The sequence below is a fragment of the Drosophila rhopaloa genome, unplaced genomic scaffold (genome assembly GCF_018152115.1).
Source record: "Drosophila rhopaloa isolate 14029-0021.01 unplaced genomic scaffold, ASM1815211v1 contig_36, whole genome shotgun sequence".
Taxonomy (NCBI): Eukaryota; Metazoa; Arthropoda; class Insecta; order Diptera; family Drosophilidae; genus Drosophila; species Drosophila rhopaloa.
The window spans coordinates 1,329,227-1,401,315 of record NW_025335130.1 but is presented as its reverse complement, the minus strand read 5'-3'; the positions used below and the strand labels follow the sequence as shown (position 1 = coordinate 1,401,315).

The 72,089-nt window shown below is 38.5% G+C and overlaps 1 protein-coding gene across 2 annotated transcripts; it reads left to right on the top strand.

Moving 5' to 3' along the window:
• Positions 1-24,028: 24,028 nt before the first annotated feature.
• Positions 24,029-53,370, top strand: LOC108037157 (protein real-time). 2 transcript variants are annotated; one of them, XM_017113667.2, is made up of 6 exons: positions 24,030-24,319; positions 34,664-35,596; positions 35,661-35,919; positions 35,977-36,095; positions 36,672-36,984; positions 51,643-53,370. In XM_017113667.2, the coding sequence occupies exons 1-6, from the start codon at positions 24,257-24,259 to the stop codon at positions 51,921-51,923; spliced, it is 1,968 nt and encodes a 655-aa protein (XP_016969156.1). In that variant the 5' UTR covers positions 24,030-24,256; the 3' UTR covers positions 51,924-53,370. The 2 variants fall into 2 exon arrangements, with proteins under 2 accessions (XP_016969158.1, XP_016969156.1); XM_017113669.2 differs by lacking the exon at positions 36,672-36,984 and having other exon boundaries at positions 24,029-24,319; positions 51,643-51,871.
• The last annotated feature ends 18,719 nt before the right edge of the window (positions 53,371-72,089 follow it).

Genomic DNA, 72,089 nt, shown 5'->3' with positions numbered 1-72,089 from the left:
GCGACCCATCGGGGAATGTGGATCTGATCAAGAGCGGAGTAATTTTCCAGGAAGTCAACCCATCTTTGGCAAAAATCTCGAGGGAGGGCCTCGTCCCATCCTAGATTTTGGAGCCAAATGTCCTGCATGAACATCTTTGCCCGGACTATGAAGGGGGCGAGCCAACCCGCTGGATCAAATAGTTTGGCGATTTGGGATAGGACTTGACGCTTGGTGAATGTTGAAGACAAGGTCAATTCGGGCGGAATGAAGAAAAACTCGTCAGACGTCGCCTTCCACCGCACTCCGAGAGTTTTAGCCGTGCTCTCTGCGTCGATTTCAAGGAAGTCCGCGCGAAGGAGATGGTCACTCTGGATGTTGGCCAAAATCGCCTTGCTATTGGATGTCCATTTTCTAAGGGGGAATCCTGCTGAATCCAGGGCTTCCTGGAGCTCGCGGATAGCCGCTTGCGCTTCGGTTTTGGAGTCTGCCCCCGCGAGTACGTCGTCGACGTACATGAACTGTCGGATAATCCGACTCGCCTGCGGATACCTCGACTCTTCGTCGTCGGCGAGCTGTTGCAGGACACGGATCGCTAGGAACGGGGCACAATTGACCCCGAAGGTGACTGTTTTCAACTCGTAGTCGCGGATTTCCCCATCGGAATTGCGGAATAGAATACGCTGCAAAGGAGTATGCTGGGGGTCTACCCAAATTTGCCGATACATCTTCTTGATGTCGGCGTTGAAAACGAACCTAAAGTATCGCCACTTCAGGATTTGAATCGTGAGGTCGGATTGTAAGACCGGGCCCGCGTAAAGTATGTCATTCAGACTGGTCCCGTTTGCCGAAGGGCTAGAGGCGTTGAAAACCACCCGCACTTTAGTGGTTGTGCTCTCGGGCTTAAGAACGGCGTGATGTGGAAGGTAGTACGTGGCGGAACTGCTCGTCAAAGGGACCTCGGCCATGTGACCTAAGTCGAGGTATTCTTGGATTACAGAGTCATACCGGGCCTTCAGGGGAGGATCTCTTTTTAGGCGCTGCTCGTTACGGAGAAATTGAGCCAGAGCAAAGGATCGTGAAGATGCGAGCTCGGAACCATTATGCTCAGGATCGCGCAAGGGGAGCATCACAACGTATTTGCCACGATTGTCCCTTCTTGTAGTCTGGACAAAATTGTGTTCGCAGACGGAATCAGACTCGGGGACTATCTGTGTGGGCACTTCCTCCACCTCCTAGAATTTGGTAAGGAGATGATCCAACGAGTCGTCGAGTCCGCAGGTAACTCGAGTGGAGAAGGCGGACAAATTGCGGGGGGCCGCTGGAGATATGGGGCCTGTCAACACCCATCCAAAAATGGTTTCCTGGCCGAGAAGTGAACCGCAAATGTTAGCCCTGGCGTTGCCGAGGAGGATGGACGGAAGAATATCGGCTCCTATCAAGACATCGATTTGGGAGCTCTCGAAGAACTTGGGATCTGCAAGGGGGATGTCAGGAATTCCCTTAAGAAGGTCTCGAGGGATTGGATACGAAGGCAGATTCCCGGCCAGCTGCGGAAGAACGTAAGCTGAAGTTTCTAAATGCAGCCCGGGTCTGGAAGGCGATCGAATAGAAAAATGACAGAGTTTCGTTGACTGAGCGGCAACGGTTTGATTAAGACCAGAGACTTGGGCCTGGATAGTCTTGAATGGAAGTTTGACGAGGTTGAAAAGTCTCTCCGTAATAAAGGTTGCCTCGGAACCAGAGTCGATTAGGGCACGCGCCTGGAAATTGCATCCTAAATGGCAAATGTTAATGAGGGCTGTGCCCAGTAAGACGGCTCTTGAGCCGGAAGCGAAGCACACTTGTACATCAGAATGATCCTCTGTGGGGCTCGTGCCTCTTGTAGTAGGCGCGGGTCGAGACCTGGATGGCGCAGACGGACTTGGAGCGGCCGCGAATGGATTTCCGCTGTGGCACGTGAAGCAGCTATGGGCGCTAGTGCAATCCCGTTGCAAGTGCCCTCGTGCAAAACAGTTCAGGCAAAGCTGCTTTTTCTTAATGTAGTCGGAGCGACCATTTACATCCATCTCAAGGAAGCGCGGACATAAGCGAACAGGATGATTCTCTCTGGAGCAGAGATCGCACCCTCTTGGGGCTGGAGTCACTCTGGCCTCGTAGGAATTAAGCCTACGCGCAGGGGCGCTCGCAGGTGTCGACCTTGGCGGAACCTGACCCGAACTGCTAGGCCTGATGTCATCGATAGCCTCCAGAGTGCGATGACGCTCTGTCAAGAACGAGTCTAACTCATTCCATGTTGGAATCTCAGCCTTGTTGTGAATGGATTGCTCCCACATCGAAAGCGTGATTTTGGGAAGCTTTAAAGAAACCATGTAAACCAGGAGACAATCCCAAGTCTCGACTTGAATAGAGGACATCTCTAAGGCTGTCAGGCAACTTTGGATTGTCCCTTGCAGCTCCTTCAGAGCGGCTCCGGACTCTTGGGGTACTGCCTGAATGTTGAAGAGGATTTTTAGCTGGCTATTGACTAATAACAGCCAATTTTCGAAGCGGTCGGTGAGGCTTCGCCACGAGGAGATAAACTCTTCGTTGGTCAGCGGGGCTTTGGAAACAATGGCGTGCGCATCGCCACTTGTTTTGGACAATAGGTGGCACAACTTCTCTACCGGTGTAGGACGCGAGTTGTGGATGTATATCGCGGTAAAAAGATCTCTGAAGGTGGGCCAACGCAGGTGATCACCGGCGAAAACTTTGGTGTCGACTGGTGGCAAACGACAGCCCGTAGGCGGGGGTGTTGGAACACTTACAAAAGCCTGAGTGGGCTGGGAGGCGGCCTTGTCTATTATGTCCTGAAGCAGGACCAAACATCTCGAATATACGGAGTAGCAGTAACTGTACTTGGATTCGAGCACTGTCGAGGTGGCCGTACTGTCGGTGGATGCGGAAAGAAGATCGGAGCAACTTTCATAGCTCTTCTCCACCTTTTCCCACAGGGCCCGGATTTGGTCCCGATGGACTTGGCACATGCCAGGGGAAAGTCGTTCTGGTTTAGCGGCGCTCGGAGTATGAATATCCGGTTGAAATTGGCTAACCCGGTCTGTTGTGGCAATAAACTTTTTGAGGGCGATGTCTATCGCAGTTTGAGCCATCTTGGACACCGACCGAGAAAGCCTTGACGGGGGACCGGAGATAGTCTCGACGGACTCGTCGCTTTTTGCCCTTGGAATGGCAATGGCCGCCTTTGGTGTTAATTGAGACGGCTGCGGGGACGCGGATTGGGAACTGTCCAAACGGATAGATGGGATCGACTTCGGTTTCTTGTCGTCTCCCGTGGGCATTCCTGGACTCGAACTTTGCGGATCAGCTCTTGTCGACTGACCTGAGCAAGGGGCGTCTCGTTCAGAACGTGAGGATATTCACCGTTAAGCTCTCGGCGCGATCTGAGTCGCCAGCGAGTTGGTCGTCGCTGCCAATGAACGCACGCAAAAGAAAAGAAAGAACGGTCACACTGTTAATTTGTGCGGAGTAGAAAGCACAGTGCCATAAACAACGAGAAGAATCGGAAGAAAATATTTGGAAATCGATGAAACTGTATTGATTGTTTATATATTTGTATATCTTGTTACTCCCTTTGTTGACTTCTGTTTTTTTTGTTTATTTCAATTTTTTCCTTAGTTAGTGTTGCCAAATAATTTTATTGTATTAAGGTTTTTATTTATTTTTTTTTTTTTTGGGCTTGGAAAATATCTCTGATTGCAAAAAAAAATCCGGAAAACCGCAATAAAAATAAATTAATTAATACATTAAATAAATTAATTACTTTTCTTTTGGAAATAATTAAATAATATTTATAATTAAATAGTAATTATAATTATGAATTAATAATTTGTATAATTAAATAATAATTATAATTATAAATACTTATTTTTTTCTCGGAGCCGGAATGGTGAAATTAAAAAACCTTGGCTTTGGTTCGGGAGAAGCGTTCACTGGGTTATGCCGGTCGGCAGCGCAGTGCATGCGTGAGGGCGCGGTAGAGAGAGAAAAAAAAAAACAGCAACAATAACAACACGGCCGCTGCGGTGGTTAATGCGGCAATTTGGAGAAAAAACAATCACGGTCGCACCCGTGTGGATTTGAATTTATTTTATTTTATGTTCCTGAATGTGGAGGCAGAAAATATATTTATGTAGATATGGGCATGCATGCGTTTATGGATATGTGTATGTTCCTGTATGTGGAGGCAGAAAATAATTCTATGTAGATATGGGCATGCATGCGTTTTTGTGTAAGTGTGTATCGGTACAGTAAAGCGTCGAAGAGTGGACTGTATTTGAAATGACGGAACAGATGAAAAGAATCAGCAACAATAATAACACAGCCGTTGGGGCGGTTAATTGCGGCAATTTGGAGAAAAAACAATCACGGTCGCACCCGTGTGGATTTGAATTTATTTTATTTTATGTTCCTGTATGTGGAGGCAGAAAATATATTTATGTAGATATGGGCATGCATGCGTTTATGGATATGTGTATGTTCCTGTATGTGGAGGCAGAAAATAGTTCTATGTAGATACCCTGCAGTTCCGAAATTCAGCAGCGGACTGCGACGCCGGCAGAGCCAAAGGCAAAGTCGGCAGAGCCGGGTGCGACGCAGGCAGAGCCGAAACTCTCAGTCCCCGATCGTAGGCAACCCAGAAAAATTTCCATCTCCCTCTCTTACTACGTCTCTCTCCCCATAAAATGAGCTGAGAGGTGGAGGACAATGTATTAAAATCAGATCGACCTTTATACACCCTTGAAAATAAATTAGCATAATTTTTGTATTGTAGTCGTTGATTCTTATTAATTATATTATTTTATGGAAATACTTTTTAAAAATAAAATTATTATGATAGTTTTGAAAGGTATGGATTCCTTTTTTAAGTAAATTTAAGTTATGTGATTATTTTGCATAGTCGGACATGCTTTTATATACCCTGCATTGACGCGAAGCGAAACATGTAAAGACAAATTAGGCAAAGGAAAGAACAATAGGATTAACAGCGCCCTTGTTTTCAACTGAAGTTGTTTTCGTGGTTTTTACGTGCACTAGCATTTGAGAGAACGGAGAGAACAGATCGAAGCTGAGATTATTTGTGAAATTTTATAACTAAATTTATTAGAAATTTAGGTAAGTGTTATTTTATTAATTATTTATATATACCTACATATACTGTTAAAATATTTATTCATTATTTAAAGCGAAGCTTACAATAAAACTGTTGGGCCAGCATAAACTAAGCTGGACTTGGCCGGCGGCAAAACAAGAAACGCAGTAAGTTTTTATATATTTTATAATAATTTTTCTATTTTAGATATTCTTGGTCAGGAAGAGCCAGTACATAAAGCACGAAGTCAAAAAAAGAGCACCGAAACCGAAACATCCTCAACACCTCCGAGACAACTGAAAACGTACATACATATGTATATTGAATTAAGTTAAATTAATTAGTTATATGTAATGAAATAAATGAAATAATAATGGAATAATGTAATGAAATAAAAAGAAATTTATATGAAAACTTACTGAATGAATTTTACTGATGAAAAAAAAGCGATGAAAAAGCGATGAAAATGCGATGAAAAAGCGATGAAAATGATATAAAAAAGCGATGAATTACTGATTAAAGAGTGATGAATTACTGATGAAAATGTGATGAATTCATCACTCTTTAATCAGTAATTCATCACTCGTTAATCACTATTCCATCGCATTTTAATCACTCGTTCATTGCATGTTCATCACTAAACGCTGTTCAAAGAGTGATGAATTACTGATTAAAGAGTGATGAAAAACTGAAAAAGGAGTGATGAATTACTGATTAAAGAGTGATGAATTTTTCACTGATTAACTCCTAGGACATGCCAATGTTAAATTCATCACTAATTTGTATGAAGTTTCATCGCCGATTAATCAGCAGTGATGAATTTTTGGTGATGAAAAAGCGATTAAAAGATGATGAACGGTACCGCAGGGTATGGGCAGGCATGCGTTTATGTGTAAGTGTATATCGGTACAGTAGAGCGTCGAAGAGTGGACTGTATTTGAAGTGGCGGAACAGATAAAATTATGTGGAGAGAAAAAAAAACACAAGGCAAAAAAATATCTCGACAACGGCGGATTGTACGGCGAACAGGGAAACTCCCGAAATTACTTCACACCGAGTGACTGATATTAGTTATGCCTTTTTATTTTCCACCACACAATTTCACTTTTTGTCGTATTTTTTTGGAGGCATAATTGCACTGCACTATGTACACAAGTTGTCACGCGCGTGTATGTGTATGTCTGGATGCACATATGTATACCTTGACCGTTGGCAAGTTGATGTACAACGGGGAACGAAAGGAAAACGGCAAGGAGTATGGCGACGCACACAAAGCGGAGACGGATAGAAAATTTTTTGGCATTGAAGGAATGTTAAATTTCTCGACTGCCGTTGTGTCGGGAAAACTCGGACGTGGAGTTACACGAAAAAAAAATCTTACTGCAGTGTGAACGAAATTTAATGTTCGAACCACTGCTAAAGACCGGCAGCGAGAGGGAGTCGGAAAATGCTCGTACTTATCTTTTTTGCGGAAGAAATCACAGGAGCTGCTGGTCGAATGGCAGACGGATATCCTTATCCGGTTCGAATGGACCAAAATGTTTGTAGGGGGCGATCCTTCCACAAAAAACACTTGAGGCACAGCAAAGATTCCCACGGCGCAAACGTAATGGAAGACGAGAAAAAATGACGAAGTCGGGGGCGTCGTGGTATATATTCAATGTATTTCGTTCAGCTGCATACAAGAGACTAATTAAAACTTAAAACTAAAACCGCGCTCCCGCCCGCTTTACTCCGTTCAAGCGAGAGCGGGAGATCGGCAGCGGCCGTCCGAGGAGTTCGGATGCGAAACCCGAAGTTCGCACTCTGGAGCGCGGACGTTGCGAGAGGCGAGTGAGGGAGCGCAAGAGGGGCGAGAGCGAAAGCTCGGAGAGCTCAGTGTCCAGCGCCAATGCAGTGGGCCACTGACCTAAACACTGGTGAAGACTTAAATAAAAATTCCACTTGTCTCGAGAATACCGATCTAGTAGTTGAAAGTGGTGATAATATACTATAAAATAAAAATCAACAAGTCAGACGCAATGAGAGGATTAAAGATAAACCAAAATTATTATATAGATTTTTAGAAAAATGTCTTATGAATACAAAATTGTTTTTAAGTAATATTCCCAATATATATATGAGGAAATTAAATTTCGCGATGACAGAACCTTGTGGGAGGAAGCCATTCAAGATGAACTAAATTCTCATTTTGTAAATATTGTAATACATGGTGCTTAGTGCAAAGGCCTATGGATAAAAACATAGTAGATTGCAAGTGGGTTTTTAGTTTAAAGCAAGACTAAAATGGCAATTTACTAAAATATAAGGCAAGACTGGTAGCAAGGGGCTTCTCCCAAGAATATATAATGGATTATGATGAGACCTTTGCACCAGTTGCACGAATTTCTAGTTTCAGATTTCTTTTAGCATTTTCGAATACCGTACCTATAGGTACAGTAGGCACCGTTCCTGGTTCTCAGCCTAGTGAGGTTCAGAATGCTGCTGGGGGGCGTAAGAAACTTTCAGTTGTTCCACAAAGGAAGCAATTATTTGTTTCTGGATTCACCCCAGATACAACATCTGAGAATGTTTTGGAATTTATACGTGAAAAATTCCCATCCGAGGATATTGCAGTTGAACAATTTCGATTTTCATACGCTCGTAGGATATTGTCTTTTAAAATATTTGCTCCGCCTGATGTGTTTAATGTGTTAGTTTCTGAAAACTATTGGCTTAATGATGATTTAGTAATTAAAGAATTTGTTCACAATAAACCGAGAACAAATAACAGGTTCCACTGTTCCCAAAAACAAAAAAGTTTATTTTTGGCGTATCAATATGTTAGGGGACTAAATATGAAGCTATTTATGCTGACTCTTCTGAATTCACTGAAGATATTTTGGCTTTTACGGAAACTTGGCTAAATCCAGAGATATCTGACTCTGAAGTTCTGTCAAATAACTATAAGTTATCGATCGCCTCTCATATAGGGGTGTGCTGATTGTCGTTACCTCTAGCCTAACATCTGAAAGAATCCTCACTCATATCCAAAACGAAATTGAATTTGTAAGTGTGAAAGTTTCCTTGCAATCTTGATCTATTTTTGTTTCATGTTCTTATATTCCACCTGGCTCGGATCTTGTAATTTATGAGCACCACCTCTCTGCAAAAAAATCAGTTCTATTCCTTCTTGCTAACAGAGACCTTTTGATTGTCTTGGGTGACTTTAATCTACCTGATATTTCTTGGTCTCCTCCTACTGACTCACTTGTTGCTATACCTTTATCCGCCCATGAATTTGTGGATGGCCTTTTAGAATTATTGTTACAGCAAGTAAGCTTTATACAAAATTCCTTAAATAGACAATTAGATCTTGTGTTTGTTTCAGACCCGTCTGAGGTCACGGTATGTAGAATTGATGCTCTTGTTGGACGTGAAGACCAATTTCATCCAACAATGGAATTGACAATTTGCCTCCCCTGCTCTGATACCCTCTCTCCTTTAGTGTCGCCAACTAAAATGAGATGTTTTCGTAAATGTGACTATAATAAACTTAACGATATGATTTCTCATTATAATTGGACAGATTTGTACAATTGTACAGACATTGAATGTGCCACTGACCTGTTCTATATAGCGTTAAATACTTTTTTAAAGAATGCGTTCCTGATAGGTTTCCTTCAAACCTAAACCGGCCTCCTTGGCTTAAGAATGCGCTTCAAAGACTTAAAAACCTTAAGTCAAACTCTTATAAAAAGTATAAAAAATCAATGTTCTCAACAGTAATTGCTATTCTATGTATCTAAATCGTTGTAAATTTGAATTTTCAAATGATCCGAAACAGTTTTACAACTTTGTAAATGCCAAGCGTAAGTCATCGGCATTGCCTTCATCGGTACGTCTAAACTCAACGGAGGCATCGACTGATTCTGAAATTGCTGATTTATTTGCTGAGTTTTTCCAAACAACTTATAGTTCGACAGCTTGGTCAAATTCTAACTGCCCTAATCCCTTAAATAGGGCAAATTGTATTTTTACCCCTTTAATTACTGAAAATTCTCTCTTAATAGATTTAGCAACAACAACGCCGACTTATTCTCCCGGTCCAGATGGACTTCCTGAATGTGTGCTCAATTTTTGTGCGTCAACCATTTGTAAACCGATTCTTAAACTTTTTAATTTGTCTATTTCATCATTAGTTTTTCCTACTATCTGGAAGGAGGGTATTATAATTTTGGTCAAAAGTGTGCAACGCAGAGAAGGAGACATCTCCGACCCTATAAAGTATATATATTCTTAATCAGGATCACCTCCTGAGTTGATATAAGCATGTCCCTCTGTCCGTCTGTCTGTCCGTCTGTCTGTCCGTCTGTCTGTTTCTACGCTGATTCTGCAGTTTTGGCTAACATTGTTGCCGATGGCACAGTGTGTACTCTGTAGGTATGCACACTACATCTCCCCCCTTAAAAAAAATAACGTAATATATGAAGTTATTTTATTATAATGGTAGCAGGGTGCCCGCAGCTTCGCTTGCGATGTCTTATGCTTGCATTATTTCTGTCTCAGGAAGCTCCTAAATATTAAGACAATATTTTTTAAATAGTGCAATGTTTAAATCGAATAATAAGATTAAAAACTACAAAAATGTTTGCAATTATGCAATTATGCTAATTGGTATATCACAACAGTAAATAATTAAAAAATAACCAAATATTCATTTAAATGTATATCATTTATGACTTTACTAATTAAGAATAGTAAAAAACGAAACTAACTGGCATAAAGCCTAGTATCCAGATCGACGAAAACTGTACGCCAGTCATGAGAGAGAGCGAGAGGCAAACAGCTGGCGTTCACTTTTCGTCGGGCCTTTTTTTCACGTCGGTCTCCTGATCGGCGAAAAAAATACCAGAAAATTCCATAGCGTTGCCAGTCTGCGGAAACGTGAACCCTAGCGAAAAGATTAAAAAATTTAATCTTTTGGCGTGCGCTTCTCACTGAACATTATAAGAAATGGAGGGAAAAACTCAAAAAACTCACAAAAGTCGATTGCAGGTGTTTACATGTGAGGACAAAATAACATTAATACTATCTGGGGTGCCTCTTGTCAGAGCAAAATGTTTTTTAGGTCCAGAATGTACGAAAAAAACACAATAAAAGTGCAGCTATGAACTTTAAATTAGCAAATAATAATCAGTAAATTAAAAAAAACAACTGTTAAAATTAAATTGTATTGTTTTTTAATTTCTTTGTACAGCGGCAGACTTGTCTTGCCATGGTATTTGATAATATCTTCTAAAGGCTCTTTCCCGCAAATACGATATTTGAATTTTAACTGCTTGTCAACAAACCCAGCTGATTGACAGTACGACCGTAGCACGCTTAAATCTGATAAACTCTCAAACTTTTGGTCACACTGGAAAGATTAAAGTTTTTACGCTAGCGTAATCGTTTGTCGATCTGGATAATTTTTAAATAGTGCAATGTTTAAATCGAATAATAAGATTAAAAACTACAAAAATGTTTGCAATTATGCAATTATGCTAATTGGTATATCACAACAGCACATAATTAAAAAATAACCAAATATTCATTTAAATGTATATCATTTATGACTTTACTAATTAAGAATAGTAAAAAACGAAACTAACTGGCATAAAGCCTAGTATCCAGATCGACGAAAACTGTACGCCAGTCATGAGAGAGAGCGAGAGGCAAACAGCTGGCGTTCACTTTTCGTCGGGCCTTTTTTTCACGTCGGTCTCCTGATCGCGAAAAAAATACCAGAAAATTCCATAGCGTTGCCAGTCTGCGGAAACGTGAACCCTAGCGAAAAGATTAAAAATTTAATCTTTTGGCGTGCGCTTCTCACTGAACATTATAAGAAATGGAGGGAAAAACTCAAAAACTCACAAAAGTCGATTGCAGGTGTTTACATGTGAGGACAAAATAACATTAATACTATCTGGGGTGCCTCTTGTCAGAGCAAAATGTTTTTTAGGTCCAGAATGTACGAAAAAAACACAATAAAAGTGCAGCTATGAACTTTAAATTAGCAAATAATAATCAGTAAATTAAAAAAAACAACTGTTAAAATTAAATTGTATTGTTTTTTAATTTCTTTGTACAGCGGCAGACTTGTCTTGCCATGGTATTTGATAATATCTTCTAAAGGCTCTTTCCCGCAAATACGATATTTGAATTTTAACTGCTTGTCAACAAACCCAGCTGATTGACAGTACGACCGTAGCACGCTTAAATCTGATAAACTCTCAAACTTTTGGTCACACTGGAAAGATTAAAGTTTTTACGCTAGCGTAATCGTTTGTCGATCTGGATACTAGGCTTAAGGAAAAACTTAACCGAAGGAATTTTTGATACTCAGTTTAGAAGTGCCATTTTTCTACGTTTGAAGAGATTTTTGGCTAAAGCCTAGTATCCAGATCGACAAACGATTACACTAGCGTAAAAACTTTAATCTTTCCAGTGTGACCAAAAGTTTGAGAGTTCATCAAATTTAATCGTGCTATGGTCGTACTGTCAATCAGCTGGGTTTGTTGACAAGCAGTTAAAATTCAAATATCGTATTTGCGGGAAAGAGCCTTTAAAAGATATTATCAAATACCTTGGCAAGACAAGTCTGCCGCTGTACAAAGAAATTAAAAAACAATACAATTTAAATTTAACAGTTGTTTTTTTTTAATTTACTGATAATTATTTGCTAATTTAAAGTTCACAGCTGCACTTTTATTGTGTTTTTTCGTACATTCTGGACTTAAAAAACATTTTGCTCTGACAAGAGGCACCCCAGATAGTATTAATGTTATTTTGTCCTCACATATAAACACCTGCAATCGACTTTTGTGAGTTTTTTGAGTTTTTCACTCCATTTCTTATAATGTTCAGTGAGAAGCGCACGCCAAAAGATTAAATTTTTTAATCTTTTCGCTAGGGTTCACCCAAAGTTTATTTCCGCAGAATGGCAACACTATGGAATTTTCTGGTATTTTTTTCGTCGATCAGGAGACCGAAGTGAAAAAAAGGCCCGACGAAAAGTGAACGCCAGCTGTTTGCCTATCGCTCTCTCTCATGACTGGCGTACAGTTTTCGTCGATCTGGATACTAGGCTTAAATTGTAATATAATGTCTTAAACTATTTTTTGGCGAAAACACGGATTCGATTGGTTAAACGGTTTAGCGTCCAGAATTTTTAAAAAGAAAATTGACCTTTTTTCCAATTGGAAGCGATTGGGGCCCTTGGAGAGCCCCAATAAATCTTAGCAAATCAGTTTAAAGTTATTAGAATGAAATAAAAATGCATATTAATATTGTTAACCAGTGGATTTGGCTGTGCGTTAATTACTAGTTTTCTTAGTGATAGATTTATATATATAATATATATTTTTGTTTCTTTTTTTTGTTTTTTTTTTTTATTTAGTGGCTGATCAGGCCATACGAGATAACAACGTATTTATACATGAAAAATTTTAAGCCTATCCTTATAAACAACTTGTTTTTTTATTTTTATCGCTCATTACTACTATGTTTTCATTTTCTTTTATTTCTACCACTTTGTAAGGGCCATAATATTTGTTATCTAATTTATGACCAGTTTCATTTCTCAATAAAACCCTATCTCTAACTTAAAATCAATAGTGTATTTGTCGTAATTAGATTTTTCTTTTTGCTTATTTTTATCTAGCATAATTCTTGCACTTTTGTAAGCATTTTCTAGTCTAAATTTTGCTTATTTAGTATAATCATCTATGTTATATAAAGGGTCTAATCTATCTGTTGAATTAAAAGATGTACTTAAAGCCTAGTATCCAGATCGACAAACGATTACGCTAGCGTAAAATCTTTAATCTTTCCAGTGTGACCAAAGTTTCGAGAGTTCATCAGATTTAAGCGTGCTACGGTCGTACTGTCAATCAGCTGGGTTTGTTGACAAGCAGTTACAATTCAAATATTCTATTTGCGGGAAAGAGCCTTTAAAAGATATTATCAAATACCTTGGCAAGACAAGTCTGTCAGTGTACAAAGAAATTAAAAAACAATACAATTTAAATTTAACAGTTGTTTTTTTTAATTTACTGATAATTATTTGCTAATTTAAAGTTCACAGCTGCACTTTTATTGTGTTTTTTCGTACATTCTGGACCTAAAAAACATTTTGCTCTGACAAGAGGCACCCCAGATAGTATTAATGTTATTTTGTCCTCACATGTAAACACCTGCAATCGACTTTTGTGAGTTTTTTGAGTTTTTCCCTCCATTTCTTACGATACGATATTTGAATTTTAACTGCTTGTCAACAAACCCAGCTGATTGACAGTACGACCGTAGCACGCTTAAATCTGATAAACTCTCAAACTTTTGGTCACACTGGAAAGATTAAAGTTTTTACGCTAGCGTAATCGTTTGTCGATCTGGATACTAGGCTTTACATACATCTTCAATAATTGAATTTTTATATTCAGTTCCCATGTCCAGAATAAACGTCTTCATTGGACCGTACTTTAGAATACAATTTTCAAAAATAGCTTTAGCGACTGATTTTGCGCTTTTGTTTGGTATTGGTATGGCAATTAAATATTTGGTTAAGTCGCATATCAAAGTTACTGCGTATCAACAATTACTCTGTCAAATGCCATAGTTGGAGTCTCTGTTAAAGTTAATGGAGTTTTTGTATGTTTGGTTATTTTGGATTTCTGGCATTTTAGACATGTCTTTACGTAGTTCGTTATGTCCCTAGACATGTTTTTCCAATAGAAATGTCGTCTTATTTTAGACAAGGTTTTGGCTATTCCCTTATGGCCGCCTTGTAGTGGATCGTCATGGTTTTCAGACAGTATAGCTTCTTTTTTTTTCTTATCTTTTATTATAGTCACTGATTTGAATAGCGCTACTCTTAATTTTTAAAATATTTTATCGCCCATTTTTTAAACGAATCAACTGAAATATTTTCAAAGATTTCTTCACACAGTGCCATTTTAAGTTGGATGATCTTGTATATACCGGCTTCTTTTTCAAGCCTTTGGAAAAATTAATTTTAATCAAATGTACCATTGGTATATAGATCGCTAACATTTATTCTTGCAATAACTTTTTTACCATGCTTAAAATAGCATTTGAAATTGGTTAAATGCAAGGTCACTACTTTCTTTACTTCCTCGTTGTTAAGGACGTCCTATATTTTGGGCATAGAAGCTTTTTCAACACATTGCCATGGCAGCTGTGCTCCCTGCGCAGGGCTTATTCTGTCTGTACTGATTTCTTGTAGTGTCTTGTAAAATTTGCTTTTTATGTTTTTTAGTTCTTTGATGGTTATTCTAGATAACGCATCAGCAACGTAATTGTCCTTTCCCTTAAGATACTCAACTGTAAATTCGTATTCTTCCAAATCTAGTCTTATCCTTTTTAATCTACCAGAGTAGATTACTGTTCCTTAATTTACCTACACTTGTAAATCGTAGAACAATGCTTGGCACTATTTTTGTGCAAAATCATATAAGAGGTGATATTGATTCTGAAGAACTTGTAAGCCACCTACCTTTGAATGTTCCTTTTAGACTAAATTATTATCCTCTAAATTTGCCACGATGTACATCAAATTTTTGTCTGCACGAGCCCTTTCGCGTTCTATGTAATAATTATAAAAACCTTTATCATTTAATTTGCATTTCAACTTCTATCCCGGTATTAAAAACTAATATTTTTACTCATTTGCTTTACTCTTAGTTGTGCCTTTTATTTTCATTTGAGTCTTGTCTTTTTTTTGTCTTATGTATTTTCCTCGCGAACTCGCATTTTATGCCCAAATTGAAAATAGGGGCCCGCGCGTAACAAGCACGTGCTTGGTGTCGTTGGGCCACTTGTTTGAACTGCTCGAAGTGCATCAACGTCCATCATATAAAAGGTTTAAACCAGTACGATGGAAATAAAGTATGTAAACTAAAAAAAAAATAAGCTATTAATGGCCTTAAGCAAGCTGCAAGATGCTTGTTTGAGGTTTTCGAAAGTTCACTTAAAAATTTTGGATTTCAGAATCTAGAAGTGGACCGATGTATATATATTTTAAATAATGAAGATATAGGTTAAAATATATACATATATACTATTATATGTTGACGATGTGGTAATTGCCACCAGTAATTCCGAAAGTATTTCTAAATTTAAAACGTTTAATACGTTTCAAATGACTGAATATAATATGGAAGATTGTAATCCACTTAGTACCCCTCCCAAGCAAACTAAATTATGAGGACTTGCAAGCTAAAGAATCATGTGAAGCACCATGTAGGAATTTGATTGGCTGTTTAATGTACATAATGTTGTGTACACGTTATAAGCCGGTATACTAATAATAATAACAAATGGCAATGTCTTAAACGAGTTTTAAGATACCCAAAAGGAACTGTTGACTCGAAGTAATCATTCAAAAGGAATCTTAAAGTGGATAATATTCTTATAGGGTATGTCGATTCTGAAGGCTGGGAATGAGACTGATAGGAGAAGTACTACGGATATATATTTAAAATGTTTGAAAATTGTTAAATTTCCTGGAGTACTATGAAACAAAAATCAGTTGCTCCTTCATCTACCGAAACAAAATGTATGGTCTTATTTGAAGGTGTTAGAGAAGCATCATGACTAAAGTCATTAATAAATTAAATTAAATTGAAATGAAATCGTGTAGATATTTTTCTTTAATGCCAATATTTTCATTAGATTCTGAATCTTCTTCTGCAAAGCCTATTTCTGGTCTGTTGATTCCAGTTCTTGACTTGGAGTTATAGTACTACGGATATATATTTAAAATGTTTGGAAATTGTTAAATTTCCTGGAGTACTATGAAACAAAAATCAGTTGCTCCTTCATCTACCGAAACAAAATGTATGGTCTTATTTGAAGGTGTTAGAGAAGCATCATGACTAAAGTCATTAATAAATTAAATTAAATTGAAATGAAATCGTGTAGATATTTTTCTTTAATGCCAATATTTTTATTAGATTCTGAATCTTCTTCTGCAAAGCCTATTTCTGGTCTGTTGATTCCAGTTCTTGACTTGGAGTTATAGTAATTATTTACTTTATTATTTACTATATCCAATTACAAATCGGCCATAGAAACGATGGCAAAATGCAGAGCTAATCGATATAACTTTATTGTTTTTAGTAATATAAGCATAGAAATTGAAATGTAGTCGTTTTGTAATAACTGCAAATTTTGTAATTTGTCAAAGTTGCTTCATTTCTTGTTTTATCTATAACTTTGATTTTTGCCAAGTAGTGATGTTAGGGTGTTGCTTCTCGAGACTTAATTTGAAATGATCAAGCTAGGCTTGTAACTTTTGGACACCACACAGGAGGAGGTTTGTTCTTCTCTTGTATTTTTAATTGACACCTCAGCGTCCACCCTTCACTCAAACTTTACTCACTTAGACTTTTGTTTGGTGCTCTCCAAATTTTTTCCAAATATTTTAAATTTTAAAAAAGAAGAATAATAATTTGTCTACATGGGTGATTTATCGTTTCGTGGTTTCATTCAGAATGTATTACAAACTGAGTGGCTCGCGGCTGTACAGTGGCCAAAGACCATGTACATAAGAATGTCTATGCTCAGATATAAAGCTGGTAAAAGCGTGAGCGTAACTAAAGTTGTATGTGCATGCATTGCGAGTGTGTGCTGTCAGGCCATGTGAATATGCTGACACTTGCAGTTCACATATGTTGGGCTATAGGCATTTTCGGATGATCGAATTCCTTTGAACGCTTAAGTTTAATGGCCGGGACCTTATGTTTACGTAAGTGCACTTTAACACTATGGAGGCCTTGATACAGTGGGTACTTACTACTACAGTGGCGGACTAAAGTCTACATACGATCCCTTTTTTGGAGTTTAGCCAGTTCTATAGCGTTTCCAGTAAAAGTAATGATGCAGTCCGGTTTTAAATTTAATTATAAGACAAAATCCAAAATATCGTCTTTATTCAATAATAGCTTTCAAAGTTATTAACCAAAAACTGAAAAAAGGCACTGACAAAAGTCTACATACGTTTCGTTAGACAGCCGTTTCTGGTATTCCTTTTAGCTTACAACTAACGGTAAAGTACCGTTCTTTTCTGAATTATGCTTTACGCGGTATTTGGCTTCGCTTTATTTGTATTTTATTATTTGGAACACGTTACAATCGCGAAAATGTCTCCTCGAAAGGAAATTCCTGTTCCTGTTCGGAAATTGGTGATAAAACACAGAAAAGAAGAAAAATCATTTGGCGAAATTGCTAAATTGTTAAATTTAAGCAAAGCGACGGTTCAAATAATTTATAAAAACTTCGAAAAATCGAGCACATTCGAGAGTAAGCCGCGCAGTGGCCGTCCAAAAAAGCTTTCTCGAAGGGACATCTCCTTCATCCGCAGTGAAGTTGGCCAAAACCCTAGGATACATGCAACAAGTTTGGTCCAGAAACTAGCTGACAGATCCAAAATTGATGTGAACCCACGCACAATAACAAGGGCTCTAAACAAAGAAGGATTCCGCAGCAGGACTCCTCGCAAGAAACCTCTCATAAGTGAGAAAAATCGTGCCCTTCGTTTGGAGTTCGCAAAAGAGCACCTTAACAAGGATTATGAGTTCTGGAAAAAGGTTTTGTTTACTGATGAGTCCAAATAGAACATCTTTGGATATGATGGCAGGGCCAAGGTTTGGAGGAAACCCAACACTGGAATGGATCCCAAGCACCTCATTCCAACAGTAAAGCATGGCGGTGGGAGTGTCATGGTTTGGGGAGCAGTTGCAGCGTCGGGAGTGTTCATCGAGGGTAATATGGATCGTTTCCAATATAAGACCATATTGGAAAACAATTTGAAGTCATCGGTGGACAAACTATGCCTTGGCCCAAGCTGGATCTTCCAACAGGACAATGATCCTAAGCATACAGCGAAGATAGTGAAGGATTGGCTGCTGTATTATGCCCCCCGGCAATTACATTCACCACCACAAAGTCCGGACTTGAATATAATAGAGCACGTTTGGGAAATTTCGGAACGAAAAATTCGAAAACACCCTATAAGTAGCGCTCCTATGCTGCGAGAAAAACTTCAAGAGGAGTGTCAAAAAATAACAGGAGCAGAGATGGAAAATTTAGCTTTTTGTATATATGCATACCAAATTACAATTTACGTCGTTTACGTTTTCAGTATTTGAAAAACATTTAGTTACTGTTGTGAGACGTCGATAAACGTCGTTTTGAAATTTGAAGCCCAGGCTCAAAAACGGTGATGTGCACCTCCGACGTGCAATTGCACAAGGATTTGGACTAGTAGCCGGAAAAACTGAGAGAAACAGAGCGGGAGGTTTGCCAGGGAATATAGCTGCGCAAAAGCTCCTGGTCACAGATTTAGCAGTCACCAATATTGACATTCTAGCGGCAAAGCAAAAATTTTCATCACAGGGGTTAAATCGTGCAAAAGCGCGTAATGTAATATACTTGTATATTTATTTCTTGACATTTGAGCTCTTTTTTTTGTATTGATTGGTAGCTTTAGTAGAGGTAGGATTCCTGGGAAAAAAAATGATAAATGATGATCCATTTGATTATTCATGAAGTCAGGAATTATTAACTAATCAGATCCAGTCTCTTATTCTTATTTGCTATATTTATTTATTATTTACTTTCCCTGAGTTATTGATTATCCGATTAATTTGTCCTTCCGTTATTTTTCTGATTCAATTATTACTATTTCCGGAATTTAATTATTGTTGGGGATATGTCCACGGGAAAAGATTTGAAAAATCTGCACGACCACCAGTTGGGTCTTCTTGGCGGTGACGAAGATGTAGTATGGGCAACTGATAGAGAGGGTGCGCCTAGCTTGCCTTAGCAGTCAGTGACTGGGGGTTTGCCCAGAACTCCGGATGGTAGGCAATCAGCTACTTATCTGATGGCCACTATGCACAGGAATCTGGGGTTGGTCAAGCGTTGCTGGACGAGAGCCGGTTTCCTTGGAAAGTAGAAGTAGATCAAAGACGTCGTCAGATCCACTGGCAGCAGAGTTTTTTAGACACGAGCAGCGATTGTATGAGAGCACGGAAGCTTGTGACTGGAACCATAATGTCTGGGTGAAACGATGGAACGTGCTGTTCGACGGCGACGACGAATGCAACTCCGAGGTGAACTTTCTGTTTCATCAGGAGTTCGTGGAGCGCCATGGCAGCAAATCCATGGTTCTCGAGGTGAACTAGATTCGCGTACGGGTTCCGTTTAGAACCTGATGCTGCAACTGCGGGGCCAAGGTTTCGGCATTGCGTTGAAAGGCGGATGTTTTGCTATCGATGCCGTCGACTCGATAACGTGTCTCCCAAGTGTCCCGAGTGCGCGGAAAACGGCAGACTGCGTGATCCGAAAGCGAGAGGTATGCCCCCAAAAATGAATCCCGCAAAGTAGAAAAGCGTCTATAGAGGGATAAAACTATTTAATTCTTACCTGTGAAAGAAAGTATGCTACGTTACTACGTTTCAGGATCTTTGCAGATCATAAGCTAAGCGGCATGCGAATGGTTTCCAGGAGAGTCTAGAAGGCAAGGGACCGCTACGGGATCAGGAGATCCAGACAACGTCAGGTTGACGCTTGGAGTTTCCTGTAAGGTATGAAGGGAGAAGTAAACCAACCTTGTTCTATCTTTGCCATTACAAGCAGTGTACTTCGGAGTAAATTTCTGGCGAGCGTTTGTTCTAGTTTCAGCGGTCCTAGAGGAGCCAATAACGAGGAACGTGATTAAAGCAGAAGAAGTCAACGTGAGGCAGATGAAGCACTACGCGGACCAGGAAAACGAAAACGAGGTACATGTGAATTCTGGACCCTTTCTGCGGAAGATAAGGAGTAGTTAGATCAGATTGAGGATGAGTTTTTACCTTTAAGCGTGATGGCCCTGGATCCAACAGCCTAGAAAAACACGTCATCGAGCTGAAAGAAGGGGCTCGAGTCTTATAAGATCATCCGTATCCCATGTCGCCGGCCAAACAGAAAGTAGTCAAAGATGAAATCGACAAGATGCTGGAGCTGGAAGTCATTAAGGGGAGCACGAGTCCATGGAGCAGTGGTATCAGAACCTGGAAAAGACTGATTTATTCTGGATGCATGAAAACTGAATGCGTTGACAGTAAAAGTTGCCTTCCCTCTGGCCAGTATCGACGAAATCCTCTCCAGAATAGATCAAACGTATTAAATATTAACTGTCGATCTCAAGTTCACGTTCACGCAGGACGAATTGGAGGACAAGAGGAAGGAATACCCAGTGTTCCCTATTCCAGGCAGACCGTTGAACCATTTTAGAATGATGCTATTCGGGATATGAAACGCAGTGCAACGCTTGCTTGGCTTACGGATCGAGTGATCCCAGCAGAGTTGAGATCCAACGTGTTTGAAGACTTGGATGACTTTCTGATCCCTGCTCTAGGCTTCCATACGCACCTGCGATATTTGCTTCGAGTAGCCCAAAGTTTGAAAGCGGCCGTATTGACGATCGGATTAAAGAAGTGGACGCTGTTTTAACTCTCTGTCTTACTTGGGTTTTATAATCGGAGGTTGTCTTCTCCGTATGGATGAGGCGCGAGTAAGGGCGTATTGAAGAATTCCATCTCCGAAATCCATTAAATGATTACGAGCCTTCCTCGGCACAGCTGAGTATCGACGGCTCGTGAAAAGATTTCTTCTAAGACCCCGAGCCAAACAGACTGACCTAAAGTTGCCCTTGACGACCGCGCCGGTCCTCGTGTTTACGGATTTCAAAAATACTTCTTCACCCTATGCTACACATGCTACTTTGATGAATCGTCACCAGGTCAACTACTCAGTCAAGGTCATGGAGAGCTTGGCGGCGATAACACGAGTTACGAACTTCTGATCTAAGTTTTGATATTGATTTTCAAAGCAAGCAATTGTTGATGTGCCTTAGCCATATTTTGCCCGCCATTCTGAATTTTGCTTAAAACAACTGTGCTAGTGGTTTTAGAATTATAATATTGCCGTCCGCTAGGCCAAACTTGTCCTAATTACTCGATTATTTAACAAAATTTCAGTAAGCTCGTCCGAAACTCAAAATAGCTCTTCTTACCTATGCTTAAATAATTTCCTATGCTAATACTATATAATATACACAGTGGCGAGCAAAAAATAGTACATGTTTGCATAATTCACATTTCGGAGTGAATGATGAAGAAAACAGATAAAATGTTTATTCTTTTTATTCAATATATAATTTACTATACATTAACAAGAAAAGATCAACGAAGAGGTGCACAAAGAAGAACAAAAAACTTGAAATAAAAAACTCGTACTCATTTATGCATCTTTGACATATTTACTCATATTTTCCTCTAAGATCTATATGATATAGATATCCGATTTTAATTTAATTAAAAACGTAGTTACATAGTATTTAAATATTAAATATTTTTTCCGACTGTTCCTATGGGAGCAATATGATATATATGATATATGATATATATATAGCAATAGAAAGACAACTTTTGGGAAAGTTTCAAACAGATATGTAGCTTTAAAACTGAGGGACTAGTTTGCGTATAAACTTTTGACTGAAACTAAATAAGGGTATACAAATTGAGTTTTGTCTATAAGTTAGCTTGACTCTAATGTATGTATAAATAATCATCCTGTTCAATCATAGAAGTTCTTTTGACACACAATTAGTTTCTCAGTCCAGAAATGATTTCTGGACGAAAATCGTCTTCTCGAACAAATACGCGCACATACACACTTCCTTATTCGTGCAATTCTATTTTTAGATTTTTACGCTCTCAACTTTGTGCGAGCGGAGAGAGCGGAATTTTCGTCGCCACCAAAAAACGAGCTGCATATTGCAAAACCAATGTATGGGCGTTACGCATCTTAGTGATTATATTGGTCTTTGCCCAAACCATAACGTGTCCGCCGTCATGCTTAACGGTGGGTTTTAGATGTTTGTCCTGCAGCTCTGTATTGGCTTTACGCTATACATTTAGACCCAAAAATATTACGTAATTTTCGCTGATGAGTCAAAATTTAATATATTTGGTCCGAGGACGTTCTTAGCTATGGCGTAAAGCCAATACAGAGCTGCAGGACAAACATCTAAAACCCACCGTTAAGCATGACGGCGGACACGTTATGGTTTGGGCCTGTAAGTCCGCAGCTGGAGTCGGAAACCTAAAATTTATTGAAAGCATAATGAATAAAAATGTTTATCTTAATATCCTTAAGGATAATTTACTTTAAAGTGCTGAGAAATTGGGAATAAAACAGGGTTTTCGGTTCTACCAAGACAATGACCCAAAGCATAAGTAGGGTATTATTCAATATTGGCTGGGATATAATTGTCCCAATATAATGAAATCTCCAGCTCAGTCACCCGATTTTAATGTTATTGAGAATTTGTGAGCTTTGCGGGACTCAAAAATTCGGGAGCGCAATATTTCCAATAAAAATGACTTGAAAACGGCTTTGCTCGAAGAATGGGCTAAAATCACCCCAGGAACCTCAACAAAATTGGTCGAATCTATTTCCAATCGACTGAAGTCGGTTGTGGACCAAAAGGGAGGACATACCAAATACTAAAAGTTAAAAAAATATTTTTATGCAATTTTTTATAATTAATTTGATGAACTGGGTCAAATAAGCTGTGACATTGAAAAAGGCAGTATTTGTAGTTTTTATTGTTTAATTAAGAAGTTCCTTGCTAGAATAAATAAATGAAAACATATTTTTGAAGTTAAAACAACAGTTAACCTTTCTGCGTTTTATTTTTATGCGTATCTCTTATGGTTCAGGAGTTATACCTGTTTAATGTTGAAAATTAGGTGTGGGTCAAATAAGCTGTGAGCCACTGTATGTAGGTGCCTCCCTCTCAGGCATTTATTGACATTGAATAATTTCAATTTCTATTCTACTACATAAAAACTTAATTAATAGTCACTCATTACAGATCCTTAAACCAAAGTTGGCGGTCGTGTCTACGTTTACGGGGTCAAGCTGAATTTTCGCTGCTTGGGTACATCTACAGAAAATAAACGCGAAAGTAAAGCAACATGTTAATGGTGCGTTTCCGTTAGTTTAAGCAATTGGGGGTATCCACTGTAAGGCCGGGTTCACACTGCGCATGGGATATGGGTAAAGGTGGAGTTAAATTATGGAAGCGGGTTCTTCCATGACCCCGGTTTGCCTAGAGCTACAGAAAACTTTAAATTTAACATCTTACAAAAATATTTTGGTTCGACTCCAATATATCGATAATTTTCCATCCCACAATCGGCTGCAAAAGCAACAATTTTTACTGTTTTGGTTCAATAATGACCAAATTTATTAATTTGCTTTCATTGGCCAAAAGCTTTATTACCGAAACTAAGTTTATTTTTTTTTCGCATACATAATTATAATGCAATACTTTTTTTCGTTTTATCAACTTTTTAAATTGTATCTTATACTTTTGTTTTCTTTAAAATTATTTAAGAAATTCTCTCGTTATTTTCAAAGAAACGAAGCTAGGTTTGTTTGAAAAGAATAAACAATTGAGATTGAACATGCAAATTCTAATGATGCTTATGTAGCGCAAGTATGTTTTTAAAAATGGTTTACGCCCACTTCTTCGGGCAGAAAATTTAAAACTCTTTTTTAAGGACATACATACATATGTCGAACTAGTTGCCAAAAATAAATAACTAAGTACCCATTTCTATTAACGGCCCAATTCCAACTGTTCGACTTTCACTGTCTGTTCCTTCCCTGAACGCTAACACAGAATTTTTGTTGATGCGTTTTTTGCGGCTGCCATGTCTGAATAGGTTATTAAATGATTTTGTGTAAACGGCATCGCATAGTTAAGGAACCAGTTTTTATAATCGGTAAGATAAAAAGACGGTCACACAAGGGGCGTTTGTTACTCTTAAACAGATACCAGATACATTTTAAGTGAATAACACTGCTGCGAACTGTCTCTAACAAATTCAATCTAAATCGATATTTTGTTCTTAAAATTTGCGGGTCTCCGACCCGGATCGTACTCCAAAATAACAATAGTGAAAATTGATTTTTAACCAGTGCGGAATTTGTGCCAAACAGCAATAAAACCGATAACAGAAAAGCAACAAGATGGTGCAAAAGTTTCAGTCTCCAGTTCGCGTCTACAAGTATCCCTTTGAACTGGTGATGAAGGTGTGTATTTTTAAATTATTTCTTTTTTGTGCGAGCGTTGGAGTGTCCTCGTCAATAAAATACAGTGATATTGCAAGCCTTTTAATTATTCAAGCTGAAAAAGTAATTTTGGCTTACAGTGAACATACAATTTATTCTGTCATTCGAGATTTTCAACTTAATTTATTAATAACTTAACAAACGGAAACAAAAATTTTATATATAATTGTGAAGACTAACATTCACAGAATATATTTTAACAATAAAGTAGAAAATTTTCAGCTTTAACATAAGATATTTTTTTAAATTATCTACAGGACTTAAATTTTTTAGCTGCTTACAGTGATAAAGCCACTCTTGTACCAAATAGGATAGCCCCAGATCTAGATCTAGCCCCAGCTTTCAATCCCCACTCTTATTAATTTTATCGTCAAACACCCCATTAAAAATCACGAATCGGGGCTTGTTGATATGAAGTTTCATGAACTCCAAACTTGGTGGTTTATGATGGTTATGGTTTTCGTCGAGCAACTCTAGATTCCTCCCATTGTTGTAGATTTTGTTCCTGGGTTTTGCAAGGCCGTGACACAATTTTACGTCCTCCGCGTGGTGATAAGAATCTTAGGGCTTCCAGCATTCCTATGATTTGCGGCTTATTCTCCAGTGTTTATATATTTTTTAATCACACTAAGAATTAACGACGATTACCCAAAATTAATTATACCCGTTACTCGTAGAGTAAACGGTTGACTTTGGAACAGCTGGTCAAGGTGCTCAACAGAGTCAACGTTAATTCTCGATAAGGATTTCTATTAAAAGAAATTGCGGTGTTTTTTTTTTTTTATAGTATGTATATATTTAAATTAAACAAAAAATCAAAAAACAAAAAAAAATTAAATAGTTGCATGCAAAATTTTCTTTAATTGTAACTAAATTAAATTTTATAGTAAATTAAATAAAACAAAAAACACAAAAAAAAAATTAAATAGTTGCACGCAAAAACCCCCAAAAAAAAACTAATTAGTAAGGTCAAATAAGTATTAGTAGTATTAGTAGTAAGTACATAAGTATGCTTTCCGTATGTTACGGATAAACAAAATTTTGGGGAACATGGAGATTCCAAACTTGAATAAAGTTTGGCAACTTAAGGCGACTCGTAGGTCCCCAAATTTTATTTTGATTTGAAAGACCCCGTTGCAAATCAACGGCGTCCACGTGGTGTTACCTGGGTACCGATTTTAACATAAAAATCGGGAGCTAATTCGAGCGGCGAAAAACATACAAGAAGGCATATTTATATTAAGTTGTTTAGCTGAGTAACGGGTATCTAATAAACGAGGCTATCGACTATAGCGTTCTCTCTTGTTTTTGTCTGGATTTTGGCAATACCATTTACAAATCTTGACCTCGTCCTATTTTGTCTAACCGATTCAAGAAACTCAGCGAAACTAACCAAAAAAAAAACCTGATCTGAAGTAATTCCACGTAAAGTACAAAAAAATCGACTATTACCATTGCATTTAGAAACAGAAGTCAATGAATGGAAATGGAGGAATAATTTTTGTGACGCATTTTAAGAAGTTTTGGATAGCGAATCCATTCGATATTTTCGTGGGTAATAGAAAACATCAATATTTTGTGTATGATGGCGTTTGTTTTTTACTAAAGGAAAGTGCTATTTATACCCTTGCAGAGGATATTATAATTTAGTCAAAAGTAAACGCAGTGAAGGAGGCCCTATAAGTATATATATTCTTGATCAGCATCACCAGGAGAGTCAATCTAGCCATGTCCGTCTGATTCTACGCAAACTAGTCCCTCACTTTTAAAGTTATCTCCTGAAACTTTCCCAAAAATTTTATTTCTACTGCAGGTAGCTTATCATGTAGCTCCCATAGGAACAATCGGAAAAAACAAATTTTTTAAAAGTACAATTTTGTTGTTTTACCCTTGCAGAGGGTATTATAATTTCACTCAAAAGTGTGCAACGCAGTGAAGGAGACATTTCCGACCCTATAAAGTATATTCTTGATCAGCATCACCAGGAGAATCGATCTAGCCGTTTCTACGCAAACTAGTCCCTCAGTTTTAAATCTATCTGCTTAAAACTTTTCCAAAAGTTGTCTTAATATTGCAGGTAGTATATAAGTCGGAACGAGACATATCGGGCGACTATATCATATAGCTGCCATATAACTGAACGATCGGAAATACCAGAACTTTGGTTTTATTTTTGGCCAATAAATCCGACCTACAAAATTTCATATGGATCGGCCGACTATATCCTATAGCCGCCTTATAACTGATTTATCGGAAATACCATAACTTTGGTGTTTGTGATGTTAGGAAGTTGGGATTTTCTATGGGTTTTCTATTTGGCCAATTAATCCGACCTATCAAATTTTCGACTATATCCTATAGCTGCCATATAACTGAACGATTGGAAATGCCATAACTTTGGTAAAGTTAGGAAGTTTGGATTTTTTATGAGTATTAAGAATGCATCATATGAATAGTTCTGGAGAATATAATTTACAGAATATTCTGCAAGGGTATATCAACTTCGGCTCCGCCCGAAGTTAGCTTTCCTTTCTTGTTTCATAATAAATCCTTTTATTTGGATTTAAGGATACGAAATTCTTTGTTTAAGACCCCCAACTCGGATCTTGGCTTTTAGCAGGACACTTTATTACAATAACTCGATTAACCTGAAAAACTTTTTTTAATAGGGGCTTTTTCGCGCCTATGGTCATTATGTTATGTTTTTTATGTCGGTTGCATTATATTTTTATTTTTCGTCGCCTTGGTAAATTAACGGTAAAAACTGTTATTTTTCTGTAGCAGTGTATTGATTTTGAAGTTTAGTATCTTGTTTAACCTTCTGTTATACTTGTTTTTCATAATAGAAAACAAATTTTATTGCTAATATTGCTTGAAATTGTTTATAAAATGCATTCCGCCTATGATTTGTAAAGACTTATTTATTTATTATGATGTCTCATTTGATTCTGTCTAATTTCTTTGATTTACATAAACCTACGTGGACATATGAGCTGGTTGACAATCAGAGGCTTTCCATAATAATAGACCCACTCTAATAAGTCTATATAGTACATTGTTCAACACGAGCCCCTGTTTCTTTTAATTTAAAAGAAACTTGTTCATATTTCCCACGATGCCTGCCAACACCACTATACCTAAAAATCACAAGGCCTCTGTGTAAAACTGAAAATCATATCATATGCGAAGAGTCCTTAAGTAAAATATGATAATTTTTGTTAAGATTATTATCATTAAATTTGCACTTACTTTACGGGTTAATGCTTGAGAGAAGGAAAAGTAGATACGGATTATACAAAAATTTAAATTTATCAAGTGGTTTCAAAAATGTTGAAGCAATTGCCGAATTCATTAAGCGTTGGTCATGTGGATATTCACACGTTAAATAATATAGCATTCGGTAAGAGGCAAACGTGGTGACTCCTTACTGGCATGTAAAATTTTTCCATTGGTTAACGATTTCCGATTTTTTCAAAGACACGCGACTAAGCAGGTTACACCTTCCGTGAAATTTATATGTAAGTGCCGCATTAAGTTGTAATTTTTTAAAATACATTTTTTAATAGCACCTTTAAAATACACACAAAACGAATATCAACCGGTAAGCTTTAAAAATCCATATCCAATGGATATAACGGCGGATTTAAATATTACATTTCAGAATAGATTAGATTCTAAGGGATTTTGGTACAAGCTAAAAATATATATTAAACATTAATTGATAATAAATAATATGAAATCTGACAATGCAATAATAAGTCAACAAATTGTCAGACCTAACTGAAGATGTCCCATCAGATGTATTGTTGGTAGCTGCAAGCTGCAGCTTATATAAAGCTGGAAAACGCAGTGCTTCACAGAACAACAACCAAAGCTGATTTGGTTTGAAGTTTTCTCAACCACTAAGCGCAGACACCGACTGCGATATGCCCTGTTCCTATCTCAGTAAATTGATTTTATTAAGTAGAATATATACATATATGCAAAACATTTTACTGCTACTACTAATTTGAATTTGTAACCCGAAATGAAATGTATGCTGAAATATTAAAAAATATACTATATATACAATATTCTTATTTTTATCATTAACCCAATAGTGAATACGCCCATTTTGTTAGGGTACCAAGTCTGGAAAGTAACAAAAGATAAAATATTCTTGCCGCATCGAATTGAAATTAACGCAAACCCCTGTATGAGAATGCATGAACACGCATACATATAAAGACCAATTCAAGCGCAGGCGCAACCTTCTTAAAAATGTGCCTTTCTGCGACTGAACGACCGAACTCGTGCAATGAGTGCGCAAGCATCAAAATGAGAATAAGAATGAGAGCGCAAAAAACCCGAAGGCACACGAAGTGTCAGGGGCCAGACGCTACTAGCCCGGGAGCCTGTCGCTAAAAAATTTTGTTGCATGGTTAGTGCTGCTACATACAATGCAAATGGGGCTGTGATGGCAGCAGCGACCATTTAACGTACAGGCAAAAATTTGATGACTTTGATGGAAACATGATAGATCAATATTTATTTTCAATTTGTATGGTGTCATTAACAGTGCAGAACGGACCAATAGTTTTATGGAAAAACAATAGACCTTCTTCTACTCGATATTGTCGACCCATTAAGATACTTTGCGAGAAAGAATCGGCAGACTTAATTCGCAGAGAAAGTGAAAATAATAAAAGCCAAATATCAAATATTTTACCAACATTAGTGTGTGGCTTTAAAATTGATCACCAATTTCATATGACCATGCTTGATGGCAAAACGTTCTTTGTCATATCGGAATCTTCTTCGTAAACATGCGGAATCTGTATGAACGATCTGAATTTGATGAAAAGCTTGTCTATTAATGAAAACCTCTTTGAATATGGCTTATCAAGTCTTGGATTAGGTTTTTCGAGTGTGTTTTGCACATTGCATGTAGAACTCCGATACAAAAGTAACAAGCTTGTGGTGTTGACAAGGATGTTGTTGAAGAAAATAAAAGAATTATTCAGCAGAAGCTGAGGGAAGAAATCCATTTGCTGGTAGATATACCAATTGCAACTGCTGGCAGTAAGAACAACGGAAACACTGCAAGGAGGTTTTTCGAACAACCTAATTTGGCTGCTCGTATAACAGGAGTAAGCTATGATTTAATACATCGATTCAGTGTAATCTTACGAGCACTGGCATGTTGGAGGCATTCCGGTCTTACGCATTGGAATTTGCCGAATTGTTTGTGAAATCATGGAGCAGACATTATAAGCCATTTTTGCCTTCCAATTGGTATGATGTCCGAGGAAGCTCTTTAAGCCAGGAACAAGGACTTCCGAAACGTACGCGAGATTTTTCTCTGATCAGTGAAAAAAAACCGACTGAAAACATCTATTTTAGTTTAGAAGTTAATTATTAAATGCTGCTAGCGAGACCAAATCGCCCACTGTGTGTCGGGGTGCTGCTCGTTTTCATCCTGCGGCCCAGATGGCCCGTTTGTAAAATTTTCGAAAGGTGCAACAGCGTGTACAACGTGTATCTTTTAGTCGAGACACTTGACCACAGCGATTCTCTTTGTTATACCCTTGCAGAGGGTATTATAATTTTGGTCAAAAGTGTGCAACGCAGTGAAGGAGACATCTCCGACCCTATAAAGTATATATATTCTTGATCAGGATCACCTCCTGAGTTGATATAGCCATGTCCGTCTGTCCGTCTGTCTGTCCGTCTGTCTGTCCGTCTGTCTGTTTCTACGCGAACTAGTCTCTCAGTTTTAAAGATATCGAATTCAAACTTTGCACGCAGTATATAAGTCGGAACGGCCGGGATCGGCCGACTATATCCTATAGCTGCCATATAACTGATTAATCGGAAATGCCATAACTCTGCTGTTTGTTAAGTTAGGAAGTTGGGACTTTCTATGGGTTTTATATTTGGCCAATCAATACGTACCAAATTTCATAAGGATCGGCCGACTATATCCTATAGCTGCTATATAACTGATTGATCGGAAATGCCATAACTTTGGTGTTTGTTAAGTTAGGGAGTTGGGACTTTCTATGGGTTTTATTTTTGCCCAATCAATCCGACACATCAAATTTCATAAGGATCGGCCGACTATATTCTATAGCTGTCATATAACTGAACGATTGGAAATGCCATAACTTTAGTGTTTTTAAAGTTAGGAAGTTGGGATTTTTTATGAGTATTAAGAATGCATCATATGAATAATTTTGGAGAATATAATTTGCAGAATATTCTGCAAGGGTATTTCAACTTCGGCTCCGCCCGAAGTTAGCTTTCCTTTCTTGTTTTTAATTCACTTAGTCCTATTAATTTTCGGACAAACCCTGTATTTATCCTAGCAGCAAGTTAGCTTATCTTATTTATCAACCTGAAGATCCATATCATCCTACGATCGAAGTGACAATCGACACGGATATCGTTATTAATATTAAAATACTAATTTTTATTGGCAATACAAATAGTCTCAGAAAAAATCACAACCCCATGTGATAATACAACATTTAAACAATATGTGCAAAAATTTGCATACAAAAATATTGAAAAGTTAGTGAGGTATTGGCAATCGTCGTCGGCATCTCGAATCACAGAATCATCTGAATTAAAAAAAAATCAAATGTCATTTAAAGGACAAATTTCCCCAGGTAACGCTGTCAAGTTTTAATTTTTTTCCGATTTTAAAGTCAAAAAACTCGATTTTCGTCCAAAAGTTGTTATTTATCGTTATAAAAATAATAAATTGTCCCAAAAACAACAAAATTCGACAGTGTTACCTGAGGAATTTAGTAAAGAAAAATTTAAAAACGATTAGCCAGTAGACTTTGCAGGATCGTCTACACCGACTTTGAAAGCGGCAACTTTTCAGGAGAGCGTAATAGATATAGTAATTATTTAATATATCAAAATTAAGCTTTTGACTTTGCCAAAATCGGACAACAATATCATATAGCTGCCATAGAAACGATGGCAAAATGCAGCGCAAAATCGACATAGCTTTATTGTTTTTTAGTAATGTAGGCATAGAAATCGGAATGTAATAACTGAAATCGAAATCGTTTTGTAATAACGGCAAGGGATATAAACTTCGGCAAGCCGAAGTTTGCTTCCTTACTTGTTTCAAGTTGTATTTAAAGAGATCGTTTGCCCACCTCTACAAAATAAATATTTTTAACAAAAAACTTTTGCCACCGCTTGAAATATATTTTTTTAACAAAAATCGGCCACCCCTTAAGAATATTAAGTATTATATCATAGCTTGGATTATCAGTATGCGTTATCGCGCAAATGTAAACAATGTACATTTGAAATTACTATTCAATATGTCGACTTTCGTGCCGAATAAACGCAATTTGCAGGAAGCTTTATTGTTCTTCCATTTGAAGAAAACTGCTCCTGCGAGTCGTTTGCTGCTTGAGGGAGCTTACGGAGATTATACTCCATCCATTTCAACATGTGAGTACTGGTTTCGGCGCTTCAAAATTGGTGATTTTGACACCGATGACAAGGAACGTCCTGGTCAGCAGAAAAAGTTCGAGAACCAAGAATTGAAGGCTTTACTCGACGAAGATCCGTGTGAAGCGCTCGAAGGATTGTCGCTATAATTGGGGATTGACTTGTCAACAGTCGGCAAACGTCTAAAAGTCATAGGTATGATTCAGAAGCAAGGAAATTTTGTGCCATACGAGTTAAAGCCGAGAGACGTAGAGAGGCGGCTTATAACGTGCGAACAGCTGCTCGCACGTCGAAAAGGAAAGAGTTTTTGCATCGCATCGCATCGTAACTGGCGATGAAAAGTGGATGCATTACAATAACCTCAAGCGTAGGAAATCTTATGGATACCCACCCCGGCCACGCTTCGTCATCCACGCCAAGACTGAATATCCATGGATCCAAGCTCATGTTTGTATTTAGGCGTCATTTATTATGAGCTGCTCAAACCGAGCGAAACTATCACTGGAGCCCTCTACCGAATACAGTTGATTCGTTTGAGTCAGGCATTGAAGAAAAAACGCCTATAATTCGATCAGCGGCTCGACACAGTCATTTTGCAACAGAAAACACTCGTCCCCATGTCACAAAACCCGTAAAAAAGTACATAGAATCGTCGAAACGGTATGTTCTATCGCACCCGCCGTATTCCCCAAAAATTGCCCCATCAGATTACTATTTGTCCGATCGATGGCACATGGCTTGGCTGATCAGCACTTAACCTCCAACGAGGAAACAAAAACATGGATTGCATCAAAAGACGAACTGTTCTTCCGAGCTGGTATCCGAAAATTGACAGAAAAATGGGAAAAAGTAGTGGTTAGCGATGGGCAATACTTTGAATAATCGATTTATCACCATTTTTGTCTTAATAAAAAGTTAAAGTTTAAAAAAAAACCCTTTAAAACTAATTCCAGCACCTAATAAAATATATTTTTTATACCCTTGCAGAGGGTATTATAATTTCAGTCAAAAGTTTGCAACGCAGCGAAGGAGACATTTCCGACCCTATAAAGTATATATACAGGGTGCGCCATCATTTGTGGGCCGACTTAAACATTAAATATTTTTCTCAAATATCGACTGATTAGCTTGATCAGACATGTTTTGGAAACGTCAAAACAGTAGAATTTTAACCATGGTTCGCTACACGACGAAACAACGCGCTGAAATAGTGCAGATGTATAATGAAAATAAAGTCAATTGTGTTAACTCAACGTGCATATCGTCGAAAATATCCTCGCCAAAACGCTCAAAAAAAAAGCCACTATTTATCGTCTTATGTCCAAGTTTTCTGAATTTGGTACTGTAAATGCAGTTCATGAACGCCCAAGACGCTCAGCTGATTTGGTTGAGACAGTGAGAGTTAATGTTGTCGAAGGCCCAGGAGAGTCGTATCGACACCGTGCTCAGCATTTAAATGTTAGTGGAACCACTTTGCGAACGATTTACATTTGTTTCCGTATAAAGTGCAAGTAACACAACAACTTTTGCCCACGGATAATCAACGTCGCTTGCAATTCGGTCGTACAGTAGCTCAAACTGAACCTGAATTTTGGAATCAAATTTCGATGACTGGTGAAGCTCATTCATTTCATATTGAATGGCGATGGCGAATAAGCAAAATTGTCGGATTTGGCGCACAGAAAATCCACATGTGGATTTCGGCTTACGAAAGGTGTGTGCACAGTTTGTTTCGCTGAAATTGACTGACGACCAAAAATTGCTCAGAATCCAACATTCAAAGGACATCATAAAGAGGTCAAAAAGGACAAAAACTACCTTTACAATATTGTGACTGGGGACCGTGGTGTTTTCAATATGAACCCGAAACAAAATGCCAGAGTGCTGAATGGAAGGCACCAGACGAGCCGAAACCCGAAAAATCACGTATGGAGAAGTCAAAATTGAAGACAATGCTGATTTGTTTTTATGATTTCAACGGTATTGTCAACAATTTGTTCCACCCGGCCAAAACTTTAATGCCGTATTCTACCTTGGAGTTTTAAAGCGTTTGATGCCCCGTATTCGTGAAGATGAAATATGGCACCGTGCGACTTTTTCCTTTTCGGAGAAATGCATTGCCAATGAAAGGCGTTATGCAGACGTAGAGGCCATTCAAAATGATTGCAGCGGCATACCAGCGGCCAACGAGCTAAAACACTCGTTTGACATGCTTTTGGACCGTGCAAAAAGCTGTATTGAAGCAGAAGGAGACTATTTTGAATAAAATAGAAGTCTATTTTGAATAAAATAAATTGATTTTGCCGAAAAAACCATTTGTTCTGTTTTTTTAAGTCCTGTTCACTTTGGATTATTTTGAATAAAATAGGAGTCTATTTTGAATAAAATAAATTGATTTTGCCGAAAAAACCATTTGTTCTGTTTTTTTAAGTCCTTTTCACTTTGGAACGCACCTTGTATGTTAAAAACAGTGAATATATAATTGTATTTCCATTTTTTCCCGAAGAGGGTGTAGTTTGCGAAGAAACAGACATGGCAGTTCGATTCGTCTCTTTATGCTGACCAAAAATATATACTTTATGGAGTCACTGCAAACTTTTGATTTCTGCAAGGGTAATTAAAGAAAGAAACTCAGCTTTGACGACAACGGTATGATAAAGCAAATGTATTTAAAAACTATTTCGAAATATCTCCTTTAAAAAAATTTGCAATAAGGTTGTCCATAAATAGACCTTAGAAACTGCTTAAGGATTTTGACATGTTTGTTATTTTTGGCAAAAAAGCGTAGATGGTGACGATCGGGAATCTAAAAAAGAAATTAATTCGGTTTCATTGGCGGTTTTGCAGGCTTACGAGCGCCGCTTTCCCACATGCCCACAGATGCCCATCGTGCTAGACTGTGAGGTCATTAAGGACGAATCTTTTGAGAAAGGGGCAAGGCGGAACACAAGCCGTCGCTGCAAGTTGGCAGTTGACGCGCCGTACATCTTTAAGAAGCTGATCGGAGTTGACTATGTGTACTTTCTTCAGCACAACTACCTTGACATGGGAAACCGCACGTTGAGCATCGAGGCGGTTAATGAGAGCTTCTCGTCACGCATCGAGATCTTTGAGCGGTGTCGCTACTACTCTCACCCAGACAACTCCGAGTGGACGTGCTTTGACCAGTCGGCAACGCTTGATATTAAGAATTTCTTTGGCTTCGAACACTCAATGGAAAAAATGGGCATGAAGCAGTATACTCAGACAACACTTAAGGGCAAGGAGATTATTGAGTTTTTTATCAGCCAGCTGCGCGAGGAAGGTACAACTTACGTGGAACGTTGGACAACCCCCGCCGACGTACTCAGATCCCCGTCCTTGGACTCTGCTCCAGATCACCACAACATCCTACTCGACGGCGACTTTATCGCTCGCAACCTGGGGAAGCTATCCCCAATGCAGGAGTCCAAGCTGCTGGAGTTGCGAAAAATGCTGGATGGTGTTGATGATCTGGAGCGCTTGCCCAGTTATCAGACCATCATGCGTTTCTTAGCAGCCAGGGACTGGCACGTTAACCAGGCTTTCACTATGCTGCGCGACTCGCTCCGCTGGCGTCGGGAACATCACATAGACGCACTGCTGCCGGAATACTCCAAGCCGGCCGTGGTGGTGGAACACTTCCCGGGTGGCTGGCACCACCACGACAAGGACGGTCGGCCTGTCTACATTCTGCGGCTGGGACATATGGACGTCAAAGGCCTGCTAAAGTCTTTAGGAATGGAGGGCCTACTACGATTGGTAAGGAAGCGGCTTTAACTGTTTACAGAAAATATTACTTAAGCGGAGTATTATTTGGGTCCAGGCTCTTCACGTCTGCGAAGAAGGAGTTCAGAAGATTAATGAATCAGCAGAACGCCTGGAGAAGCCTTTGCTACACTGGTCCTTGCTTGTAGATCTTGATGGTCTTTCTATGCGTCACCTATGGCGTCCAGGCATCAGGGCACTGCTATACATCATCGAGACTGTGGAACGCAATTATCCGGAGACCATGGGACGTGTCTTGGTGGTGCGAGCGCCCAGGGTGTTTCCCATTGCCTGGACAATTGTTAGCGCCTTTATCGGTAATCTAAACTTACTTCCACTCGATTTTCTTGTTTTTATAATTTTTTATTCTCTAGATGAGCACACGCGATCCAAGTTTGTGTTCTACGGTCCCGACTCCACGCAAATGAAGGATGGTCTAGCCCAATACCTCGACGAGGAGATCATGCCCGACTTCCTAGGGGGACCATGCAAGGTAAGCATGCGAACGGCAGCTTCCGGTAGAGCGACTTCGTTTGAGAATCCATTAATACTGCATCGGTTGATACGTACTTACTATATTTTGTTATTACTGTATCTGGTTCAACCTCTACTTCCTTCTGGTTCCGGCTTTGACTCTACCCCGCCGGGGCTGCTCAGACAGAAAACCAGCCCGTTTCGCATGTGAATCAAGTCAGTCAGAAATACTTAAGCCACTGTTATTTAGCCAAATGCGATTGTGTAAGCATCCCACTCCTTAATTTGCTTCTGCTCTAGATTTCGTTTGTCACCATCCAAAACGACAATTGTCTCGTCCGCCCTTGTCTTATTTTCTCGATTTTATTTTTCACACATTCTTTGTTTGACTCTTTTTTGTTTGTGAACTGTGTCAAACCTTTGTGCGCAGCTTTGCCTTGACATTCCTGCAGAAATCTTTTCTTCATTGTGCCCCAGCGCCCATGTCCATGTCCCTTGAGCTCTGGTCACATAGAGGCGGCCATACATCTGACCACATGACAAGCCACAGGCTTTCATACCATAAAGTACTCTAACGTATTAACCTTTCCAAAAGACCATGATTCATGAGGGCGGATTGGTGCCCAAAATGCTTTACAAGACGAATTCGCTGGATGGTCACGACGATGTTGCGGCTGTGCTGTCACCCACTACCGAGGCACGAGTTCCGGGTAACAGCTTTACCGCCATCCACCAGCACGATCATCAGAACCTGTACAAGAGCGTGGAGCTAAAACCGGGATTCACGCACGAGCTGCTCATCCGAAACGATGATCCTAAGAGTGTTCTCACTTGGGACTTTGATGTTATGCGCAACGACTTGCACTTCACGCTTTACCGGGTCACCCAAGAGCTTCCGAATAAAAATGGTGAGTGTAAATATAATATAAATGTAAAAACTTGAAAGAAAGGACACATCTTTGACAGTATATATTACGTCATGATGGTTTGACTATCGGTTATGTTCAGAGTATCAAAATAATATGGAGGCAAATATTTTTGCGCGTTTGTATTACATTCACTGATAAAACCATATTGTTTCAGTATTCCCAAAGAATCTATATTTTGTTTAATAAACCTTTAGATGCCGTGTAAAGTGCCTCCAACAATGCTTAAAAAAAAATTGTATGTAAAAGGAAGAAAAACTTAAGGTATAAGGTAATTTAAAGAAGGAAATAGTAGAATATAAAAAAACATTTGGCCACGCCCAATCTAACGCCCACAAATCGCGATTATCTATAGAGACATTAAGAGGCCAGTAAATTTCAAAAACTTTTTCGGTCAATGTGTCGGTATCAAACATGTTTCAAATCGTTAAATTATTAAAAAGTCATTAGCAATTGTAATTTTTAACTATAACTAATTTAGGTTTAACAATTTTAAATACTTTTTGATTATCCATTATTTTTCACAGCAGCTAAAATAATTTCTGATATGGTTAATGCTAAGTGGTTAATATTTTTCTAATCCTATTAGAGTTACACTTTGATAACAACAAATAAATTATTAATTATTATTAATTTATGATAAATTTAAAACACGTGTTATATTTGTATTTAGTAAGGGTGTCATTCCGCTAGATTTTCTAATTAATAATTGTCGATTTCTGCGACAATCAAGTGGAGATTGTGAGGAATCTTAAGGCAGGCTTGCACCTTGTTGGCGCCCAAAACCTGATTTTTTTTCTGGAATTTATTTCTTGGAAAGTATGGTAGGTATGGGAATAAAATTTTAGCCAGTTGTAGGGTACAGTTTATTGAAGCTACACAATTTTTTTGAGGGCGATCCAAGTGAAGGGGGGAGGGGGAGTACCCAACAATGGCGGCATGTCCGCGAAAAACTCGGCCTCATGGCGGATTTTTTGGAATTTTAAGAAATAATCTGAAACGCAAAAAACGAATACATTCTTCATCTGTACACTTTTTCGCATCGCTGGAACTAGGATAATTGAAAAAAACATAAAAAAAGCAAAAATTATGAGCTTTTGAAAAAAAATCGGTTTTTTCCTCATTTTTTCGTTAGTCATTATTTTTTTAAATAAACAATTTTTAATATTTTCAAAAGATCCTAGTTCCAGACACTACTTCTGACATGTATAAAAAAATTCATGACGATTGCTTAATTTTTGCGACTTGTACGACTTCCGCCAACTCGGAAAACATGGTTTCGAGAAAAACGCGTTTGAAAATTTTCACTATAATGGCAACAATGTATGTCGAATTTCATACATCTCAATAAAAATATTCATCGGTACATAAGTTTTCGGGGTCGCTGATCACGAATCTGGCATCAAATTTGCAAAATTAATTTGTTCAAACAATTTTTATGAACAATTTTTTTAAACAAATTAGATATTTCGCAAGATGCGTATACTTTCCATAGGTTTTAGTATAAATAATTTTTATAACTTTCGTAATTCAAGAGATTTTGACTTGAAATTTTAGGAGAGTAAAATTGAAACATGTATCTATCCGAAACTGCAAAAAAAAAATAATTTGATTTTTTTGACCTCACAAGGTGCAAGCCTGCCTTAAACTCCCCACAAATCCTGATGCAGGAGATCGGCCTAGTAACAGCGGAGGAGGCGGGAAAGCCGGAGAAATGAAGGGCATCCAGGTCAACCGGGAAATATTCGGACCTTGGACCCTCAAATGGCATACAGTAAATTGGCGGACTTGGACCCGCCTAAAGAGGACACACTGTTAATTAACGGTACCTCGATTGACCTTGGACCCGCCCCAGGCAAGGGCAACGAGGTCATACGGTGAATTGACGAACTTCGGACCCGGATAAAGAGGACACATCAAGAATGAATGGTACTTCAGTGGACCTTGGACCCGAGCTCGGCAAGGGAAATAACGGCACCTACAGCGCCTATAAAAGGACGGCGCAAGCGCAGCTCGGGACATTACGAGTGCGAGAATCAGAGCGAGTGCGTGAACGCGGAATAAGTAAATTGAAACCGAAGTGCCCAAGGATCAAGATCGCAAAGTCGAGACGCCGAACGACGACAAGTCTACAAGACTGAGGCTAAAACGCTGAGATCTAACGGTGCTACGTCGTGGTCAAATCGAACTTAGGGAGTCCTTGCGCGGTGTCAGGCGATAAAGGTGGCTAGGCGATAAGGGAGAACTTTGTTCTACCTGCTAGGCGATATACCTTGCCGACAAAGTCCAGGCTGAACTCCGGAAGCCAGGCGATAAAGGTGGCTAGGCGATAAGGCGAAACTTCGTTTCACCTGCTAGGCGATACACCTTGCCGGCACCGGTAGAGAAGTTCGCATAACATCCAGGGTTTTGGTGGAGCCGACCCGATATCAGTCACCCGGAGTAGCAAGCCGAAGCAACGCAGTAGCAGGCCAGGAGCGACGCAGCAGTAAGCCAGGAGCGTCGCAGCGGCAAGCCAGGAGCAGCGCAGCAGCGAGCCAGGAGCAACGCAGCAGAAGACAGCGACCTAATACTTTCTGGCGATATCCTTTGGTCACAGGCGGTCACTCAATTTAATTTGGTGGAACGAACTCACAACCTCTCTGAGCTAGCCGCACGATTACGTAGCGAGCATAAAACTAAGAATCAGCTCGTTACAAGATTCCATCGAACTCACAAAATTCGTTATAGCTGAGAAATCTTTTGGCCAATCGATTGACGTTTAAGTTTACTAGGTCAGGCTCCACGAAGCATACTCGTCGATTTCGACACCGCTAAACATGACGTTATGAATATTGGGAGCAGAGCCAGGCTTACAAGGAAAGTCTGCATCAGTATGAGCGGCATAGGAGGCGGAGAAAGTTGAAAGTTGGTTAAAGTATTGGTTTTTCTATTGCCAAACGTCACTGTTCCAGTAATTTCGAAAATGCCTCCCATTTGGTTTTGGTGTCGGCGTCAAGGTACTTATAGGCTTACTGTGTAACAATTCATCCAGGAATTTTCTCTATAGTGCCCTGGGATTTTATGCTCCCATGTGAGAATTTGGACCACTCACTATATCTACATCGTAATGTAGAGGATATTTAAGAAATGCATAAATTTTGTTTAAATATTTTAATTCACATTAGTCAATTTGTCGAGACAAAGAACTCTTTTATGTATTTAGAGTGCCTTTGCCATGTTGGCTAGCACCGAAGACTAGCACAAAGGAGAGAGAACGAAAACCGCTAACTTTTAATAAGCACTTGGTTTTCAATTTTGTTTTCGCGATATTTTTTAAATAAAATATGTTTATATTATCTTGAGACTATAAGCTTTTTCTAGGCCTATTTGAGTTCTACTTTGATCACAAAGAGTCAAATTCAATAACGGTATAATATATCATTTAGTAAGGGTGGCACTCGGCCACAGCCTCTTAATTGGAATTGTTTAAAATAAAATTTGATTTGATTAAGGCAAGCGAAATTAGTCCGTGCCAACGACAACCAACAAAGAGCGAGCCGTACAGGCTGACCCAAATAGAGCCGACTAAAAATGTCCAGTAAGCTCAGCTGACGTCGCCAGGGGACTTGAGCAAAAGATATAATTTAATGAGAAATTACATCTAATTTGGACCTAGTCCAGGCAGGCAAATAAACTATATATTAGCTATAATTACATATGAGATTAAAAACAATTATTCTGGAAAAATTATTCTGCAGAAAAATTCAACGTATATGCAAAAATTTTCCTTCATGGGGTCAAAATGATAATTTTTATCAAAATATTACAGCATTTATTTTAGTTTTTAAGAAGAATTTTTCGTTAGTTAAGGAGACATTTCATTTAAAATACATACATAGATTTGATTGAGTTGATATAACCATGTCCTTCTATCCGTCCGTCCGTCCGTCCTATCATTTTCCGGTAGTTCTATAAATATTACTTGCCATATATTTCACCATCACCATTTCGCAATTTGCGAATCACTTTTCTATTATCCAGTTCATTTCTAATAATAATTTTGAAAAACTTTTTAGTTACCACTTATTCGAGGAGTCGTTTGTTATTTCTCTTCATAATAGCAGCAAAAATTGCCGCAGTTCAGATTTACAATCGGATTTAAATTGTTATCAGTGTAAAGTAAAGTTTTTCGGGTGAGCCCACAGGTTGTTGTGTGTTGATTAAAATCATGCAGGTTGCGTCCTTCTTGACCCAAAACATAAACTTACGTTTTCTGACCATATTAGTTGCATGGTAAATAAAGCCAAGGGAATGCTCGGATTTATCAAAACGTGGCCCTATTAAGACATAGGCTTAAGACTTGATTAATTTCATAAGTCCCCCAATTTCTAGAGTTTGGAGTCCCTTGTAGGGTGTACATATAGACCGGAAAAAGTCTGTGCAAAATAACTTTTTACTATCTTACTTCTACCATCTTTATAATATTCTTCTAATTAATGTACATCTTTATCCAACCGTGGAACGATGATATTGACGAGGATGTGGAAAGTCCCACTTAACTTATTTGTGCCTAATACAACTACCAGGAAATAGATTTATCTTTCTTTAAATCGTTGTAGATATGATATCATGCAAAGTATATGATATTTTTGAGAGGAAAGAAATAATCAATGCGTTTTCTTAAAATGTTTTCATAATCGTTACTGGAAGAGTAAAAATGTATATTGTTTTAAAAAAGTATATGCTTTCGCGACCCAATAATTGTATAATCATATTTTGATCAGAATCACTAGCGTCCAAATGAACGTCGCGGTGTATATAGTCACAAACTCACTCTCATAGAAATCAGCCATCAAAGCAAACAAAAACTAGCAACAACACTTACCAAATCTTAACAGTAACCACAAGTGCACAAGTGCGCAAGGCAAACAAGGAAAACTAATCCAACGGTTTAAAACACAGTGACGGCCTGATAGGGGATCCCCCGTTCGAGGTCCATTAAACTCCCACGCCAAATATATGGCACTTTTAAAATTTTTAAAGGAGAAAACGGCACACTTAAAGGGGCTGTTCTCATAATACTTACATTTAGTCACCATGACGCTCCAGATCATATTAAAATTGGCTATCAAAGAACCACAGTAAGGGAATGCATACCATTGCCGATAAGAGGCGACAATTGCTTTAAATTGTGTTAATTGCACAGTAACTGTAAAAACAAACTGCTATAACTGTGGAGAAGGGCACCACACAGACGAAAATGTATTAAATGCAAGGACGAACAATTAATCGACTCACACAACTCTACCAACAGAAGATGCCCATTATTTGTAACTATTAAAACTGCCCTCACAATACTAAGATCTCGAAACATACTTATCCATCGCCAAAACCACACCTCAATTACATCACCATACTACACATCTACGTAATACAGGACCTCAAACTTAAAGGATCTAACTTCACATATAAAGGACAGATTTCTTCCCGAAAACAACCAATATCATACGCAGACATATCTACAGATAAAAACAAGAGAGAATGCTATAGTCGGGTGCCCCGACTATCAGATACCCGTTACTCAGCTAAAGGAAGTGCGAGGGAGATGGAGATAGAAACTTTGATCACGCATAACTTTTTAACGAATGGTCCGATTCTACATTTCGATAGGTATTGATAAACACAATAAAACTGCATTTTTACTTTTCAGAAATATTTAAATTTTTAAAATCGTATATAAGCGATTGTGGGCGTTTAAGGGGGCGTGGCACCTTTTTGAAACAAACTTGCGCTGCGTAGGAACTCCTAGAATCTGCATGCAAAATGCCAATCTTGTAGCTTTTATAGTTTCCGAGATCTCAGCGTTCATACGGACGGACAGACAGACGGACAGACAGACAGACGGACAGACGGACATGGCTAAATCGACTCGGCTAGTGATCCTGATCAAGAATATATATACTTTATAGGGTCGGAAACGCTTCCTTCTAGTTGTTACATACTTTTGCACGAATACAATATACCCTTTTACTCTACGAGTAACGGGTATAAAAACTTTAAATTCAACTCACTCAATCCCCAAACCAACCACTAACCCAGTTTAAATTCTACCGCTCTCTACATCAAAACGTATGCTAACAAGTCTCAAAGCTGCGAACAAAAACACAAACAAAAAATCAAGTCAAATACGGTTAAATCTCCAGACGCTTCTTGCGACTCCTGTGATATGGAAACCAACTAATCAACCCACACAGCTCTATAAACTATCAAAATGCTTAAAATAATTTAGTCGAACATTAAAGGTTACCGAAATAATTATTTAGAACTGCAATTACTTATGAAATAATTTAATCCACATGTAATAGATCTACAGGAATCACAATTATTACACAATACATCACTCCCAATTCCCATAAACTTTGTAATTTATGCAGCTAGAATACAAAAAAATTACCCTTATCTCAACCTACATTTTACCAATAAACACTTTAACCCCAATAAACAACCTACAGAATGTCCTTTCCCCACCAAACCTACCCACACTAGGCCTTAATGACTTTAACAGCTGGCACCCATCCTAGGGATCTCCCAGAGCTAACTCTAGAGGAAACACCGTTGCAGAATTTATTGACTGCTCTGACAATATTCTACTAGGCAAATCACCGACTCACTACTCAAAATACAACACATTTTCACATATTGACCCTTCACTCGCCACTGCCAACATTGCCCCTGAAATAACGTGGAAAGTGATCGACGACCTTAATAGAAGCGACCACTTTCTCTATCTTATTTCATTCCCCATCTTTTACCGCTAAACCCTTCTTTAACCTTAAAATCGCAGACTGGAAACTTTATAGGATAGCTCGCAAATAACTCTCAACCGTTTTTCGTTTTGCGGTCTGCACACTAAAACAACCAAAAAAGGCGATGCGCGTGTGCTCTCGCTCTGAACTGAACTTTTATTTTCTCTTTGTTTTGGTTTTCGGTTGACTGTTCTCAGGGTCAGCAGAAAAGAAAAAAAAACGAAAGACTCATCGTATACGGTCTTTTGATTTTATTGTTTATTTGTTTTGGTCTTCAGTGCCTTTTTAACAATGCTTAGCAACAACTTTAACATATTTATTTGAACTAAAAATTAGATTTATTACTTATTCAGTATTTAGCTTTACAACTAGTAGCGAATTTACAGTTGTTGCACTTAAAGAGCTTCGTCGCTCGCTTAAAATGTAATGAAGCGCTGAAAAGGCGCTGTCAACAGACATCTGAGTCGCCGGTGTAGCTAGTATAACGTGTGCGAGCTCATTCAGGTGTGGCGACTGCACCTTTATATCGGAAAAAACTGTAAAATGTTCTGTAAATTTAATTTGAAAGCACATTCATCACCGTTTTATGGGAGCTCCTTCTTCTGGACTTGGATTTAAACCTCGCATGATGGCGAACTTTGTGTTGAGGAATGCCTCTTAAATAAAAACTAAATTAGAACATATTTTTTGAAAACTTTGTTTAGTACAAGTGTGAGTTTTTGACATGGACAATATACTCTGTTAAAACATTTAATACAAACTACTAGCAATTAACAGATATAAAACAGGACCTAAACTTCAAACACACGTAGCATTACTTGCTTTAGCTCGAATATACGGTTTGCAGGTCATTTAAGATGCAATTAACGCGTGGATTAATGTAGATTGCAGCTAACATCGCATAATTTTCAAGTAATTTATATGTCCTGGTAATTTTTTCTTAATATAAGTTTGGCTCCATCCATACTAAAAAGAATTCGCTCTAATGTAATGTCCATGAACGCGTCAATATAAATCTCCATCCAATGCTAGGGTTCACAACAAGGAACTCTTTTAAATCTAACAATTTTACTATCATTAAATATGTATGCATGGTACTTTTTTTTTGTTGATGTCGAATTCGCAAGTTGAAGCGTATGCGCAGCACACCTTACAAGGTGAATATTCGCCAGCTGTAGGGAATCAAGTTTTTCCATCACATGTTCACCAATAGTGTCATCGTCAAAAAGAGTCTCCCAATCATCATCTAAAATTTGAATGGCTTTGATCATGTTTTTTCGATTATCCGATGCAATGCTGTGTCTAAGTCTTGATGACGATCTCAGCTTAGAAATACTAGATTTGATCATTTGTAATTTCACTCCCAAAATTGCCTTATCTATACTTGTGGCAACATCTATTTTCAGTGATACAAGCTTTCCCTTTACAAGCGCTTTTATATTTTCTTTAATGAAGTGCTCTTTGACAGTCACATATTCCATAACATTTCGAGAAGTTATGGGATTCATCAAAAGCGTATTATAAATTGGGTAAATATATGTCGAAACCCTTCGCTATTCAGAAATAAAAAGGCTTTCCATCCGTGGTCACAATCTTTAAAATCGAAGAGACAGGTTTTATTTGAATTTTTTCTTTTTTTCATATTATTTTGAACTTTCAATCAAATTCATTAAAAACTTTCGCATGTTTTGGAATTAAATGCCGTTTTAAATTTGTTCAGAGAGAGCCTGCTAACTTCACACAAATATTTAAACATTTAAACTTATTGTCTTCTGCATTAAATCGAAAGATGTGCACTTTTTTGTTGTGATCACGACCCATTTTTGACACAAAAATTAAAACAATCCAAACGCACCGAATCCACAAAACCAAGTGTGGTTTATAAGCAGACTGATCATTCGCATATACACGCATACACATGCAAAGGACTTTTATTTTCTTCGCTCGGTGCGCAAATAACAGTTTTTTGGTGACTGCAAGAAACGATCAACTGTTATTTGGGGGCTCGGCCTTATAATGACAATATCTGTCAATATCAATAACTGTTCCCCGGTGAAATAATGACCTTGCTAGCTTGAAAACATAAAAAACACAACTGTGTTTGCGTCCTTCTGGACCCAAAACATAAACTTAAGTTTTGTTCATCGTTCAATCGAACTACGGCTGCGTGCAGACGTGTTTTATTAAAGCTCTGGAAAAACAATTAGTCAAACGTTCGAAAAATTAATAAACGCGAAGTTTTGCGTTTCGCGATGCAAATCGCATATCGTAAACTAAAGTTTTAATTAATTATATAATTAATCTTTACGCACTAACGATAAACAAATGAGTAAGAACGCACTCAACGACAAAAACAACAAGACGAAGCCCGTGAAAAAATTCAGAGAGAGCAAGACAAACGTCGTCCCTCTTTGGCCCGTAACAATGCTTATTTTACGGTGACGAGTAATACTCTAGAACCGAAACTGCTTGAAGGTGCAAGTTTACTGACCGCCGAAAACCAGAGAGCTAGCTCTTGCTCTCCCGCCCTGCTTCCCCGCTCAAAAGCCATGGAGTGAGCAATGCAAGACTCCAACAGAGCTTCTGCCGCCTAGCGCAACAACAACAGCAACTACTACAACGGTCTCTGTCGCCAACAATGCAATAACGACTCCACTATCTTCTTGTGCTGCGCGTAAAGCAACAACACAAAAAAGTGCAAAAATCGGTGAAACGGCAAAAACAAAGCTTTGGCAGAAGAAATGACAATTCTGCAAGCGGGTTCGGCCATCCAGACTGGCATGGATCGCTACATTAATATCTCCAAGCACAAGCTTACACCCCCAAAAAACTCGGACGGCAAAAATAAATCGGCAAAATAAATCGTTCCAGCAAAGGCCCTGAAAATCCCGGCCATTCGATGAAAATAGATTTTCCATTCTGGCGGAGCCTGAAGCAGAGTCTGAACAATTAGTCCCAAGGAAACTAAAGCTCTTACCTATTTATTCTCGGGAGAATATCTCGAATGCCCTAGTCAACAAAATAGTTGAGCTTGTCGAAAAAGATAACTTTCATGTTATTCCGCTTATGAAAGGGAATAAATTAACCAAAACCGAAGACTATTTCCGAGCAGTGTCGAAGTACTTAAACGATGCCAAAAAGAATTACTACACGTACCAGCTGAAAAGTTGCAAAGGTTTGCAAATTGTGCTCAAGGGAATAGAACCCGATGTGACCCCCTCCGAAATTACAGAGGTCTTAAAAGAAAACGGATTTTGCGCAAAAAATGTTATAAACATTATGAACAAGAACAAGAAGCCGCAACAACTCTTCAAGGTCGAGCTGGAGTCAGACAGCAGAACTTTGAAAAAAAACGCAGTGCACCCAATCTACAAGTTGCATTACCTTCTGCACCGTAGGATCACAGTCGAAGAGTCGCACAAACGGACCAGGCCAGTGCAATGCACAAATTGCCAGGTCAGTATGTGTAGCTTGTGGAAACTGCCACGGCTCCGAACCCTGCCCTGCCAACAAGGAAGACTCTCTCACTAAAAATTGTGTAAACTGCCAAGGAAACCACACATCAAACTACAGAGGTTGTCCAGTCTACAAGGTGATGAAAAGTCAGATGCAACGAGCGACAACGGCACGCTCCCTGAACACCCAAAACACTTACATGAGATCACAAACGACACCGGAAGTTTTCTTCGTAAAAGCAGCCAGATCATCATTTGGTCCTTCAATTACCACCAACAGAATTTCTTACGCCAGTGCTCTAAGATCAGGCACAGCTCACATAGAGCCGAAAATTGATAACATCCAGCAGGCCATGGAACAGCAACAAAATAACATGGAATCTATGATCATTACTTTGCAACAAAGTATGATAATATTTATGTCCTTCATGAAAACCACCATGCAAACCCTTATGCAAAACCAAAATATCTTGTTACAAATGCTTGCAGCTCAGCAGACCATAGCATAGACCTGAAATAACTCAATTTCTGAACGAAAACCACATCGACGTGATGTTGCTGGCAAAAACGCATCTTACCAGCAAATATAACTTTCAAATACGGGAATACACGTTCTACGGCCCCGATCATCCAGATGGTAAAGCGCATGGCGGAACTGAGACCGCGTCAAACACGACTTTCATCTGCAAGCTACATCGTTAAAATTACAGTTGGGCAACTGCAACCTTGCCATTGCCGCTATCTACTGCCCACCCTGCTTCACAGACCCTCAAAGGAAGGCAACTATACGAGGGCAGTGCGATAAGTACTTAGCCTCACCGCCCGATGGCGTCACTATTGCAAGAGAAATTTACTATCGTGTAGTACAGCCGAATCGGACTCGTAGTTTTGTTTTGACTGCGTGTGGAATCGGACGTGTCCGCGGATTTTAGAAAAATGGAGAAAGAGCAATATCGGTCTGTGATTCGATTCTTGTTTTTGGAAGGGAAATCGCGCAGCGAAATCAAAGAGCGTTTGGATGCTGTGTACGGAGACTCTTCTCCTTCCATGGCGACCGTCAAAAATTGGTTTAACGAGTTTCAACATCGGTTTTTGATGAGCCACGCCCAGGTGCCCCGAAAACGGCTACCACGGAAGATAACGTGACAAAAATCCACGATCTCGTATTGGCTGATAGCTGAGACAGTAGGCATATCAAAAGACCGCGTGAATCATATCCTGCATGAAATTTTGGGCATGAGAAAGCTTCAGAGCAGTGCTTGACGCTTTTTAATCGCAATCCGAAGGAGTTTCTGCGTCGTTTCGTGACTGTCGACGAAACATGGATCCACTGGTACACACCAGAGACCAAGGCACAGTCGAAACAGTGGACTTCACCCGGCGAACCTGCTCCGAAGAAGGCGAAGACTGTCCCATCGGCCGGAAAGGTGATGGCCACCGTTTTTTGGGATTCACAAGGTGTGATCTACATCGACTACCTGGAGAAGGGCAAAACGGTCACAGGGCTGTACTACGCCGAATTATTGGGCCGATTCCAAACTTGAAAAAGTCACTCGCTGGACAGAAATTTGCGTCGAATGAGGAGGTCGTCGCCCCCACAGAGGCCTATTTTGCATACCTCGAGAAAACGTATTTTTCAGACGGCTTTAACCCGTTGAAGCATCGCTGGGTCAAGTGTATCGAGCTAAAAGGAGATTATGTTGAGAAATAAATCGCCACTTTTTCAAAATTTTCGTTTTTCTTTTGGAGGCTAAGTCAACACATTAACAACTGAAATACAGACTGCATTCGCGCTTCGGGAATACTGCAGTGCGGTATTCCTTGAAGTTGCACAGGCTTTCGACCGAGTCTGGCTTGATGGTCTTATGCATCAAATCGGAACGATCCTGCCGGGAAACACTCACAGGATACTTGAATCGAACCTTTACAACAAAGCCTTCGCCGTGAGATGCAACACTACTACAACACTACGCAGACGATACCGCGATCATAAGTCGGGCCAAATGCCCAATTCAGGCAACAGCATAACGTTTACTCTTAACAGACAAACGTGTCCCCCGCTAACCCTGAATAACCAGCCAATTCCACAAGCTGACGATGTAACGTACCTTGGCATCCACCTAGGCAGGAGACTTACATGGCGGAGACATATCGAACCTAAGAAAATTCACCTAAAACTAAAATCAAACAGTCTCCATTGGCTTATAAACGCGCGCTCTCCCTTCTGCCTGGACTTCAAGGTCCTGCTCTACAATTCAACGCTTTAGCCAGTCTGGACCTACGGCGCCCTATTGTGGGGAAACGCGATCAGCAGCAACATCGACATTATTCAGAGAGCACAATTAAAAATCCTGGGAACTATCACTGGGGCACCTTGGTATGTTCGGAACGACAACATCCACAGAGATCTTGGCATTCTACCCGTAAAAGATGAAATATCAAAACAAAAAGCGTCGTACCACACCAAGCTAACTTCCCATCCAAACCAGCTCGCAAGGGGCCTAGCCAGGGTTTCCATACGGACCCGATTGCAACGCAATCCAGCTCAGCAATAGATATTAGAGCCCCTAAATCTCGCGCCAGTCACCTTGACTTTCAGATAGTTTTTTAATTTAAGATTCCATATACTTATTGTTAGTCTCAATTCAGAGAAGATCCAATAAATAAAATAAAAATGTTTAAAACAAAAAAAAAAAATTTTGGGACCATATTTTTTTCATGGTGAATAAAGCCAGTGGCGTACTTAAATTTATTAAAAGGAGGTTAAAGGAATTCGATGATCCCTGTGATACAAAGACTTTGTTCATTTCATTAGTCCGTCCAATCCTGGCGTACAGTTTGGAGTCCTTAGTAAATTTTACATATAGACCGGATAGAGTCTTTGCCAAAAAAACTTTTTATTATTTGCCCTACGGGGCCTTAACTGGAATGCAAAACTTATTTTACCATCCTACACTAGTAGACTTCTTCTAATTAATCTACCTTCCTTATTAAACCTTAGAACGATGCTTGGCACTACTTTTATTCATAAACTTATTCACGGGGATGTGGAGAGTCCCGAGTTATTGGGTCGCATAGACTTCTAGCTTTGTCTGTCCGGTTTTATATTGTCTCTTCTCGCAATCTCGTTTTTTACGCCCATTGGGGAATAGAGCTCCCCGCGTAACAAGTACTGTTTGGTGTCGTAAGGGCTACTTGTTTGCGCCGATCATAGTGCATCAACGTCCGAAAAAAAAAACCCACCATAAATTTGACATCCATCTTCCAATAAATTATCGAATGGTGTACCTACTCAGGATCCTCCATGTCGGTATAAATAAATGTTAACACCTACACGTATGCAGCAAAAACAACTGCAGAGCCAATATATAATATATACTGGCTCCCTAACTATCGCAGAAACTTACACCACATAAATCTTAGGCCTCATCAATAACAATAGATACAACTGGTCCACCCACATACACAAATTAAAAGAAAGCCTTTGCAAACCCCTAAACACCATCAAACACCTCTCTTCCCCAAAATGCAGTACCAACACCTCTTCCCTTATCCAAATTATTAAATCCATTCTAATTTCCAAAATTGACCACTGCTTACCAAAATATGGAAGCGCATCAGCACGCCCAATTAACCACATAAAAGCAATATAAAACTCAGCAATTAGAGCCCATTCCAAACTACACCAAGTAACAACAGTTTAACAGGCAAACTATCAAACTAGCCTTAGTAATTTAATCAAGGCCCTACCAACGAAAACAAACTAAAATCATTTCATTTCTTCAACAAAAAGGAAGCAAACTTCGGCAAGCCGAAGTTTATATACTCTTTCAGTTATTACAAAACGACTACATTTCTATTTCTATGCCTATATTACTAATAACAATGAAGCTATGTCGATTTTGAGCTGCATTTTGCCATCGTTTCTATGGCAGCTATATGACATTATTGTCCGATTTTGACAAAACTAATGCGTAATTTGATTAAAAAATAAACAGCAAAATAATTTTTTTTCTAATTTTACCGATTTTAATTTAATTAAAACCGTAATTCCATAGATATAATAAATATCCATAAATATTAATGTCGGGAATGTCTCCTTTTTACTGAAATTCCCTCTCATTCCCTTAAATTAAATTACTACAGTCATCCCAAACGAGCGGAAGGCCATAGTTACTAATGCTCTTAATAAATAGTTTTGCTTGCCATTAGTGTATTATAGAACTTTTGGCCACTCCCTTTTAATTTTGTCAATCCTCTGATTTGTGCGTTTAGGCTTTGATCCGCTCACGACGTTGTAATTGCCTAAACTTTTTAGAAATTCATATTTGTTTTCTGTACCTAACAGACTGCATCAGTGCTTTACATTTCCATATAATTTGTTTCTTTCTTTGAAGATTCTGCCGTCTCGTACTTTGATCTGCAGGACTTCGTCGAGGGTGTCAACTACTTTCGAGAGGAACCTACCCTCATTTGCCGCCACAAAGAGAGCGTGCAGGGCTCGCACATAATGAACCACAACGACAGCTATTTAATGCACTGGTTTAGTCCATCGGGGGCCCAATTAAATATATTCTACGAAGTGCTTAGCTCAGCCAACTATAAGGGCTCCATGACCAGCCTTCAGTCCGCCTTCTCCTCGAACTCGTCGGCATCTAGTTCAATTCTGAGTCGATGATATGAAAAACAAATTATGCGGAACGAGAGGTGTCGAATGGAAGTCCCCGGATTTCCCAGCAGGCACGCGACGAAGAAGAGTGAAAATCTTTTTAAAACGCCGGATATATTTTTTAAGTCAAAAAGTGCTAATCAATTTTTTTTTTAGTTCCTTTATTTATTTAGCAAAGTGTTAGTTGGATTTTAGACTGTATTAAGCACAACCAGCCCGTTTATTTTTTATAATTTAGTTATATTTTTTCAATATATGAAAATATTTATGAATTATATTCATAAGCAAATTAGTAATGTTAGTGTCGATGTATAGATGGATATTACGAAATTTAAGTTTAGAACCACCAATAAGTCCATCTTAGAAATTACATAAAAGTTTCAATACAATGTTTATAGATGTTTTATGTATTTTAGTACCATGTAAAAAATTTTAAAAAAAATCAAATTTATTTAAAGATATTTGCTATGGCTGTCCGAGTATTAAAAATTTTTAAAAATCTAATCAAGCTCTACGTGTTACCTAAAATAGACTTAGAAAATAAGAAAGTTACCGAAAATAGATGTTAATCAAAACTTAGGTACACAAGCGTAACACTTTAGTTTACGGGGACCCCCCACCCATTCTCGGTTTCAAAAAATTGATTTTTTTTTTATTTAATTCGAACCTATAACCTAGTGAAAACCTATATTCAAGTGAAAATGTCAAAAACTGTTGAAGATAAAGCCGATTTATTTTGGAAGCCTCAGGCGACGGCGATAGCTTTTCAAAACTTTAAACGCGTTTTTCTCGAAGCAGTATTTTTACGACTGGCGCATGAGGTTACTCAAAGACTATTAAACCAATCGGTTCCAAATTTTAATACTTTATTCTATACATATATAGGTATAGCATGAACTAGGATAAATCAAATCGGTGAAGATCTTCTTTACTTTTCAACTTGATTTTTGGCTGAAGGTGATTAAAAAAAAAAATGTTCAAAGGTCCGCCATTTTGTTAATTTTTGTGCGATTTTAAAAATCTTAGTTCATGCTATAGCCATGCATGTACTCTTCCTAATCCCGTTGAAATTTTTGGTTTCAGATGTTCCAGTGAGCTGAAATCCCATGCGCCGCCGAAAAGGAGGGCTTTTGTTCAATGACAAAAAACAACAACAAAAAAAAGAAATAAAAAATGTTAAATTTTTTTCTTAGTTTTTAAGACTTCAACTAAATGGATGCAAAGTTACAAGCCTACAAAATAATAAATGTACATTTACCAGCCCATTGAAAATCGTCAAAATTTGAAATCGAGAATGGGGGTCCCCTTAAACTCAAAATTAGCTTCGAACAAAATTAAATGCCAAGTTTCTAGTATAATTATATTCAAGGAGCGAGCAACATAGTAGAAGAGCTCATGTTAACTAAGTGTACAAGTTGTTTTAAGAACGTAATTAAATAAATGCAATTATACCATATATAAATTAATTTTCTTGGATATTGTGAAAGTAGAATTTTCGAGATTGCGGTTTATGTATAAAACACCACTTCGTTCATATCGCTGCCTCGGCTGGCTTCACAGTGGCCCATTCGGGCCACGAATACAATATACCCTTTTACTCTACGAGTAACGGGTATAAAAAATGTTTGAAAAATATATACCCTGTAGTTCCGATGATAAGAGCAATCAGGCCGTGGCGCGCGATCTATAGACCCAAGCGGTTGCATTTTTTAAATGCGTTTTTCTCGAAACGAATTTTTTCAATATGCGGGCATCCTAGCTCGGAAAGTTATTGACGAATCGAACTGAAAATTTATGTAAATATTCCTTATTCAAGTCCGAAAAATATGAACCAAACTCTGGAATGATATTATTAAGTAAAATATATTTTTTTATGTAAGAAAGGTGAAAAAAATGATATAAAAACATGACATTTTGTTCAATCACCTCATACATTCAATTTTCAACTATTTTGGTCAGAGTTTGGTTCATATTCTTAGAAAATATATTTCCATCAAAGGAAAAAAAATAATGATTTCAGATCAAAACTGCGACCTCCTGGTTTCCCGCAAGGGGTCAACTCTGATGGCGATCGTCAATGGACACCAGCCTCTAACTCCCCCAATTCCATGGGAAATGACTTTCCCCCTTAAAGAACTGAGGAATAGAGAGGAAGAAGACTATATTTGATGGCATTTGTTTAGTCGGTTACGCTAAAGCTTGATATTCCATTTGCCATCGGTGTAAAGGAGTTGTTGGTTAGGAAGGGTGTTTTTATAGCCTTGCAGAGGGTATTATAATTTTGGTCAGAAGTTTGTAACGCAGTGAAGGAGACGTTTCCGACCCTATAAAGTATATATATTCTTGATCAGGATCAGTAGGGGAGTCGATATAGCCATGTCCGTCTGTCCGTCTGTCCGTCCGTCCGTCTGTCCGTCTGTTTCAATACCGTTTGCGAGCTCAGTTTAAAAGCTAGCGATCTGAAACTTTCACAGTCGTCCTAAAACAAGTGTACGCAGATCAAGTTTGAAAACCGCCCCGATCGGATGTCTATATCCTATAGCTCCCATAGGAACAATCGGATATAACGTGCAAGAATGGGAGATATTTCGCGCAGTGTAAAAGCTATTGACATAAATCTTTCCAAATCTTTTTTTTTATGCGTACCTTGATCAGAGTAAAAGCGCATGACGATCGGACGTCTATATCCTATAGCTCCCATAGGAACAAAAGGGTAAAATCGGTTAAAATTTTATGATTTTTAGGATATTTCACGCAGTATTCAAGCTATTGACATGAATCTTTCCAAATCCTATTTTTTTATGCATACATTGATCAAGGTGAAAGCGCGTGCCGATCGGACGTCTATATCCTATAGCTCCCATATGATGAAATCTGTCCAAATTTGATGATTATCAGAATATTTCGCGCAGTGTGTAAGCTACTAACATAAAATTTTCCAATTCTTATTTATTTACGCATTTCTTGATTAGGGTAAAAGCGCTTGCCGCTCGGAAGTCTATATCTTAAAGGAGATAGGAAAAATTGTTAAAGGCTGCGAAAGTATCCCTTTTGTATATGACATTTTTGCAGTATAAAAGCAATTGACTTGAAACGATGCAAATCTAGTTTACTTATGTATACCTTATTCCGTTCGCTACTTTTTCACTTTTAGCAATTTCGTCAAAGTCTGCAAGGGTATTAAAACTTCGGCTTGCCGAAGTTAGCTTCCGTCCTCGTTAGGGTTTGAAATTATGTACAAATAATTGGAGAAGTGTTGTCTTTGCTGTACTTGGAAAGATCGGTGTTTGTAGCTTTGATTATTAATTCCATGTTGTATTTTTTATTAGGGTAGTTTTTGATTGAGAATTGTTAGGTTAATTCACTAACCATACAACATATAGACTGGTCATTTCATACAACGAAAATGGTCAGAAAAATTTTGAATCGGGAGGCCCTACAGCTGGTAGCGGCAGGCCCCGGACACTTCGTGTGCTTTCGCGTTTTTTTCGCTCTTGTTCTAATTCTCATTTTGACGCTCGCGCGCTCATTACTCGAGTTCGGTCGTTCAGTCGCAGAGACGCGCATTTTGAAGAAGGTTGCCCTGCGCTTGAATTGGGCTTTGTATGTATGCGCGTTCATGCGTTCTCATACAGGGGTGCATGTGTGCGATCATTTCATTTCGATCATGATACAATAGCATAAGGTAGTCTCGTCGGCAAAATTTTGGTACCTCACTATTATAACAATGAGTGCGAGTGAGATGGGAACTGTTTAGTAAGTGCGAGCAGAGCGACAATAGAATGTGTGGATTAACGCTTAGATGGTTCAGGGGGGTTTTTTTTTGCCTTTCATAATAATTTAATTTTAATTTTTTTTTATAATTTAATTTTTAATAATTTTGAATTTGAAATTAGGCGTTGTTTTTGTCTCTGAGTACTGAGTCTATTGTTAAGATTCTTAATTCTAAAATATATTCTAATCTTAAAATAAAACTTTTTATGTCTAAACTTATTCTAACATTTTCAGCAGCGATTATTAAAGTTTCTTTTACATTTTTAGTTATCTTAAAAGTATCGTTAATGTAGTGTACAAATATATGTTCTAATTGTTTTATTTTTTCAACGAACTGGGCAGACGGTTTCATGAGTCCCCCGTGAGACACTTCAACTACATAAGTACTACTACATTTTAAGCCATCGACGTGTTTGCGGCACACATTGCAAAATGTCATGTTGCTCAAGGGTTAATTTCCTAAAAAATTCGTCCGCAGACAACCTTTCCCTTCGAAAGACGAACACGCACTGACCAAAACCCGAACGTTTAGAAAGCCGGCGAGACTACCTTATGTTATTGTATCATGTCCGGGGCCTGCCGCTACCAGCTGTGGGGCCTCCCGATTCAAAAATTTTGTGACCATTTTCGTTGTATGAAATGACCAGTCTATATGTTGTATGGTTAGTGGTTAATTGCACTTGGGTATTTAAATTTTTTTCTGTGGTCTTGTTTACATTACTAAGGAGGATTGCATTAGTTTTTTTGATAGTTTAGCTGTTAAAAAATCTGTTCTGTAAGTTAGCTTCAATAAGTAGGTTGTTACTTGGTGTAGTTTGGAATGCTCCCCATTTTTAGATGGCTTTTACGTGGTTAATAAGGTGTGCTGATGCGCTTCCATATTTAGGTACGCCGTGGTCAATTTTAGAAATTAGAAAGAATTCAATAATTTGGATAAGTTAAGAGGTGTTGTGTTGTATTTTGAGGAAGAGATGTTTTTGATGATGTTTTGCAAAGGCTTTCTTTTAATTTGTGTATGTGGGTGGACCAGTTGTATCTATTGTTAATGGTGAGGCCTAAAATTTTTGTGGTGATAGTTTCTGCGATAGTTAGGGGGCCACTATATATGTATATTTGCTCTGCAGTTGTTTTTGCGGCATACGTATATGTGTTTACATTTTATATTGACATGGAGTATCCTGAGTAGGTACACCATTCGATAATTTGTTGGAAGACGGATGTCAGATTTATGGTGGTTTTTTTTCAATTGTGTTCGATATTTATGTGGAAAACATCTGCGGAAGCATTGCATTTACATTTTCTTGGGACGAAAAAGGATAAATGAAAATCCCGGGCCATTAGATGAAAATAGATTTTCCATTCTGGCGGAGCCTGAAGCAGAGTCTGAACAATTAGTCCCAAGGAAACTAAAGCTCTTACCTATTTATTCTCGGGAGAATATCTCGAATGCCCTAGTCAACAAAATAGTTGAGCTTGTCGAAAAAGATAACTTTCATGTTATTCCGCTTATGAAAGGGAATAAATTAACCAAAACCGAAGACTATTTCCGAGCAGTGTCGAAGTACTTAAACGATGCCAAAAAGAATTACTACACGTACCAGCTGAAAAGTTGCAAAGGTTTGCAAATTGTGCTCAAGGGAATAGAACCCGATGTGACCCCCTCCGAAATTACAGAGGTCTTAAAAGAAAACGGATTTTGCGCAAAAAATGTTATAAACATTATGAACAAGAACAAGAAGCCGCAACTACTCTTCAAGGTCGAGCTGGAGTCAGACAGCAGAACTTTGAAAAAAAACGCAGTGCACCCAATCTACAAGTTGCATTACCTTCTGCACCGTAGGATCACAGTCGAAGAGTCGCACAAACGGACCAGGCCAGTGCAATGCACAAATTGCCAGGAATACGGTCATACCAGGGCTTACTGCACCCTCAGGTCAGTATGTGTAGCTTGTGGAAACTGCCACGGCTCCGAACCCTGCCCTGCCAACAAGGAAGACTCTCTCACTAAAAATTGTGTAAACTGCCAAGGAAACCACACATCAAACTACAGAGGTTGTCCAGTCTACAAGGTGATGAAAAGTCAGATGCAACGAGCGACAACGGCACGCTCCCTGAACACACAAAACACTTACATGAGATCACAAACGACACCGGAAGTTTTCTTCGTAAAAGCAGCCAGATCATCATTTGGTCCTTCAATTACCACCAACAGAATTTCTTACGCCAGTGCTCTAAGATCAGGCACAGCTCACATAGAGCCGAAAATTGATAACATCCAGCAGGCCATGGAACAGCAACAAAATAACATGGAATCTATGATCATTACTTTGCAACAAAGTATGATAATATTTATGTCCTTCATGAAAACCACCATGCAAACCCTTATGCAAAACCAAAATATCTTGTTACAAATGCTTGCAGCTCAGCAGACCATAGCATAGACCTGAAATAACTCAATTTCTGAACGAAAACCACATCGACGTGATGTTGCTGGCAAAAACGCATCTTACCAGCAAATATAACTTTCAAATACGGGAATACACGTTCTACGGCCCCGATCATCCAGATGGTAAAGCGCATGGCGGAACTGAGACCGCGTCAAACACGACTTTCATCTGCAAGCTACATCGTTAAAATTACAGTTGGGCAACTGCAACCTTGCCATTGCCGCTATCTACTGCCCACCCTGCTTCACAGACCCTCAAAGGAAGGCAACTATACGAGGGCAGTGCGATAAGTACTTAGCCTCACCGCCCGATGGCGTCACTATTGCAAGAGAAATTTACTATCGTGTAGTACAGCCGAATCGGACTCGTAGTTTTGTTTTGACTGCGTGTGGAATCGGACGTGTCCGCGGATTTTAGAAAAATGGAGAAAGAGCAATATCGGTCTGTGATTCGATTCTTGTTTTTGGAAGGGAAATCGCGCAGCGAAATCAAAGAGCGTTTGGATGCTGTGTACGGAGACTCTTCTCCTTCCATGGCGACCGTCAAAAATTGGTTTAACGAGTTTCAACGTCGGTTTTTGATGAGCCACGCCCAGGTGCCCCGAAAACGGCTACCACGGAAGATAACGTGACAAAAATCCACGATCTCGTATTGGCTGATAGCTGAGACAGTAGGCATATCAAAAGACCGCGTGAATCATATCCTGCATGAAATTTTGGGCATGAGAAAGCTTCAGAGCAGTGCTTGACGCTTTTTAATCGCAATCCGAAGGAGTTTCTGCGTCGTTTCGTGACTGTCGACGAAACATGGATCCACTGGTACACACCAGAGACCAAGGCACAGTCGAAACAGTGGACTTCACCCGGCGAACCTGCTCCGAAGAAGGCGAAGACTGTCCCATCGGCCGGAAAGGTGATGGCCACCGTTTTTTGGGATTCACAAGGTGTGATCTACATCGACTACCTGGAGAAGGGCAAAACGGTCACAGGGCTGTACTACGCCGAATTATTGGGCCGATTCCAAACTTGAAAAAGTCACTCGCTGGACAGAAATTTGCGTCGAATGAGGAGGTCGTCGCCCCCACAGAGGCCTATTTTGCATACCTCGAGAAAACGTATTTTTCAGACGGCTTTAACCCGTTGAAGCATCGCTGGGTCAAGTGTATCGAGCTAAAAGGAGATTATGTTGAGAAATAAATCGCCACTTTTTCAAAATTTTCGTTTTTCTTTTGGAGGCTAAGTCAACACATTAACAACTGAAATACAGACTGCATTCGCGCTTCGGGAATACTGCAGTGCGGTATTCCTTGAAGTTGCACAGGCTTTCGACCGAGTCTGGCTTGATGGTCTTATGCATCAAATCGGAACGATCCTGCCGGGAAACACTCACAGGATACTTGAATCGTACCTTTACAACAAAGCCTTCGCCGTGAGATGCAACACTACTACAACACTACGCAGACGATACCGCGATCATAAGTCGGTCCAAATGCCCAATTCAGGCAACAGCATAACGTTTACTCTTAACAGACAAACGTGTCCCCCGCTAACCCTGAATAACCAGCCAATTCCACAAGCTGACGATGTAACGTACCTTGGCATCCACCTAGGCAGGAGACTTACATGGCGGAGACATATCGAACCTAAGAAAATTCACCTAAAACTAAAATCAAACAGTCTCCATTGGCTTATAAACGCGCGCTCTCCCTTCTGCCTGGACTTCAAGGTCCTGCTCTACAATTCAACGCTTTAGCCAGTCTGGACCTACGGCGCCCTATTGTGGGGAAACGCGATCAGCAGCAACATCGACATTATTCAGAGAGCACAATTAAAAATCCTGGGAACTATCACTGGGGCACCTTGGTATGTTCGGAACGACAACATCCACAGAGATCTTGGCATTCTACCCGTAAAAGATGAAATATCAAAACAAAAAGCGTCCTACCACACCAAGCTAACTTCCCATCCAAACCAGCTCGCCAGGGGCCTAGCCAGGGTTTCCATACGGACACGATTGCAACGCAATCCAGCTCAGCAATAGATATTAGAGCCCCTAAATCTCGCGCCAGTCACCTTGACTTTCAGATAGTTTTTTAATTTAAGATTCCATATACTTATTGTTAGTCTCAATTCAGAGAAGATCCAATAAATAAAATAAAAATGTTTAAAACAAAAAAAAAAAAATTTTGGGACCATATTTTTTCATGGTGAATAAAGCCAGTGGCGTACTTAAATTTATTAAAAGGAGGTTAAAGGAATTCGATGATCCCTGTGATACAAAGACTTTGTTCATTTCATTAGTCCGTCCAATCCTGGCGTACAGTTTGGAGTCCTTAGTAAATTTTACATATAGACCGGATAGAGTCTTTGCCAAAAAAACTTTTTATTATTTGCCCTACGGGGCCTTAACTGGAATGCAAAACTTATTTTACCATCCTACACTAGTAGACTTCTTCTAATTAATCTACCTTCCTTATTAAACCTTAGAACGATGCTTGGCACTACTTTTATTCATAAACTTATTCACGGGGATGTGGAGAGTCCCGAGTTATTGGGTCTCATAGACTTCTAGCTTAGTCTGTCCGGTTTTATATTGTCACTTCTCGCAATCTCGTTTTTTACGCCCATTGGGGAATAGAGCTCCCCGCGTAACAAGTACTGTTTGGTGTCGTAAGGGCTACTTGTTTGCGCCGATCATAGTGCATCAACGTCCGAAAAAAAAAACCCCACCATAAATTTGACATCCATCTTCCAATAAATTATCGAATGGTGTACCTACTCAGGATCCTCCATGTCGGTATAAATAAATGTTAACACCTACACGTATGCAGCAAAAACAACTGCAGAGCCAATATATAATATATACTGGCTCCCTAACTATCGCAGAAACTTACACCACATAAATCTTAGGCCTCATCAATAACAATAGATACAACTGGTCCACCCACATACACAAATTAAAAGAAAGCCTTTGCAAACCCCTAAACACCATCAAACACCTCTCTTCCCCAAAATGCAGTACCAACACCTCTTCCCTTATCCAAATTATTCAATCCATTCTAATTTCCAAAATTGACCACTGCTTACCAAAATATGGAAGCGCATCAGCACGCCCAATTAACCACATAAAAGCAATATAAAACTCAGCAATTAGAGCCCATTCCAAACTACACCAAGTAACAACAGTTTAACAGGCAAACTATCAAACTAGCCTTAGTAATTTAATCAAGGCCCTACCAACGAAAACAAACTAAAATCATTTCATTTCTTCAACAAAAAGGAAGCAAACTTCGGCAAGCCGAAGTTTATATACTCTTTCAGTTATTACAAAACGACTACATTTCTATTTCTATGCCTATATTACTAATAACAATGAAGCTATGTCGATTTTGAGCTGCATTTTGCCATCGTTTCTATGGCAGCTATATGACATTATTGTCCGATTTTGACAAAACTAATGCGTAATTTGATTAAAAAATAAACAGCAAAATAATTTTTTTTCTAATTTTACCGATTTTAATTTAATTAAAACCGTAATTCCATAGATATAATAAATATCCATAAATATTAATGTCGGGAATGTCTCCTTTTTACTGAAATTCCCTCTCATTCCCTTAAATTAAATTACTACAGTCATCCCAAACGAGCGGAAGGCCATAGTTACTAATGCTCTTAATAAATAGTTTTGCTTGCCATTAGTGTATTATAGAACTTTTGGCCACTCCCTTTTAATTTTGTCAATCCTCTGATTTGTGCGTTTAGGCTTTGATCCGCTCACGACGTTGTAATTGCCTAAACTTTTTAGAAATTCATATTTGTTTTCTGTACCTAACAGACTGCATCAGTGCTTTACATTTCCATATAATTTGTTTCTTTCTTTGAAGATTCTGCCGTCTCGTACTTTGATCTGCAGGACTTCGTCGAGGGTGTCAACTACTTTCGAGAGGAACCTACCCTCATTTGCCGCCACAAAGAGAGCGTGCAGGGCTCGCACATAATGAACCACAACGACAGCTATTTAATGCACTGGTTTAGTCCATCGGGGGCCCAATTAAATATATTCTACGAAGTGCTTAGCTCAGCCAACTATAAGGGCTCCATGACCAGCCTTCAGTCCGCCTTCTCCTCGAACTCGTCGGCATCTAGTTCAATTCTGAGTCGATGATATGAAAAACAAATTATGCGGAACGGGAGGTGTCGAATGGAAGTCCCCGGATTTCCCAGCAGGCACGCGACGAAGAAGAGTGAAAATCTTTTTAAAATGGAAGCGCATCAGCACGCCCAATTAACCACATAAAAGCAATATAAAACTCAGCAATTAGAGCCCATTCCAAACTACACCAAGTAACAACAGTTTAACAGGCAAACTATCAAACTAGCCTTAGTAATTTAATCAAGGCCCTACCAACGAAAACAAACTAAAATCATTTCATTTCTTCAACAAAAAGGAAGCAAACTTCGGCAAGCCGAAGTTTATATACTCTTTCAGTTATTACAAAACGACTACATTTCTATTTCTATGCCTATATTACTAATAACAATGAAGCTATGTCGATTTTGAGCTGCATTTTGCCATCGTTTCTATGGCAGCTATATGACATTATTGTCCGATTTTGACAAAACTAATGCGTAATTTGATTAAAAAATAAACAGCAAAATAATTTTTTTTCTAATTTTACCGATTTTAATTTAATTAAAACCGTAATTCCATAGATATAATAAATATCCATAAATATTAATGTCGGGAATGTCTCCTTTTTACTGAAATTCCCTCTCATTCCCTTAAATTAAATTACTACAGTCATCCCAAACGAGCGGAAGGCCATAGTTACTAATGCTCTTAATAAATAGTTTTGCTTGCCATTAGTGTATTATAGAACTTTTGGCCACTCCCTTTTAATTTTGTCAATCCTCTGATTTGTGCGTTTAGGCTTTGATCCGCTCACGACGTTGTAATTGCCTAAACTTTTTAGAAATTCATATTTGTTTTCTGTACCTAACAGACTGCATCAGTGCTTTACATTTCCATATAATTTGTTTCTTTCTTTGAAGATTCTGCCGTCTCGTACTTTGATCTGCAGGACTTCGTCGAGGGTGTCAACTACTTTCGAGAGGAACCTACCCTCATTTGCCGCCACAAAGAGAGCGTGCAGGGCTCGCACATAATGAACCACAACGACAGCTATTTAATGCACTGGTTTAGTCCATCGGGGGCCCAATTAAATATATTCTACGAAGTGCTTAGCTCAGCCAACTATAAGGGCTCCATGACCAGCCTTCAGTCCGCCTTCTCCTCGAACTCGTCGGCATCTAGTTCAATTCTGAGTCGATGATATGAAAAACAAATTATGCGGAACGGGAGGTGTCGAATGGAAGTCCCCGGATTTCCCAGCAGGCACGCGACGAAGAAGAGTGAAAATCTTTTTAAAAGATATATATATATATTTTTTAAGTCAAAAAGTGCTAATCAATTTTTTTTTTAGTTCCTTTATTTATTTAGCAAAGTGTTAGTTGGATTTTAGACTGTATTAAGCACAACCAGCCCGTTTATTTTTTATAATTTAGTTATATTTTTTCAATATATGAAAATATTTATGAATTATATTCATAAGCAAATTAGTAATGTTAGTGTCGATGTATAGATGGATATTACGAAATTTAAGTTTAGAACCACCAATAAGTCCATCTTAGAAATTTCATAAAAGTTTCAATACAATGTTTATAGATGTTTTATGTATTTTAGTACCATGTAAAAAATTTTAAAAAAAATCAAATTTATTTAAAGATATTTGCTATGGCTGTCCGAGTATTAAAAATTTTTAAAAATCTAATCAAGCTCTACGTGTTACCTAAAATAGACTTAGAAAATAAGAAAGTTACCGAAAATAGATGTTAATCAAAACTTAGGTACACAAGCGTAACACTTTAGTTTACGGGGACCCCCCCACCCATTCTCGGTTTCAAAAAATTGATTTTTTTTTTATTTAATTCGAACCTATAACCTAGTGAAAACCTATATTCAAGTGAAAATGTCAAAAACTGTTGAAGATAAAGCCGATTTATTTTGGAAGCCTCAGGCGACGGCGATAGCTTTTCAAAACTTTAAACGCGTTTTTCTCGAAGCAGTATTTTTACGACTGGCGCATGAGGTTACTCAAAGACTATTAAACCAATCGGTTCCAACTTTTAATACGTTATTCTATACATATATAGGTATAGCATGAACTAGGATAAATCAAATCAGTGAAGATCTTCTTTACTTTTCAACTTGATTTTTGGCTGAAAAGAAGGTGATTTAAAAAAAAAAATGTTCAAAGGTCCGCCATTTTGTTAATTTTTGTGCGATTTTAAAAATCTTAGTTCATGCTATAGCCATGCATGTACTCTTCCTAATCCCGTTGAAATTTTTGGTTTCAGATGTTCCAGTGAGCTGAAATCCCATGCGCCGCCGAAAAGGAGGGCTTTTGTTCAATGACAAAAAACAACAACAAAAAAAAGAAATAAAAAATGTTAAATTTTTTTCTTAGTTTTTAAGACTTCAACTAAATGGATGCAAAGTTACAAGCCTACAAAATAATAAATGTACATTTACCAGCCCATTGAAAATCGTCAAAATTTGAAATCGAGAATGGGGGGTCCCCTTAAACTCAAAATTAGCTTCGAACAAAATTAAATGCCAAGTTTCTAGTATAATTATATTCAAGGAGCGAGCAACGTAGTAGAAGAGCTCATGTTAACTAAGTGTACAAGTTGTTTTAAGAACGTAATTAAATAAATGCAATTATACCATATATAAATTAATTTTCTTGGATATTGTGAAAGTAGAATTTTCGAGATTGCGGTTTATGTATAAAACACCACTTCGTTCATATCGCTGCCTCGGCTGGCTTCACAGTGGCCCATTCGGGCCACGAATACAATATACCCTTTTACTCTACGAGTAACGGGTATAAAAAATGTTTGAAAAATATATACCCTGTAGTTCCGATGATAAGAGCAATCAGGCCGTGGCGCGCGATCTATAGACCCAAGCGGTTGCATTTTTTAAATGCGTTTTTCTCGAAACGAATTTTTTCAATATGCGGGCATCCTAGCTCGGAAAGTTATTGACGAATCGAACTGAAAATTTATGTAAATATTCCTTATTCAAGTCCGAAAAATATGAACCAAACTCTGGAATGATATTATTAAGTAAAATATATTTTTTTATGTAAGAAAGGTGAAAAAATGATATAAAAACATGACATTTTGTTCAATCACCTCATACATTCAATTTTCAACTATTTTGGTCAGAGTTTGGTTCATATTCTTAGAAAATATATTTCCATCAAAGGAAAAAAAATAATGATTTCAGATCAAAACTGCGACCTCCTGGTTTCCCGCAAGGGGTCAACTCTGATGGCGATCGTCAATGGACACCAGCCTCTAACTCCCCCAATTCCGGCGGAAATGACTTTCCCCCTTAAAGAACTGAGGAATAGAGAGGAAGAAGACTATATTTGATGGCATTTGTTTAGTCGGTTACGCTAAAGCTTGATATTCCATTTGCCATCGATCCATCGGTGTAAAGGAGTTGTTGGTTAGGAAGGGTGTTTTTAGGGTTTGAAATTATGTACAAATAATTGGAGAAGTGTTGTCTTTGCTGTACTTGGAAAGATCGGTGTTTGTAGCTTTGATTATTAATTCCATGTTGTATTTTTTATTAGGGTAGTTTTTGATTGAGAATTGTTAGGTTAATTCACTAACCATACAACATATAGACTGGTCATTTCATACAACGAAAATGGTCAGAAAAATTTTGAATCGGGAGGCCCTACAGCTGGTAGCGGCAGGCCCCGGACACTTCGTGTGCTTTCGCGTTTTTTTCGCTCTTGTTCTAATTCTCATTTTGACGCTCGCGCGCTCATTACTCGAGTTCGGTCGTTCAGTCGCAGAGACGCGCATTTTGAAGAAGGTTGCCCTGCGCTTGAATTGGGCTTTGTATGTATGCGCGTTCATGCGTTCTCATACAGGGGTGCATGTGTGCGATCATTTCATTTCGATCATGATACAATAGCATAAGGTAGTCTCGTCGGCAAAATTTTGGTACCTCACTATTATAACAATGAGTGCGAGTGAGATGGGAACTGTTTAGTAAGTGCGAGCAGAGCGACAATAGAATGTGTGGATTAACGCTTAGATGGTTCAGGGGGGTTTTTTTTTGCCTTTCATAATAATTTAATTTTAATTTTTTTTATAATTTAATTTTTAATAATTTTGAATTTGAAATTAGGCGTTGTTTTTGTCTCTGAGTACTGAGTCTATTGTTAAGATTCTTAATTCTAAAATATATTCTAATCTTAAAATAAAACTTTTTATGTCTAAACTTATTCTAACATTTTCAGCAGCGATTATTAAAGTTTCTTTTACATTTTTAGTTATCTTAAAAGTATCGTTAATGTAGTGTACAAATATATGTTCTAATTGTTTTATTTTTTCAACGAACTGGTCAGACGGTTTCATGAGTCCCCCGTGAGACACTTCAACTACATAAGTACTACTACATTTTAAGCCATCGACGTGTTTGCGGCACACATTGCAAAATGTCATGTTGCTCAAGGGTTAATTTCCTAAAAAATTCGTCCGCAGACAACCTTTCCCTTCGAAAGACGAACACGCACTGACCAAAATCCGAACGTTTAGAAAGCCGACGAGACTACCTTATGTTATTGTATCATGTCCGGGGCCTGCCGCTACCAGCTGTGGGGCCTCCCGATTCAAAAATTTTGTGACCATTTTCGTTGTATGAAATGACCAGTCTATATGTTGTATGGTTAGTGGTTAATTGCACTTGGGTATTTAAATTTTTTTCTGTGGTCTTGTTTACATTACTAAGGAGGATTGCATTAGTTTTTTTGATAGTTTAGCTGTTAAAAAATCTGTTCTGTAAGTTAGCTTCAATAAGTAGGTTGTTACTTGGTGTAGTTTGGAATGCTCCCCATTTTTAGATGGCTTTTAGGTGGTTAATAAGGTGTGCTGATGCGCTTCCATATTTAGGTAAGCCGTGGTCAATTTTAGAAATTAGAAAGAATTCAATAATTTGGATAAGTTAAGAGGTGTTGTGTTGTATTTTGAGGAAGAGATGTTTTTGATGATGTTTTGCAAAGGCTTTCTTTTAATTTGTGTATGTGGGTGGACCAGTTGTATCTATTGTTAATGGTGAGGCCTAAAATTTTTGTGGTGATAGTTTCTGCGATAGTTAGGGGGCCACTATATATGTATATTTGCTCTGCAGTTGTTTTTGCGGCATACGTATATGTGTTTACATTTTATATTGACATGGAGTATCCTGAGTAGGTACACCATTCGATAATTTGTTGGAAGACGGATGTCAGATTTATGGTGGTTTTTTTTCAATTGTGTTCGATATTTATGTGGAAAACATCTGCGGAGGCATTGCATTTACATTTTCTTGGGATGAAAAAGGATAAATGAGATGGGGGAACATTGTAGGATGCCGTTTTCAAGTGGGAAGGATTTGGAAAGCGAGATTCCGTTTCTGACGATGATCTTTCTGTTAATCATAAAGTTAGAAACGTATTTAAGAATTCGAGGAACTGCTTTCCATAAAGTTGGTGGATGAGGGAACGAATATCTATTTTATCAAAAGCTTTTGCAAATTCTAAGGTTATGATTAAAATGTGAAGTTTTAAGGAAAGGGATCTGGTCGCTAGATGATCTATGTACACATAGTAGACTGTGTAGTACAGATTTTCCCCGTAAGCGTGCTACGGCCGTACTGTCAATCAGCTGGGCTTGTTGACAAGAATTTAAAATTCAAATATCGTATTTGCGAGAAAAAGCCTTTAAAAGATATTATCAACTACCTAGGCAAGACAAAACTGCCGCTGTACAAAGAAATTAAAAAACAATACAATTTAAATTTAACAGTTGTTTTTTTTAATTTACTGATAATTATTTGCTAATTTAAAGTTCACAGCTGTACTTTTAATGCGTTTTTTCGTACATTCTGGACCTAAAAAACATTTTGCTCTGACAAGAGGCATTATTACAAGAGGTATTAATGTTATTTTGTCCTCACATGTAAACTCCTGCAATCGACTTTTGCGAGTTTTTTGAGTTTTCCCTCCCTTTCTTATAATATTCAGTCAGAAGCGCACGCCAAAAGATTATATTTTTTAATCTTTTCGCTAAGGTTCACCCAAAGTTCATTTCCGCAGATTGGCAACGCTATGCAATTTTTTGGTGTTTTTTCGTCGATCTGAGGACCGAGGTGACAAAAAACGTTGACGAAAAGTGAACGCCAGCTGTTTGCCTCTCGCTCTCTCTCATGACTGGCGTTCAGTTTTCGTCGATCTAAGTACTAGGCTTAAAACTAGAACCGTTTAGCAACGATTATGTCTAGAAAATTTGCAGGCATGGGTTTAGGGCCATAGGTCCGTAGGATTTGGGACTTTATAAGCCCAATACATACTCATAAGGTTAAAATCCGTCTTATTCATACATTCGGAGATCAATATTTTTGAAGTTGGTGGTTATGTCATTTCTAGAAACCTCTTCTATATACCGGTGAACTCAAGCTCAAAAGTTATGAACAGATTTTCATATTGTTAAATTGTTTAAACATTCAAGATGTACTTCTTGTATGAAAACTGTCTGTCTCTCAAATATTGGGAACCTGAATTACACATATAGTATATCGAAGAAAACAGTGGTTCAACTTTACTTTGATTAGTGAGCTTAATTTGTTTAGAGAATGCGTCGGTTGTTTGTCGCCAAGATCAACGTCTGAAGAGTTTTTGACGGTCGATGTCGTCATGCGGTGCGTTGCAAGCTGTCGTTATTGTCGGACATGTCGCTGGACCAAAGTTTCGTTGAAATTGTCGTCGGTCGGCAGTTATGTCATCATAATATACTGCTTTATTTTGATATAAAATATTAATTACAGTTACGCGAACGTCCTCGTGGCGGAGAGAATCCGGGAAAGCACCATACGGTAGAGCTACGAAACAAATCGATTTAAACTATAAATGTTTTTTCCGTCAAAATCGATTTCCTTTACAGTTTTTGGGTTTTTCTTCTTGACAGTGAAAATTGAAAAATAATGACGAGTAACTTTATAAAAAGGAAGGCGCCAAATCAAAAAATGCTGTTTATACTTGTAATAAATAATTAATTACTGCTCCATCCGTGTGGCAGCATGAAGAGTTGCTCCACTCTCTCTTTGGCGCATGCCGTACTGACAACATGGAGCAGAACACCTTGGGGAACGAGAGTATGTCCCCAGACTTATACTTGTGGTCTTAAATTACTAATAAAATATATTTATTGCAGATACTAGGGAATTCTATTTGAAAGTCTTAGATGTGGACCCCGCTGACATGGAAGTCAACTCTCAGTCAGCTCTGCGCCCCCTGGGAAGCGCGCAAAGGTGGACCACAAGGCCGAGCTTGTGGAGACCGTGCTCGAGAAAGGCTGGAGGAGCAGCGAGCGCAGAACGAGATCATTGATCTGAGCTTAGCTGTCTGTCATCCTAGACATTAAAAATAAAATGAAATATGAAATTATAATAAAACAAAAAACAAACATTTATATATAATGAACTTGATTTGTTACCATTTTAGACAATATTGGGCAAAAGCGGGTTTTCAGCAGGCTGGCAAAAATCTGCAAACATATTAGTTCGATTTGGTTGTTCGCGTAGATCACTTACAGTCTCTTACCTAGTATCATTTATAACGTTGTTGTGCAAAATGCAACGGGCTTTTTAGCCACAGCTGTTCAGATCAGCTGTTATTGGATAATGGATGTGCTCTGTGGGAATCGGAGTTTCACATTTGTCAAAAATCCCAACCGTTTCAGATGGATGGACTCTATGGGAATAGGGCATAAATTTGACTTTTTATGCGATAGTTAGACGATGTTTTTTCGGTGCAACTCTGAGTTATTCTTCTCGACAATGAAAATTGAAACATTTACTACGTAAACATAAACAATAATGACGGGCAACTTTTGAAAATGGAAGGCGCCAAATCAATAAATGATGTTTATACATGCAATAAATAATTAATTATTACTTCATCCGTGTGGCAGCGTTAGGAATTGCTCCACTCTTTCCTAGGCGCATACCGTACTCACAACATGAAGCATAACACCTTGGAGAACGAGAGTATGTCCCCAGACATATATTTGTGGCTTACGCTAAAATAATAAAAAATATTTATTTATTGCAGGTACTGGGGAATACTTTGTGAAGGTCTTAGATGTGGACCCTGATGACATGAAAGCCTCTGTAGCGGAAGTCAACGCTCAGGCAACGCTCCAAAAGGCCGAGCTTGTGGAGATAGCGCTCGAGAAAGGCTGGAGGAGTAGCGAGCGCAGACCGAGATCAAGTCATTGAATTAAGCTTGGCTGTCTGCCATTCTTGACATTAAAAATAAAATGAAATATGAAATTATAATAAAACCAAAACCAAACATATTTATATTTAATGAACTTCAATGGTTACCATTTAGACAAGATTGGGCAATAGCTGTTCTTATTTTTGAGCAGGCTGGCAAAAATCTCCAGACATATAGTCTGATTTAGTTTTTTGCGTAGGTCACTTGCAGTCTGTTACCAAGTATCATTTATAGCGCTGTTGTGCTCATTTTAAAAGTTGTGCAAAATGCAAAAGGCTAAAATGATAAGCCACAGCTGTTATCGGATTGTGGATGTGCTCTGTGGGAATCAGAGTTTCACATATGTATGTAAAAAATCCGATTTCGAGCGGATGGACTCTATAGGAAGAGGGTATAAGTTAGATCTTCAGAAAAGTGAACAATTTTTATTTATGCAATTTGTAAATAATATTATTTCTCTTTTTATATGATAAGGAAACCGTAAGGAAGCAGATACCGAGAACCGTTCAGTCGAGAAAAATGATAAGGAAACCGTAAGGAAGCAGATACCGATAACCATTCAGTCGATAAAAATTAATCTAAAAGTCGAACGTCTGGAATTACTTGCTTAAGCCTAGTTATCAGATCGAAAAACGAGTTCGCTAGAGTAAAAACTGTAATCTTTCCAGTGTGACTGCATTTTCGAGAGTGCTACTATCGTACTGTCAATCAGCTCGGTTTGTTGACAAGCAGTTAAAATTCAAAAATCGTATTTGCAGGAAAGAGCCTTTAAAAGATATTATCAACTACCTTGGCAACACAAGTCTGCCGCTGTACAAAGAAATTAAAAAAACAATACAATTTAAAATTAACAGTTATGTATTTACAGATTTGTATTTTAACCGTCGTCGCATGCAGACGTGTATTTATTATGCTTCGGGAAAAAGTATTCAATAAAATCACAAAAGTGCAGTGACCGTTTTAATAAATCTATTACAACGCGAAAAGACGGTTTCTGCGATGAAATCGCGAATGTTTATATTGATTGGTCATTTAATTAATTTAAAACTTAACACTTACAACTCTAATTACCTTTACTACGAATACAATGAGTCTGAACGACGTTCGCACACAACGTCAACGTGAGCAAGACGAGGGACGGCTCTCAGTACAACAAAAAAACGCGTACTTCTCTTTTAAAGCAATCGAAAATAAAGCAAGCTCTGAACAAGCGAGGGCAATTACCCCCAACTTGACCGAATTCTTAACATAGCGAGCGAGAGAGCGCTTTCTTGCTCCCCCTCGCTACTATCGACGTCTCTGCAGCCAAAGAGCGCTGAATGTGCTCCAATGCAGGTATGCAATAACATAAGCTCATCAGCAGTAACTAGCACCGCAATTTCTTTAACACCGTCAACTGTAACTACAACAACAACCGCAACTGTATCGACTGCGCGTTTAATGACATCATCAGCTAGCAGCGCAAATATTAATACGTCTGCCGCTGCGCTGCCAGAACAAAAACAATGAATGTGCCGGCTGTGCAGACTTGTATGGATCGCTACATCCAAATCT

Coding starts and splice junctions, on each gene's coding strand:
- LOC108037157 (XM_017113667.2), top strand. CDS start 24,257: ATGGTGCAAAAGTTTCAGTCTCCAGTTCGCGTCTACAAGTATCCCTTT. Junction 35,920..35,976: donor AATTGTTAGCGCCTTTATCG/GTAATCTAAACT, acceptor TTTATTCTCTAG/ATGAGCACACGCGATCCAAG. Junction 36,096..36,671: donor TCCTAGGGGGACCATGCAAG/GTAAGCATGCGA, acceptor CCTTTCCAAAAG/ACCATGATTCATGAGGGCGG.